The sequence below is a fragment of the Symphalangus syndactylus genome, chromosome 11 (assembly GCF_028878055.3).
Source record: "Symphalangus syndactylus isolate Jambi chromosome 11, NHGRI_mSymSyn1-v2.1_pri, whole genome shotgun sequence".
In the NCBI taxonomy this organism is placed as follows: Eukaryota; Metazoa; Chordata; class Mammalia; order Primates; family Hylobatidae; genus Symphalangus; species Symphalangus syndactylus.
Window position 1 is genome coordinate 111,337,077 of NC_072433.2, and position 72,089 is coordinate 111,409,165.

Consider the following 72,089-nt stretch of genomic DNA (forward strand, 5'->3'; position numbering starts at 1 on the left):
TATAATACCAACTACTCAGGAGCCTGAGACAGGAGAATTGCTTGAACTTGGGAGGTGGAGATTGCAATGAGCCGAGATCGTGCCACTGCACTCCAATCTGGGTGACAAGAGCAAAAACTCCTTCTCAAAAAAAAAAAAAAAGGAAAAAGAAAAAAAAGTATTTTCTAGCTTCCCAAATTGTCTCTTCTGGGAGCCTATTTATCAGAAGGCGCAATATAAAAGAGAGGAAGGGCTGTAGGTAGATATTATAAATTCCACTGGGGTTTCAGAAGTTGAACCATCTATTTTATTCTGGCAGGAGATGTTTTCTATATATCTGCTGATTGCACATTCATTCTTTAATCTTTATACATGAAAATCTAAAAGCAGAAAGCTATGGACTAAAATTTTCTCTGTAAATTGTTGAACATTTGCGACAGATATAGAAAATCACAGTGTGAAAGCCGTTAAAGCTGTGAAAAAATAAATTGGAGGCACCACAGGAAATGGAGGTTTTACATAAGGACCAGGAGCCAGCCAGAGTTTTCAAGTCCATTTTGTAATAAAGGAAATTATGATCCACATAAAGCCTACTTTGGGAAATTTACATTTTGATGGATAATACGCTTATAACAATTAATATGAAATGTTTCTGGTTTACCTACGACATGCTTCTAATAGATAGTCCACATGCGTCTTTAGCAGAATGTAACTGCTAATATTTGAAGTGCAGGAAATTCCTTGGTTCTCATTTAAAATACCATAATGCTCTCCTTGCTCCAGGCAGGCGAAAATAAAATCTCAATTAAAATAAAAGGAGGCATAGTTCCAGTTAAGCAATGATCATTTAGAGAATTAATGCAATAAAGCTTTTTCCATAAAGTGCATAGTCAGCATGGCGTGGGAACAATCAAGCCAGACTGGGATTCCAGTCCCCTGGACCTGGAATTGGCTGCTGTTTCACCACGTTGTTCAATCTTGCACATATCACTTAACCTTTCTGGGCAACAACTTCCTTATGGATAAAAAATAATACTTTTAGCTATCATCTCTCAGACCTGATCTAGCTTTGAAATGCTGGGCTTTACGATCCAAATAACCTGTGGAAATCCTTCTAGCACTGAGAAATAAAAGTATACAAAGGAGCTTAGTTTCACTATAATCTAAACTCAAGAAAATTAAGAAAATAGAACAGTAACTAGGTAAGGAGATCACAAACAGGCAGCACTGTGCCAAATCTGGTCTTTAACATTTTGTTCGACTAGCACAGCATTTTTGTTAATAAATAAATAAATAACACTTTAGGTATCCAGTGTCTCAGAAAATGCACAGCCTGGTCCCTGTCACTACAAACTTTATCAGGCTTTTGAGCTTCTTAAATAATTTCTACTGCTCCCCTTTGCTTCAGACAAACATTTCCCTCCTCCCACATATCTGGGGATTAAGAGGTTTTTGCTACCTTCTAAGCACATTGGTGATGAGGCAAAAGGAATGTAATCTTGTTGTTCCCTAGCTCTGCTGTGGAACTGACGTCATATCTTGTTCCATTTCTTTTTTACTCATCTGTTTTCCATTCCAGGTCTCTTTTCACTCCAATGCCGATATCTGAGTGGAAAGGGTTGGGCGGACCTTCTAGGATTAATGAAAATGTCCAACAAATATTGGGCTCTTTACATCCCTCTGCTTATCTTCAGGGATTGGGAGAAGGGGAGGAAGGAACTATTAAGTCAAAGCACTGACACACTACTTAGAGCAGAAGAAATCAGAAAAAGACTAAATGTACTCATCACGAATCCAACTGTCTACCAATGTGAGGGAAAACAAGAAGGCCTTAAAAACTAGTGAAAGTTGTTCTCAGGTTTTCCCATTATCTTATAGACTAAAAGAAAAACATAGATGTAGTGGAAAGAAAGCAGGGCCAACAATCAACACTTGAGTCCTCTCTGATTCTTAGCCTCTATTTCTACAAATGAAGAAGCCAGCACTACTTCACGGATTCTAAACCATGGCTGCATATTAGAAGGACTCAGGGAGATTTTAAAAATACAGATGCTGGACTGTACCCAGAATCCCTGGAGAGAGGGCCCAGACAATTGTATAACTGACCTTTTTGTTCTTTTGTTAAGAAAACATATAAGCCAAAGTTCTAACCACTCATTTGAGTTACTCATCTCTGAGCACTCCCATCTGTATGTGTGATGCATGTGTTTACAAACTTGTTTGCATTTCTCTTGTTAATCTGTCTTTTGTTAGTCTAATTTATAAGGCCCCAGACAGAGAGTGTAAGATGGGTAAAGGAAAAACTTTTTTTTCTCTCTTGCAAGATAAAATAAGTATACTTATAAATGTGCACATATTTGTATATATGTTTAAAAGTATATATTTGCATATATATCTTAAATCTTTTCACTAGAAGGTCAAGGGAGCAGTGACTTTCTGTTGGCACAAATCTTGGTTTCCAAACATCACTCTAAATGTGCCAGATCTCCTTGGAGAAATGGACGATTGTTGTACTGCAAGAGGAGCCTGAAGTATCTGGTGGCACCAGAAGGTAAGGAAATGCTCAAAGAATAATGGAGACATATATAACCCACTGGGTTATAACCCATGGACTATAACCCAATTCTGCAACCAGTGGATTATAGCCCACAGAATAATAGGATTATTCACATAATAGAAATTTATGAGTCAACGCTGATACAAATAAAGAAAAAAACACATAAGGAGAAAACTGTTCCTTATAAGAGAGAGCTAGCTAATAAAAATAATGATAAATAGAAAGGAAATAATGGCATTGAAAAACATCTTTTGGCAACCATTATAGTAACATTATTTCAAGCAGGAAACATCAATGGATATTAGAACTAGTAGGAATGGGGAATGAGGAACATAATTTTACATGGTCTCAAAGTATCTACTCCAAAATATTTCTTCATCCATATTTTTCAAAAACTAACTCACAGTAGAAAAACCTGGCAGACACTATCCAAATCGAATGATAAATGTAAACAGCACTCAGTAATGGGGAAACAGGCCTCATGTGTTTCCCAAGAGGAGTTAAAGAGCACAAGCTCTGTGATATTCCAGCTAAAAATCTATCCAGGATCTAATCATAAGAAAACATCGCACGATTCAAATTGGGGGACATTCCATAAAATAACTGACCTATAATCTTCAAAAATGAGAAGATCATGAAAATCAAAGGAAGATGGGTGTCAGGCCTCTGAGCCTAAGCTAAGCCATCATATCCCCTGTGACCTGCCTGTACACATCCAGATGGCAGTTCCTGCCTTAACTGATGGCATTCCACCACAAAAGAAATGAAAATGGCCTGTTCCTGCCTTAACTGATGACATTGTCTTGTGAAATTCCTGTCCTGGCTCATCCTGGCTCAAAAGCTCCCCTACTGAGCACCTTGTGACCCCCACACCTGCCCACCAGAAAACAACCCCCCCTTTGACTGTAATTTTCCTTTACCTACCCAAATCTTATAAAATGGCCCCATCCCTATCTTCTTTTGCTGACTCTCTTTTCGGACGCAGCCCACCTGCACCCAGGTGATTAAAAGCTTTACTGCTCACACAAAGCCTGTTTGGTGGTCTCTTCACATGGATGCACATGAAATTTGGTGCCGTGACTCGGATCAGGGGACCTCCCTTGGGAGTTCAATCCCCTGTCCTCCTGCTCTTTGCTCCATGAAAAAGATCCACCTATGACCTCGGGTCCTCAGACCCACCAGCCCAAGGAACATCTCACCAATTTTAAACTGGGTAAGCGGCCTCTTCTTACTCTCTTCTCGAACCTCTCTCACTATCCCTCAACTACTTTCTCCTTTCAATCTTGGCACCACACTTCAATCTCTCCCTTCTCTTAATTTCAATTCCTTTCATTTTCTGGTAGAGACAAAGGAGACACGTTTTATCCATGGACCCAAAACTCCGGCTCCGGTCACAGACTTGGGAAGGCAGCCTTCCCTTGGTGTTTAATCATTGCAGGGACGCCTCTCTGATTATTCACCTACGTTTCAGAAGTGTCTGACCATGCGGGGACACCTGCCTTGGTCCTTCACCCTTACAGGCAAGTACTACTTTTCTAGGGGGCAAGAACCCCCGATCCCTTATGTCTGAGCCCCGACCTCTTATCTCTGTGCCCCAATCCCTTATTTCTGTGCCCCAACCTCTTATCTCTGCACCCTGATCCCTTATTTCCATGCCCCGACCTCTTATCTCTGGCTGCCAATCCCTTATTTCCATGCCCCAACCTCTTATCTCTACACCCCAACCCCTTATTTCTGTGCCCTGACCCCTTTCCCGCTTCTCTAGAAGGTAAGAACCCCCGAACCCCTTCCCTCCCTGTCTCTACTCTCTCTTTTCTCTGGGCTTCCCTCCTTCACTATGGGCAACCTTCCAACCTCCATTCCTCCTCCTTCTCCCTTAGCATGTGTTCTCAAGAACTTAAAACCTCTTCAACTCACACCTGACCTAAAACCTAAATGCCTTATTTTCTTCTGCAATGCTGCTTGACCCCAATACAAACTCAACAGTAGTTCCAAATAGCCAGAAAATGGCACTTTCAATTTTTCCATCCTACAAGACCTAAATAATTCTTGTCATAAAATAGGCAAACGGTCTGAGGTGCCTGACGTCAAGGCATTCTTTTACACATCGGTCCCATCCTAGTCTCTATTCCCAGGGCAACTCATCCCAAATCTTCTGTCTTTCCCTCCTGCCTGTCCCCTCAGTCCCAACCCTAAACATCGCTGAGTCTTTCTAGTCTTCTTTTTCTACAGACCCATATGACCTCTCCCCTCCTTGCCAGGCCGAGCTAGGTCCCAATTCTTCCTCAGCCTCCGCTCCTCCACCCTATAATCCTTTTATCACCTCCCCTCCTCACACCCGGTCCGGCTTACAGTTTTGTTCCGTGACTAGCCCTCCCCCACCTGCCCAACAATTTCCTCTTAAAAAGGTGGCTGGAGCTAAAGGCATAGTCAAAGTTAATGCTCCTTTTTCTTTATCCAACCTCTCTCAAATCAATTAGCGTTTAACTTCTTTTTCATCAAATATAAAAAACCCAGCCCAGTTCATGGCCCCTTTAGCAGCAACCCTGAGACGCTTTACCGCCCTAGACCCTAAAAGGTCAAAAGGCCGTCTTATTCTCAATATACATTTTATTTTATTACCCTTTCTGCTCCCAACATTAAATAAAGCGCCAAAAATTAAATTCCGGCCCTCAAACCCCACAACAGGACTTAATTAACCTCACCTTCAAGGTGTACAATAATAGAGTAGAGGCAGCCAAGTAGCAACATATTTCTGAGTTGCAATTCCTTGCCTCCACTGTGAGACAAACCCCAGCCACATCTCCAGCACACAAGAACTCCAAACGCCTGAACTGCAGCTGCCAAGGGTTCCTCCAGAACCAACTCCCCCAGGAGCTTGCTACAACTGCTGGAAATCTGGCCACTAGGCCAAGGAATGCCCACAGCCCAGGATTCCTCCTAAGCCGTGTCCCATCTGTGCAGGACCCCACTGAAAATCAGACTGTTCAACTCACCTGGCAGCCACTCCCAGAGCCCCTGGAACTCTGGCCCACGGCTCTCTGACTGACTCCTTCCCAGATCTTCTCGGCTTAGCAGCTGAAGACTGACACTGCCCAATCGCCTCGGAAGCCTACAAGACCATCACAGATGCTCTAGGTTAACTCTCGCAGTGGAAAGTAAGTCCGCCCCCTTCTTAATCAATATGGAGGCTACCCACTCCACATTACCTTCTTTTCAAGGGCCTGTTTCTCTTGCCTCCATAACTGTTGTAGGTATTGACGGCCAGGCTTCTAAACCTCTTAAAACTCCCCAACTCTGGTGCCAACTTAGAAAACGTTCTTTTATGCACTCTTTTTTAGTTATCCCCACCTGCCCAGTTCCCTTATTAGGCCAAGACATTTTAACTAAATTTTCTGCTTCCCTGACTGTTCCTGCACTACAGCCACACCTCACTGCTGCCCTTTTCCCCAGTTCAAAGCCTCCTTCACATCCCCCTCTCGTATCCCCCCAACTTAACCCACAAGGATAAGACACCTCTACTCCCTCCTTGGCGACCAATCATGCACCCCTTACAATCTCATTAAAACCTAATCACCCTCACCCACCTCAATGCCAATATCCCATCCCACAGCATGCTTTAAAAAGATTAAAGCCTGTTATCACTCGCCTGCTACAGCATGGCCTTTTAAAGCCTATAAACTCCCCTTACCATTCCCCCATTTCACCTGTCCTAAAACCAGACAAAGCTTACAGGTTAGTTCAAGATCTGCGCCTTATCAACCAAATTGTTTTGCCTATCCACCCCATGGTGCCAAACCCATATACTCCCCTATCCTCAATACCTCCCTCTACAATCCATTATTCTGTTCTGGATGTCAAATATGCTTTCGTTACTATTCCTTTGCACCCTTCATCCCAGCCTCTCTTTGCTTTCACTTGGACTGACCCTGACACCCATGAGGCTCAGCAAATGACCTGGGCTGTACTGCCGAAAGGCTTCACAGACAGCGCCCATTACTTCAGTCAAGCCCAAATTTCTTCCTCATCTGTTACCTATCTCGGCATAATTGTCATAAAAACGCGTGTGCTCTCCCTGCTGATCGTGTACGGCTAATCTCCCAAACCCCAATCCCTTACAAAACAACAACTCCTTTCTTTCGTAGGCATAGTTCGGTCAGAATTCTTACACAACAGCCAGGACCGCACCCTGTAGCCATTCTGTCCAAACAACTTGACCTTACTGTTTTAGCCTAGCCCTCATGTCTGCGTGCAGCGGCTGCCGCCGCCCTAATACTTTTAGAGGCCCTCAAAATCACAAACTATGCTCAACTCACTCTCTACAGCTCTCATAATTTCCAAAATCTATTTCCTTTTCTTTTTTTTTTTTTTTTAGAAACTGGTGTTTATTTTCCATCCACCATTTTTCCGTGTTGCTTAAGAGCCTGTGCAAGAACAGCTTAAGACCAGTCAGTGGTTGCTCCTACCCATTCAGTGGCTTGAGGAGTGGAAGCTGCAGACCAGTCTTCCGTGGCAGGCTGAGCGCTCCAGTCTTCAGTAGGGAACTGCTGAATAGGCACAGAGGGCACCTGTACACCTTCAGACCAGTCTGCAACCTCAGGCTGAGTAGCAGTGAACTCAGGAGCTGGAGCAGTCCATTCACCCTGAAATTCCTCCTTGGTCACTGCCTTTTCAGCAGCAGCCTGCTCTTCTTTTTCAATCTCTTCAGGATCTCTGTAGAAGTAGAGATCAGGCATGACCTCCCATGGATGTTCACGGGAAATGGTGCCACGCATGCACAGAACTTCCCGAGCCAGCATCCACCACATCAAACCCACTGAGTGAGCTCCCTTGTTGTTGCACGGAATGGCAATGTCCACATAGCACAGAGGAGAATCTGTGTTACACAGCGCGATGGTAGGTAGGTTAACATAAGATGCCTCCGTGAGAGGCTGGTGGTCAAAATCTATTTTCTTCCTCACACCTGATGCATATACTTTCTGTTCCCTAGCTCCTTCAGCTGTACTCACTCTTTGTTAGGTCTCCCACAATTACCATTGTTCCTGGCCCAGACTTCAATCCGGCCTCCCACATTATTCCGGATACCACACCTGACCCTCATGACTGCATCTCTCTCTGATCCACCTAACGTTCAGCCCATTTCCTCATATTTCCTTCTTTCCTGTTCCTCACCCTGATCACAGTTAGTTTATTGATGGCAGTTCCACCAGGCGTAATCGCCACACACCAGCAAAGGCAGGCTATGCTATAGTACAAGCCACTAGCCCGCCTCTTAGAACCTCTCATTTCCTTTCCATCGTGGAAATCTATCCTAAAGGAAATAACTTCCCAGTGTTCCATCTGCTATTCTACTACTCCTCAGAGATTATTCAGGCCCCCTCCCTTCCCTACACATCAAGCTCGAAGATTTGCCCCCAACCAGGACTGGCAAATTAGCTTTACTCAACATGCCCTGAGTCAGATAACTAAAATATCTCTTAGTCTAGGTAGACACTTTCACTGGATAGGTAGAGGCCTTTCCTACAGGGTCTGAGAAGGCCACTGCAGTCATTTCTTCCCTTCTGTCAGACAAAATTCCTCAGTTTAGCCTTCCCACCTCTATACAGTCTGATAACAGACCAGCCTTTATTAGTCAAATCAGCCAAGCAGTTTTTCAGGCTCTTAGTATTCAGTGAAACCTTTATATCCCTTATGGTCCTCAGTCTTCAGGAAAAGTAGGACGGACTAAAGATCTTTTAAAAACACACCTCACCAAGCTCAGCCACCAACTTAAAAAGGACTGGACAATACTTTTACCACTTTCCCTTCTCAGAAGTCAGGCCTGTCCTCAGAATGCTACAAGGTACAGCCCATTTGAGCCCCTGTATAGATGCTCCTTTTTATTAGGCCCCAGTCTCATCCCAGACACCAGACCAACTTAGACTGTGCCCCAAAAAACTTGTCATCCCTACTACCTTCTGTCTAGTCATACTCCTATTCACCGTTCTCAACTACTCATACATGCCCTGCTCTTGTTTACACTGCCGGTTTACACTGTTTCTCCAAGCCATCACAGCTGTTATCTCCTGGTGCTATCCCCAAACCGCCACTCTTAACTCTTAAAGTAAATAAATAATCTTTGCTGGCAAGGCTATGCTGAACCTCTTTAAGCACCCTCTAATTAGATGTCCTAGGTCCTCCCAATTCTTAGTCCTTTAATACCTGTATTTCTCCTTCTCTTATTCTGTTTAGTTTTTCAATCCATACAAAACCGTATCCAGGCCATCACCAATAATTCTACACGACAAATGTTTCTTCTAACAACCCCACAATATCACCCCTTACCACAAAATCTTCCTCCAGCTTAATCTCTCCAACTCTAGGTTCCCACGCCACCCCCAATGCCGCTCGAAACAGCCCTGAGAAACATTGCCCATTATCTCTCAATACCACCCCCCAAAATTTTCACTGTCCCAACGTTTTACCACTATTTCATTTTATTTTTCTTATTAATATAAGAAGACAGGAACGTCAGGCCTCTGAGCCCAAGCTAAGCCATCATATCCCCTGTGACCTGTCTGTACACATCCAGGTGGCCGGTTCCTGCCTTAACTGATGGCATTCCACCACCAAAGAAATGAAAATGGCCTTTTCCTGCCTTAACTGATGACATTGTCTTGTGAAATTCCTTGTCCTGGCTCATCCTGGCTCAAAAGCTCCCCTACTGAGCACCTTGTGACCCCCACACCTGCCCGCCAGAGAACAACCCCCCTTTGACTGTAATTTTCCTTTACCTACCCAAATCTTACAAAACGGCCCCACCCCTATCTCCCTTCGCTGATTCTTTTTTCGGACTCAGCCTGTGTGCACCGGGTGATTAAAAGCTTTATTGCTCACACAAAGCCTGTTTGGTGGTCTCTTCACACGGACGCGAATGAAAACGGGAATTGTTTCAGATCAGAGATAGAGACAGGTGACAGTTGGGAGCAGCCCCTGATCCTGGATGGGATCTTTTGCCACAAAGGACATTGCTGGAACCATCAAGGAAATTCGAATTCAGTCTCTGGGCAAAGAGTATAAAGGAGTCCTGGGTGCTATTCTGGCAACTTGTCTGTAATTTAAAACGTGTGACTTTTTCCCCCCGGGGTTACAGTTATTCATGTGTTGTCTTCCTTCCTACTCCATCAGCTGCTTGACTGCAGGACCTGCAGCTGGCTCAGTTAGCTGTCCCTCCACAGCACCTAGAGTGTGGTAAAGCCTCCTAAATGTTTCTGGAAGACAAGAGGGGAGAGAAGGGCCACACGGGAGGGAAGGAAGGAGAGAGGGACTGGGGCAAGCTAGCCAAAAGTAGACATGTGACCTCTCTGCCAGACAGTTCAGTTGGGCTAGATTCCTAGGTGACGCTGGGCTGGATAATGATTGTGGAAAATTCTATCCTTGCTTTACTTAAAGTGTCTCTGGAGGAAAGAAAAATCATTGAAGTGTGTTTTTGGACCAGCTTGTCATTAGCTGGAAAAAGCTATTTTGTTGCCTTAATTAGTTTTATTGTTTTGACATTTTAGCTTTTTAAAGGCTTTGTGCTGGAATTCAAGTACAGTATTTCATTGCCACAGAGTCTATTTTAATGAATGATTATTATACAAGTGAACCTGCTAATAGGTTCCCTTTTTTCCCCCAGAAAACAAAATTCACAAAGAAATACTCAAGGGCCCCCACTTTATATTAAACTTGTGTGCGTGTGTTTTTCTTCCTTAAAAACAAAACAATGTTTATAAAAACCACATTTGGTTCTGCTACAAAAATCTAAATGGCTGTTACGGTAAATTGACGTGTAACTAATGTAAGGTACTTAATAATGAGAACATTCCCACTCTATTTTTTTTTTTCAGATTAGAAAAGGTGCTAATAAAATAATGCATTTGCCAAGGCTCCTCAGTTTGTTCCGGAAAATCTTTTAAGGATGTTAATTCTTTGCTTCCTGTCTTAAAACCTAGTCTTTCCTGTGTGGGTACTCTGTTTCCAGGGGCCAAGCCTTGAACAGGCTGCTAATCATATAAACAGAAGATCTTGTTCCTGGAAGAAATGCCCCACCCATGTACTCATAAACAATGATTGCATTTGTTGAAGCTAAACCTCCCTGGACTTCACTGAATGTGGCATCACCCCATCCTAAGGGATGCCGTGGCATATTACCCAGCAGGATTCCAGTTAGAAGAGCATAGTAAACAATTAGAACTCATTTACATTTTACAATTAGGTTTCACTTACATTTTACTGTGATTTTTACACGCATCAAAAGCTTTATTTCACATCTTTACTAAATCCACAAACCGTGAATTTAAGCATCCCATATTTTTGACATGTTATTCCACATGCTAAATGTCAGTAGTCTACATTTGGTTGAACAAAGGCTAAGAATTACACAAGAGTGTGCCCAAATTGAAATGAAATGACTCTGAAATCTAAAAGCTAAGCTAAATCATTTACAGCAGCTTCGTAAAAGCCTGAGAGATGAAATGCAAATTTCCTCTGGTATTAAATAAAATATGTTTAACTCATGTCATGTATTCTAAAGGTCTCCCAGGATAGATTTCTGAAGGTCTGTCAGTTTATTAGGGCACAGATGATATCCATCAATTGGAAATCAATACTTACTGCTGGATGGTAATTATAAATTATTGGGAAAATGCAGGTGGTAAATAGGCAGGGTATTTCTTGCTAATAGTTTGAAATAAAATTGGTTTGATTTCTAGTATGTGGGTTGAGAAATAATTTTTCTGTATTTGCTTTTAATCTTAATTTTTTTCAAGGTTTGGTTGCCAGAGGAACAGTTTCTCTCTACGGATTATTGCATTTTAAATTCTGGAAAACAGTGCTCTACAAATCCAATATGATGATGTTCATAGGGAAATGACACGGTTTACATTTTATTGGTACAAATAAGAGGGAATTTTTCTGCCTCTTTTCTTTCTTTTTCATGGTCACTTTACTTCCAAATATACAACAGTGTGCATTCATTAGCCTTTTAAAACATTTTCTGTACAGAATATCAATTGCTTTTCTTTTTCAACGTTCCCTATCCTGCATTTCTGTCTATATAATAAAATATTCCTTTGTATAAATATATAAAAGAATTTTACATTTGGCAAAAATGATCTGAAACTTCACATACAGAAAAGAGGTTTTTTGTCTTTTTACAAGGGCTGTCTCATTGGTCCACTAAATTCTACCACTAATGTTATTTATAATGTAGTTGTTCCAAAAATTGGCTTTGTTTGCCGTGTCAGCAGAGGAGAAGGATTCCACCTTCAGGACTAATTCTTTATAATCAGCATTTGCATTCAATCCTGGGAGCTTTCCCCAGTTACCTGCTATTGATTCATTTATGCCTTCAGGCCAGTATTCAGTCAAGGCCCTCTACTTTTTAACAGGCACAAATGTGACAGCTGCTGCCCTCATGGTACACAGAATCTAGTAGTCAAACATGACAACAAAGAGTGACACCTTTTGAGGCAAAGAATAGAGAAGAGGTATTTGGGGAGTGCCAGGGGAACATAACGCAGGAAGCCCTAGTGGAAGGAAGTCTTCCATCTTTCCACTATGCAAGCCTTGAAAATCAAGGAAGATGGGGAAATCTAGAGCTTACTCTCCTACCTCTCTGCTAGTCTATTAAAAAGAGGTGAAGATGAGAGAAAGACGAAAAACAGGGAGATTAGAGGGGTGGCCATGCATCAGCTCCAGAGAACTGAGGACACGGAGCTACATTCTTAACACAAACTCTGGAGAACTGCAATGAACAAATCAGTGATTAGGTCATACTGAGACTGTTCTCAAACGTAAGCATGTTTCCTAAGATCCTCCCTCTTATTTTTAGCAAAAGCTTCAAAGAACACCAAAGACCTCAGGAAGGGATTAATAATTATTTTTACTTCAAGTACAAATGTTAATTCTACTCATAGAGTCAAATATTATAGAAATATTTTATATGAAGAAATAAAAATATCTTATGAGGACATTTGGGGTCATCCATATACAGCTCTGACCCATTGCCCAAACATTTTATCCTACAATATAAAATATCCACACATCCACATATGCACCACACACACAGACATGTACACATCAAACACAGAGACACATACATATAGGTTTATAGACATACAGACATGGAAATACACATGCAGCTACAAACATACAAATGTAGATACATATATAGCTACACAGACAGAATATCATTTAAAATAGCATCCTGGTCATAGTATAGCAAATTAGGCACTCACTATTCTATTTTCAATGTGTTTTCACTTATATCCATCATTAACGCTTCTTCTTTCTCTCTCTCTTTCTTTCTTTCTTTCTTTCTTTCTTTCTTTCTTTCTTTCTTTCTTTCTTTCTCTTTCTCTCTTTCTTTTTTCAGTCTCGCTCTGTCGCCCAGGCTGGAGTGCAGTGGCACCATCTCGGCTCACTGCAAGCTCCGCCTGCCGGGTTCACGCCATTCTCCTGCCTCAGCATCCCAAGTAGCTGGGACTACAGGCGCCCGCCACCACGCCCGGCTAATTTTTTGTATTTTTAGTAGAGACCAGGTTTCACCTCTCAATCTCCTGACCTCGTGATCCACCCTCCTCAGCCTCCCAAAGTGCTGGGATTACAGGCATGAGCCACGGCGCCCGGCCCATTAATCTTTCTTTACCGACTTCCCTCTTGGCTGAAATACCCAAGATCACTGAAAACTCAGATACAGCGCCTACATCTTCAAAGCCCATGTTGCTTTCCTACTCCAATGTGCTGCTCTGATATTGAGTGACACTTTCACTGACTGCCTTTAACTGAAAAGCAAACTAAGTGGGAAATAAAGATGAAAGGGAAAGGAATGTTAGAAGAGGAAATACTATAATGGTCAAAGAACCCAATCCACAAAGTTCCTTTTAGAACGTTTCTAGAATTGTCTATTCTGCTGATGATTAACCATTGAAATGCTATTTTAAACCATCTACGGTTGAATGAGCCATTTTTGTCACCCACCTCTTTAAGCCATAGGTAAGAAATCTCTACCCCCAAGGGCCTTGTTCTGAGAGTTCCAAATCCTGTTTCTTAACACTAATCTTCGGATTTTGCTTTATGGACAAAAGTATGCTAAAAAGACATGAAATGAGAAAACATGAGTGTCAATTCCAGACCCATCTCTTACTGGCTGTGGAATACTAGATATGAATCGTATCTGAGTTTCACTCAGTTTCCTTATATGTAAGTATCATGTCTACCCACCTTTGAGTTCTTTAATGTGTGTGGGCAGTAGTATCCCCTTATCCATGGTTTTGAATTCCATGGTTTCAGCTACCTCTGGTCAACTACCGTCTAAAGATCTTAAATAAAAAATTCCAGAAATAAATAATTCATAAGTTTTAAATTGCATGCCATTCTGAGTAGCATGATGAAATCTTATACCATCCCATCCAGATGTTTATCATCCCTTTGTCCAGCATATCCATGCTGTATATGCTCTTCGACGGTGACTTAGTAGCTGTCTCAGTTATATCTACTGTCTCAGTATTGTAGCGCTTGTGTTCAGGTAACCTTTATTTTACTAAATAATAGCCCCAAGAGTAATGCTGATGGCATATTGTTATAGTTGTTCTACTTTATTGTTAGCTATTGCTGTCAATCTCTTACTGTAATTAATTAATTAATTAACTGTATCATAGGTATGTATGTATAGGAAAAAACATAATGCATATAGGATTTGGTACTACCTGCGGTTTCAGACATCCACTGGGGGCCTTGGAATATGTCCCTCATGGGTAAAGGGAGATAATTGTATAAAAGAATAAAATAATGAACACGAGTACTTCATTGCCTACAACATACTTGTATTAGTCTGTTCTCGCATTGCTATAAAGAACTACCTGAGACTGGGTAATTTATAAAGAAAAGTGATTTAATTGACTCATAGTTCTGCAGTCTTTACAGGAGGCATGGCTGGGGAGGCCTCAGGAAACTTACAATCATGGTGGAAGGCCAAAGGGAAGCAGGCACGTCTTACATGGCTGGGGAATGAGGAAGCGAGTGAAGTGGGAGGTGTTACACACTTTTAAACAATCAGATCTCGCTGGATGCAGTGGCTCATGCCTATAATCCCAGCACTTTGGGAGGCCAAGGTGGGCAGATTACCTAAGGTCAGGAATTCAAGAACAGCCTGGTCAACATGGCGAAACCCCATCTCTACTAAAAATACAAGAATTAGCCTGGCATGGTGGTGCTCGCCTGTAATCTCAGCTACTCAGGAGGCTGAGGTAGGAGAACTGCTTGAACTCAGGAGATGGAGATTGCAGTGAGCAGAGATCTTGCTGCTGCACTCCAGCCTGGGTGACAGAGTGGGACTCCGTCAGAAAAAAATAAAGAAAAAAAATCAGATCTCATGAGAACTCACTCACTATCACGAGAACAGCAAGGGGGTAATCCGCCCCCATGATCCAATCACTTCCCACCAGGCCATTCTTCCAACACTGAGGATCACAATTCGACATGAGATTGGGGCATGGGTTCAAATCCAAATCACAACAATACTATAAAAACTAAAAGTCATGCCGGGCGCGGTGGCTCACGCTTGTAATCCCAGCACTTTGGGAGGCCGAGGCGGGTGGATCACGAGGTCAGGAGATCGAAACCACGGTGAAACCCCGTCTCTACTAAAAATACAAAAAATTAGCCAGGCATGGTGGCGGGCGCCTGTAGTCCCAGCTACTCGGAGGGGCTGAGGCAGGAGAATGGCGTGAACCCGGGAGGCAGAGCTTGCAGTGAGCCGAGATTGCGCCACTGCACTCCAGCCTGGGTGACAGAGTGAGACTCCGTCTCAAAAAAAAAAAAAAAAAAAACTCAAAGCCAGACACATGTAGTCCTAGTTACTTGGGGGGCTGAGGCGGGAGGATTGCTTGAGGCCAGGAGTTTAAGGCTGCAGTGAGCTATGATCATGCCTGTGAATAGCCACTGTACCCCAGCCCAGGCAACATAATGAGACCTTGTCTGTAAAAGTAAAAAAAAAAAAAAAAAAAAAAAAAAAAAAAAAAATGTATATATATATATATATATATATATATATATATATGTATATTATTGTTCTTACCCCAATCATTATCATCACACAGTAAAAAAAAAGGGGGGGTGGTGCCTATATATGTATAACTCTATGCCGGAAGAGACAGAAATAAGCATAGTCTTATCCATACAAATTTACATTCAAAAATATTTATATTCTGATCAGGTTAATTCCTTATGTATAGTGTATTTTACATTTCCCCGTCCCACTATTTAAGCATATCCTTGGAAAGCTCATTTATCAAAGAGTTTTAGGACTATAGCATCTTTGCAAAGTTGGGAAAGTACTTTCTAGAGCACACCCAATTTTTATAAAATGAAGCTTTCATATGTTTATATAAATCCACCTTAACCTTCTCTAAATAGGTGGATTGTGTTGTCAACCTATACATCCCTTCTTTTTCCTCCTTCATAAATTCATCCTTTGTGGATCATCACATGGTTCTTTCCATTCTCGGCCACAAGAATAATGACTTTTTTTCCTCTGATTGGAGACTCAAGCTTACAAATTAGATATGGTGGCAGTTTTCCTCCATCTGGTATGTTAGCAAGAGACTTGGCAAACTCAGGTCTTATATTATTCAATGGTGAGATTGACAGTCTTGTGGAGTCAGAAATGGATACAGTAGATTCAGCTGCCATGTCAAATCAGATGGCAAGTCTATCATTGTTTGTGATCTGATGGATGGGAGACCCAGCATTGTGGTATTACATTCTCCAGTTAAAATCAAGTGATAGCAATTTATAACTTTCCAGAGGTATCATTTAGCTGTGGTAGAGTCTATAGAATGAGTTACTCAGCCTTAAAGCAGTGCATTTCTACAATGCCTAAAGCAACGAATCTCCCATAGTATCCACAGCTCCACAAAGCTTTACATGGACCATCAGATAGGCTTTTCATCTCACATGTGTGGTGGATAAAGTTGGAGCAAGAACGATTTATGTGAATTATGCAATATGAATTTGATACATGCACTGGTGAATCATACTGTTAAACTGAGAAATGAAAGTCAAGAATTTCCCATGAAGGGCTTCACCTTAGGGCCATATTACATATACTCATTTAAGGGCCCTTTCTCTTTTCCACAAACAGAAGCATAAGTTAAAAAAAAAAAATACTTAGGACAAATCATTGGGAAATAGTTAAAAATGGGCCAGGCACAGTGGCCTATGCCTGTAATCCCAGCATTGTGGGAGGCCGAGGTGAGTGGATCACTTGAGCCCAGGAGTTTGAGACCAGCCTGGGCAACATGGTGAAACCCTCCTTCTACTAAAAAAAAACAAAAATTAGCAGACCCTGGTTTGGTGGCATGTGTCTGTAGTCCCAGCTACTTGAGAGGCTGAGGTGGGAGGATTGTTTAAGCCTGGGAGGTTGAGGTTGCCGTGAGCCAAGATCCCACAACTGCACTCCAGTGTGGGTGACAGATACAGGGCCCTGTCTCAAAAAAAAAGAAGTCAGAAATATGAGCAATGATCCTAATTCTAAGATCTCCATCATAAAGTTAAATAATAATAACAAAAAAAGAAAAAGTAAGTGTCCAACAAAATGGAAATGAATAAATGCATTATGGTCAATAAACGTGGTGAAATATAATGGTACGATTAAAAATACTTATAATTAATTTTAGTGACAAAAATGCATCTCATTAAGTTCAACAAGTCAGGATATCATACTGTATCTAAATTATCATTTTAATCATAGAAAAATCTGTATATATGGAAAAGCAATAGAAAGAAAATATACCTAAATATGAGCAATCATTATTGTTGAAAGCAGATGTATCAGTGGTTACTTCTTTTCCTTCATATAATTTTCTATATTTGTCAACTTTTTCTACAATAGGTGTGTATTACTTTTATATTCAAGAAAAAGTGAATAGTACTAAAATAAAGTCTTTTTGAGATTACAGGCGAGCGCCACCATGCCAGTTATAGTTATTGGCTGATGGCAATTTTTGTATATGGACTTGAAGGTTGCTATTATTCTTCTTTGTAAAAAAACATTCCTCCAGAAATTTTTAAAAGAAGAGATGCTCTTTGAGATACTCCTTGAATTTAAATAATGAATAGGACATAAGCAAAAGATGTCTACATTTCAACTTTTTCCAACTGTAAGAAGTGAAGAAGCACCATTCCCTTTGTAATGACCCAGATTCCCCGCCACTTTCCCCATACATCTCTGGCTAGACCCCCAGGCAGCAGGCAATCATGCTGTGCATTGAATGACTCCTCTACTCAGTGACCTGAGGCACCCTGGGAATTTCTGACCTGCTCTATTCATTTTATTAATCATCAAAACTTTGGCTATGAGACATGTTGCTATTGAAATAATTTTACCTGTGGGGTTCATTTGGCTTTAATCATTAACTTCAGCTTTCAATCTCCTCTCCTTTATCCCCATCAGAAAACTTCTCAAGCCTCCAGTCTGGTATGGAGATTAGCGTTGAGGCCTGTTGGTTCAATCAGCCTCTGTGCTTCATTATGATCCACGACATAATGACAAGATGTGATTTGCCCCAGTGCACTCTGAAGTGACTTGCTGCTGTGGTTCAGCAAGGCAGCAAGAATTTTTGAGAGGCCCCATTCTCGTTGATATCACACTTTCTAAAATACCAGATTTCCCACTGATTTTGTAGAAAATTAGTTTACATATGACTATCTCCACCAATAGGCACACATGTGTATGTGTACATACATATAGGCCTGCTGGCCTAAATTAAACATCTTAATTATTCTCTTATTTTGTAGGAATTGCTGAATACATTTTTGGTTCCACTTTTGTTTGACTCAAAAGTGCGCATGTGTGAGCGTGTGTGGGGGGAAGATGAAGGAGGGCAGATGGAAAATGTGTTCTTTAAGATATTGCTGAAATAAATGCAACTATGTTTGTTGCTGTTTATTTTTAAACACATGTGGCTATCTGACACTATGAATTTCTCTTCAGAAACTAGATACCTTCAACATTTCAGGTTAAAACCACAGAATTTGACCCTACAGTTTTTGTTTCATTTGGTTAGATACAGAAGATGAAAGCAGACTATGCTTTTGGCCCGTTCACCTTGACATCTCATATCCATTCAGTCATGACCTCTATTCAGATCTTGGAAGAGTGAGGGCTAACTTCGTCTCCAAGGGTATGCCATAATTTATATAATTTTCCTTTGATCTGATTTGATGGTATTTTAGTCAGGGTTCTTCAGAGAAATAAAACCAATAGATGATATATGTCTATGTACACACACACACACACACACACACATACATATATATATAAAATGAGATTTATTACAAGAAATTGGCTTATATGATTATGGAGGCTGAGATGTCCCATGATCTGCCATCTGCAAGCTGGAGAACCAGGAAAGCCAGTGGTATAAATTCTAGTCCACATCCAAAGGCCTGAGAACCAGGATTGCCAATGGTGTGAGTCTCAGTCCAAGGACGGAAGGCTGGTGTCTCAACTCAAGCAGTCAGGCAAAGAATGTAACCTTCCTTTGCCTTATTGTTCTATTCAGGCCCTCAACTGCTTGGATGAGGCCCACCCACATTGGAAAGGGCCATACATTTTATTCAGTCCATTGATTTAAATGCTAATCTCTTCTAGAAACACCCTCACAGACACATTCAGGAATAAAGGTTAACCAGATATCTGGGCCTCCTGGCCCAGTCAAGTTGATACATAAAATTAACTATCACAGATGGCATTGAGCTCACTGGACACCACTCAACATCCTGTCCAGACACCCAGCTCCAGACAGGATGCTGGGAAGGACTGATGTTGAGTGGTAGTTTTGCAGGATATCAGATCACTCTTCTTTAGTTAACTATCTTTTTCCTGTACTACCACTTTAAATCCAGGAAGTTTTTCTCAGTTGCTCTCTTATCTTAATTGCATATTTTTCATAAGGGCTCATTGTTCAAACATAGCCCTAAGATCCTATTGATTTATTATTACTCTTCTTTTTGTTCTTATTTGTTATTTCTCATCTTAATCTTATAACTTAATTTTGATTCCTCTGTGAACTTGAATCATTGGGGAAAAAAACAAAAAAAAGCATACCTCAGTCCTTTTTGCATTGGTAACATACTATTTCTAGCATTAAAAAAATGCTGAAAAACAAGCCACAGTTTTAATCAATAAAATTATACGTAGACTCATTAAATGTCATATCCTTTTGTAATTTAATATCTTGCTAACGTAGAATTTGCTTTTGGTCATTGGTAGGCTTCTTGTGGCCAGTTTCATGTCTTTTATTCATCAGGAAACTTGATGTCCTTTTGTTTAGCTACTAGACTTAATGGTGAGAATGAAGATGCATAAGATGTGTGGACCAGCCCATTCATAATCTGTCCAGATTTGGGGGTCAAAAAAAGAATTTATATTGGGTGGAGTTGAGATGCAACTTTATTACTAAAATATAAACCAAATGCTGAAAGACATGCCTGATATGATTTGTCTGTGTCCCCACCCAAATCTCATCTTGAGTTGTAGTTCCCATAATCCCCACATGTCATGGGAGGAACCCAATGGGAAGTAATTGAATCATAGGGGACAGTTACCCTCATGCTGTTCTTACAATAGTAAGTTCTCAGGAGATCTGATGGTTTTATAAAGGGCTTTTCCCTCTGCTCGGCACTTCTCCTTCCTGCTGTCCTGTGAAGACAGGTCAGCAGAACAGACTGTGTCCTGCTGTCCCCTTCACCTTCGCCATGATTGTAACTTTCTTGAGGCCTTCCTAGCCATGTAGAACTGTGAGTCAATTAAACCTCTTTTCTTTATAAATTACCCAGTCTCAGGTATGTCCTTATGGCAGCATGAGAACAGACTAATACAATGCCCAAAGTTCACTGCTGTCTAACGTCTCTGAAAAATACGCTACTTAATTTTATATCAACTCAATTAAAACATTTCATGGAACTAAATATAATGCATTAGAAATCAACAACAAATAAATGTACTTTGCAAGAAAGTAACTAAGCTTGGAAAAGGGGAAAATCTGATGCTATTCCTAAGAACTGATCCATAGCTCTTGAGAAGCTGTCAGCACAATTTACAGGGTTTACAGCAGAGTTTAAAGCAGTGTCTGGAGCCAGAATATCCAGGTTCAAATCCTGCCTCTGTCACTTATTCCAAGAACTTGAATAACTGACTCGAATAACTTCTCTTAGCCTCAGCATCACCATTGACAAAATAGGGCTAATGATCTCTCTTACCTCCTAGGGATGTACAGATTAAATTAATACAGGTAAAGCACCTAGACAAATACCTAATACAAGGTAGTATCTAATAAATGCTATTGACTATTCTAGATTAAATAAAATTCCATGATTAACACACATACTTGGTTTTAGTGTTAGTGTGAAAATCAATTATACGATTATTTTGATTTATAACAAATGTTCTCTGTGTGACAAAGTGGCAAAGCCAGTTGATATTTATTAGATGCATTTTGTGTTGTAAGTCTGAGGCATAGCCATTTTGACTTCCTTATTTAAAGCCTTTCCCAAAACAAGTTATAAAGTACTGCCATGAGAAGCCAAATGCATAAGTGATACTAAGTCTATAACTTAAAACATTTTGTGCAGATGAAATCAATAGTACTATCTAAGAAAGGAACTTTGCAAATTCTCCTTAGTGGACAAATACCTCCATCCATCTGGCAGATAGTGAAAACAGGCTTTTACTTTTGGCTCCCAGAGTTAGCTGATAGACTAAGACTAAGCTTAGTGCATCTCAAAAGGAAAGATTCTGTGGGGCAGCAGAGTGAGAGAATGACCAAGGAAGTTGCCAGAAGCAATTTAGAAAGCTAAATTGGATAACCAGAGTAGTACTGACCAGAATCAAAGAAACATAATTATTGTGAACAAATTCATGCAATAATAGAGAGGACTTTTACCAAGAAGGTAATAAGGAGGAAGTTGAGGAGAAAGTGCTCAGAGTGTAATTTGCCTCTAGCAAAAATTCAGGATAAATTTTAGAGCTCTGTTCAGGCTCTTCGTAGGTCACACGTGCTCTTTGACCTTGACCTGTGCAAAAGAAATGTTCCTTTAAAATTTTGTAACCGAGAATGTGTACTTAAAACAAATTGCCCACAAGAAATAATGATGAAGGAGCAGTGCCATTGAAGTTTTAACTAGCCCAGGAGGCATGACAAGAGATTATGGCCTATATTCATTAAAATACTGTGTACATTTGAATACATAGCATGAGTGAAGGGATTACTGCAAGGCAAAATGATCAAAGACAACAGAACTGGAGAGTTACAAGATGACTGTAATAAACACAGAGATCCATCTCCTCAGGAACCCTGTAGCTCAACGGCTCTCTCTTAGCCCTTTCCTTTCTTGGTAGAGAAATAGAATGTGTCTACTCCTTCAGGGGGCGGTCTTCTGGTGATAACTCTCAGCTAGGATCAGGGAGATAATATAACATAAGTAAATTCTGCAGTTCAGTGAACACAAGCCAGGCACAAACGTGATGCTCAAGACAAATGAGGTAGCTGAAGAATATTCACCTCATTATTAATGTAGCAGGATCAAACTTCATCACCATAAACTCAGGCAGGCAAAAGTGTTAACTAGTGTTAATTTCATGGTCTATAACTCAACTTCTCTTTGCTCTTTATCTACCACCCTGCTAAATGACAGAAAACATCATGGTGCCAATTCAAGACATAGTTTTAGTCCTTCCAAGTATTTTCTTTTTCAGGCATACTGACAAATTTAGCACTTTCTCTCCTTCTTTTTCTTTCCTATCCAAGAGGAGTTTATATGAACAGTTTCCAAGAGAAGCTCATCAGAAAAGACATAACTTTCCCAGTCATTGGCCACTGTCCTCACTGGTTTTAACTGAGATGTACAATCCCTGGTGGGGGTTAGTAGCTGCCTTCTATTCTTACTGAAGTATGCTGACATGACACCAAGGCCAAAGTTGACAAGTTACACACACTTTGATTCTTCTTCATTCCAAATCTGACACCTCCTTGGGTCCACCTGCCTCCTCATAGACACATTCACACTCTCCTGAAAGAATAATAATTTTGGGCTCCTCTTCCTGCAGCATTCCTTGGTGACAATTCATCTTATCACACTTCTTATTGATGGGGTTTAGGACATGCTATCCTCAAATATGGCACTTCAGCCTTTGAGAAAAATAGCAGAAGCAGAAAGATCATTCTCACCTTCCCCTCATCTCTTGTCCCCTGAAGGAGGTCATAAAATCTAGGGAGGATTTTCTGACCTCACCCTGAAGCAGAATGTAAGACCCTCAGGTGAAAGGTACCCTCCTCATACCCCAATGAAAAGAATGTTCTTACCTCTGAAGGCAAAGGGTCACAGAGAAGAATCTGAACCAACCAGCCCTGCTGAGTTTTCTCCAGTTTATTACCATTAGATCATACCCCCTTTATCCAATCATATTTCTCCATGACTTTCTACTCTTTCTCAAACCTAAGCACAAAAATAAACAGGTTTAACTATTTCTTTGGGTCTTCATTTTCTTATGAAGGCTCTCATGTCATACAAAACACATATTAAATCCATTTGTATGTCTTTCTTTTGTTAATCTGTTCTTTGTTATAGGAGACTCTACCCTACACCTAGAATGGGTGAGGGAAATACATTCTTCCTCCTCTATCAATACCCATATATTGGTATAAAAAAGTGCTTGTGGGCCAGGTGCAGTGGCTTACACCTGTAATCCCAGCACTTTGGGAGGCCGAGGAGGGCAGATCACCTGAGGTTGGCAGTTAGAGACCAGCCTGATCAACATGGAGAAACCCCATTTCTACTAAAAATCCAAAAAATTAGCCGGGCATAGTGCTGCATCCTTGTAAACATCATGGTGCCGATCCCAGCTACTCAAGAGGCTGAGACAGGAGAATCGCTTGAACCCAGAAGGCAGAGGTTACAGTGAGCCGAGATCGCACCATTGCACTCCAGCCTGGGCAACAAGAGCAAAACTCCGTCTCAAAAAAAAAAAAAAAAATTGCTTGCCCTCTCTTTCATGCCACTATACTTGGTAGTTATGTGAATGTACATTAATTTTACAAAGAAATAACTAGAAAGGATGTACTATTTCGAGCACATATTTGATGAACTTACACAAACCAGGAATTTCCTATTGTTATGGATGTATCTATCTTATTGACCAATGCATAATATCCATATAGCTCTACTTGCTAATGTATAACATATATAAATACATGTAAAGTTTGCCATTTATTTTATTATGTTTCCTTCTCCAAATTGCTATTTAACTTAAATTGATATATTATGATTTAGTCCACAACCACATTTTAGTATAGAATTGATTTTTGGAAGTGCTTTTAAGTGGTCATATATTGTGGTGGTTCTGAGATCATGTTGCGTAGCCACAGTCCTGGATGGAAACTCAGCTCCACTGCCTATCAACAGAATCACTCAAGGCACGTTACTTCATTTCTCACGCTTCAGTTTCCTGAAGTAGAAAATTAGAAGAATAATAGTTTCTACCTTATAAGATTGTTGTGGAGATTAAACAAGATAACACAAAGTGCTTGAAGTGATATAATACAAAGTAACTATTCAATAAAATTTTACTGTTAATATTATTTCAGGAAGCACAAAAGACACTATCATGACTCCGGAAAAATATATTATACATTCCTTAGGACTAAGTTCAGTCTTATCGGGATAACATCACCTGAGGCCTAAACTTCAGGGGACATCTTAAAGATGAATCAGGTTTTTGTTTTTGGTTTTTTGTTTTTTTTTCTGATAAGGTCAAGGGGTGATGATTTTGTGTCACAGGATATAAACAAGAAGGGGATCATCTTCTTGACTGTCCGCAATCTTCTGTGTTTTCACCAGCATTTATATAAGTACAATACCAAAAAGCTTTTGAAAGGACTCAAATGTTCAAGTGACTTACCTCATGCTCAGTGGCAGAGTTAGAAAGATATGATAACAATTGCTTATGTTTCTATATTGTTAAATTTTATAAAGCAGGTATACTAGGTTCCAAAAGGTGCCATAACACAGTACCACAAACTGGGTGTCTTAACAGAAGTTTTGTCTTTCACACTGCTGGATGCCAGAAGTCCAAAAGCAAGCTGTCTGTGGTGTTGGTTTCTTCTCAGGGCTTTGAGGGAGAATCTGTTTCATGCCTCTCTCCTATCTTCCAGTGATGACTGACAATCATTTCTATTCTGTGGCTTGTGGATGCCCTCAATCCAATCTCTGTTACTATCTTCACATGTGCTCCCCCTGCATCTCCATACATTCTCATGGCCATCTCCTTAGAAAAATACCAGTGGGAGGGATTAGGGCCACTCTACTCTGGTATGGCCACATTTTAACTTAGCTAATTATATCCACGATAATCCTATTTCCAAATGGGGTCACATTCTGAGTGCTGGGAGCTAGGACTTCAGCAGATCCTTTCTGGCGGACTCAATTCAATCCATAACAGGATCTTAACAGCAATTCAGAGAGTAAGAATTATTGTCCCTGCTCTCTATATAAGGAACCAAGGGCTTGAATAATGTAAGCGTCTTGTCCAACGTGACACAGCTATTTCCTAGATTAAGCTCAGATCTTATGACTCCAAGCTTAATGCCTTTTTGCAATTGCACCAATATCACAATAATAGCTCCATTTCTTGTTTGCCTACTATTTATCATGAACTTTATATATTGGTTAATAAGTTTTGCTTTGCAGAAACAAATAAAAATACCTCATACTGGCTTAAGCTACAAAGATGATCACTGGCTATTATAATTGAAAATCAAGAGATGTGGTGGGCTTAAAAGTTGGAGATTTACTCTTTGTCTTCCTATTATTATTATTTCTCATCATCTTTTTTCCTTTCTTTTCTCTTCTTTTCCATCTCTCAACAATTCAGTTCAAAAGCCAATAGGTGGAGTCTAGGCAAAGTAGGCATTCAGGCAGGGAGGGGAGCTATGGATGCCAAGAGTAGAGAGCTGAAGCCTGAGCATCGTGAGAGGTGGTGGAATGACCTGGAGTGGGGTGTGGCACCTGGGAGGAGGGCGTCCGTGCAGACGCACACACCACCGAGGGGATGCGATGATAAGAAGACAGCATCACTTCTGTAATATTCCTGCCAAACACATATAAACGAAATCTAATCATGAGTAAATACCAGACAAACTCAGATTGAGGGATATTCTACAAAATAACTGGCACGTACTCTTCAAAAATGTCAAGAGCATAGAAGTAATGACCAAGAGACTGTTCTAGATTAAAAGTGGCAGAGAAACATGAAAACTAGATGCAATGCATAATTCTGGACTGGATTATTTTGTTATGAAAGTCATAATTGGGACAATTGACAAAACTTGAATGTGATTTGAGAATCAGATGAAAGTAATGAATTAATGTTAATATGCTAATTTTGATAGTTCTATTTTGGTTATTTGGGAGAATATCCTTGCTTGTAGGACATAAATTCTAAAGTATTAAGGAGTGATGGAGCATCACATTGACAACTTAAATTGGTTGAAAAATAAAAAGTTCTTTGTACTGAATTTGCCAAAATCAAAAGTTAGGGTTTGATTTAGTGGCTCAGTGGTGTCAATAGAGATCCAGTCCCTCTCGATCGACTCTGCCTTCCTGTATGTCAGCTTCTAGGGGTTTCCAGGGGAAGTCTTTTTTCCCCCCCTAAGGCTGGCTTTCCTTCATAGTCATAAAATGGCTGCCAACAAAGAGAAGGGAGAGGAGGCTGGGGAGGGTTGGGGAAGGGGAGGGTTGGAGAAGGAAAGGGTTGGGGGAATTGCTTCTAGAAGCTTTCTGGGAAAAATAAGAAAGGAAGAATAAGAAAGTTAGGAAACCTTTTCCTGGAAACCCCTAGAAAACATCTTAAATCTCATTGGCCTAAATGGGGTCATGTTTGGCAAATGAGCTCATGTTCATCAGTTTAAGCTTGACCTGCTTTAGCTGCTTTTTCCAAAGCACATGAGCTTCACATGGGGGGAGATTTAAATAGCTGAATGAAAATGTGAGGCTAGGCAGGCAATTACAATATCCACACTGAGGGTCAGTATACCATTGTGGTAAAGAGCTTCGGTTCTGGAGCTAGACTATCAAGGAAGAATCTTGGTTCTGTTCATTTCTAGCTATGTGATACTGCACAATTTCTTTCATCTGTCTTTGCCCAGATTTGTCCACATATGAACTGAAGAAGAAAATTTTGTCTACCTCACAGAATTATTGTGAGAATTCCATGAATTAGCAAATGGAAAGCACTCAGAATACTGCCTAATGCATAGCGAGTATTCAAAAAGCACTATCATCTCAGTTTATATTTACACTATCCCATTTTACAGACATATTGAAAATTTATGCTTGCTATATACCACACTGTTCTAGACATTAAAAATGTAATAATATTCCAGACAGCCTAAATCTATCTAAGATGAATTTAAATAAGGACCTTGTTTAGGATCAGAGAGCTAGCAAGGGCCAACTACTGTTTAAGTACAGAAGGTCATGTTGCATACCGAACCCAGGCAGAATGACACAGAAATGATAAGACTTGAGATGACATTTTTCTCCGAATTTCACAACACAACATACATTTCTAAACTTTATGAATTTTTAAAACTGTGGTTGACAATAGTTTAAGGAAAAACACTGGAAGGAGGGTTTGGTTTTGTCTTCAGCTAACATTTATTGAGCACTTACTTCATACCACATACTACACATCAACTTGATTAATCTTCAGCAGGATGCTGGAGAGTCAGTGTTACTACTATCACCATGCTACAGATGAAGAAACCCAGGCTGATAGAAGTAGAGTGATTCTCCCTAGATCACAGAGTAGTCATTAATGGAGCTACGATTCAAACCCATGTTAGTCTAAATACAACTTTTTTCTCCCTTAGTTACTATTGTGCCTTAAGCTGCAGCAAATAGGTGATACCTAATTTATTAGCATTTATTGAACAGCTACTATTTGCCAGACACTATCTTAAATACTATGAGCAATGGAAAGCTGGATAACTCCAGCCTTCAAAGTAGTCTCCTGTTGGTCCAGATTATGAGATACACCTCATAGTCTTATTTAAAACTACTCATGTAGATTCAACCAGACTCGAGTATTCAATGGTTAGGAAAGCCTTCAAGGACTGACAGCAGGATCTAAGGGTAGTTTCAACTTATGTGGCAAATATAAGTTGAATGTTGATTTTTTAGAATATAGCAAAATTCTGTATATGCATTTCAACTATATAATAGCAAGACAGGCAGTCATTCAAACAAAGGCAGCAGAAAAGCAAAATATACTTAATAGTAGAATTTTCTGGTTTGATCACACCTCCCCAGAATGCTTACTGGCAGAGGAGGAAAATGATCTTTAGGGAATATATCAAGTGTTTATGCAATCCCTCTTCTCCTACCCTATACGATAGCTCCTTTGGCTTTTCCCCCCTCCTTCTTTTTCACTTTTTCCTTTTTGATGCTCTTATATACTCTTTCCTTCCTTTTCTTTCTCCCTGTCTTTCTGTACCTTTAAATTTTTCTCTGCCTTTGCCTTTAGCCTGGTAGTGGCCCTCAGGGGCACTGTCTACCCTGCTGCTGACTTCTGGGGCTAAAGCATTTGCTAAACCTCTGTTCTGGGTGATAGGGCATCAAATTCAATCCCTCAATAGCTGAGTTATTAAGGATCCTATGGAATTTCTCACTATGGTGTTAACTGAGCCATCTGGCCCCTTGCCCTCAGAGCTGTTGCTTTGGCCTCCTGCAGACCCTTGTCTGCAGTTTCAATTGAAGAGCTATCTCTTACATCTTCAAAGACTCTTCCACTGATTTGCTACAGGCAAGCCCATCCCTAGGCAAGATTTTTCCGTTGGCTGTTGAACTTGAGAGTCTCTCTCCCCAACCATAGCCATTCTCTACAAGTTCTCAGAGATCTCAGGTTATTTCTGGCCACCAAAGCCCTCCAATTAAAGAAGTGTGTCCAAGTCTCATCTTCTGGGGGGCATCACATGCTCTGAAACTTTTCTTTTTTCTTGTTTCTATTCTCCTACTCAAACATGCTTGTCCTACATCCTATTCTCCTGGGACCGCTCTGTCTGTTAGGAGACAGCTAGCTGGGCTGAGAAACTAACCTGTGTTAAAGGGATAACACTTGCAAATGATCAGTAGTTTTCCTTACATCCCCCAGTCCCTGAATCCTCAATTCTCTCCACAGAGTTTCATTTCTAAATCGCAGTGAATACCTCTATTGAGCAATTGCCATGTGTCAAGCTCTTATATAGGTGTTTTACATCGACTTATGTAATCTTCATAACAACTCTATAAGTTAATCACTATTATTGCTATTAGTATCACCCCCAGTTAACAGATGAAGAAATTGAGGCTGAAGAGGTTAAATCATTCACTCAAAGTAAATCCACAGAGCCAGGATTTGCCTCCAGGCATTTCCGCCACAGTGCCCCTGCCCTTCCCGCCATGCCTGCTCTCTGTCAATCCTGCCTCTTCTTTCTGGTGGGAACCTGGGATCCCTCTGCTTAAACACCTTAAATGCTAGATGATGCTTACACCAACTAGAGAGCAAACAAACTCTTCATAACCAGAAATCCAACTAGCTTTCAAGATTTAGCCTCCATTTCTCCACTCCACATGCCACTATTCAGCATGTACATTCCCTTGATATAATGTATATTCTTGTTAGTCTTTCTTAAGGAGTCTAGGAAATGCCACCTCAAAATATGCTGCTTTGTAGACTGATTACTTCAAACTGAAGGCATTTGATAAAGCAGCAAATATAGGGAAAGGCTTTCTCTGGGCTTCCCTTGTGTGCCTAAAGACAGATCATCCAAAAGAAACTCAACTGTCATGAATCCCCTCCCTGGGAGTCTCATCAACCAGGGAAGATTAACTCGTATCCCAGGAGAGGAGGCTGGAAATCAACACCACACTCAGACTTCATCACAGACTGTCACCTGTTCTTTTAAGATCCCATTCATCTTTCCTCAAAATTATTTATTCTCCCCTAAGTTTTCTATAACCCCCTCCCCTATAAAGACAGTATATAAGCTAGTGAATCTCACTGTTTTGGGTGTATTCGCTTTTCTTTTCTGTGATGTCCTGTGCACATTATAAATTTGTATACTTCTCCCATTGATCTGCCTGTTTTCGGTTTATATCATAGACTCAGTTATTGAACCCTCAGAGGGTAGTGAGGAAGTCATCTCTCCCCTGAACTTTCATCATTGTTACCACTCAATGAATGTATTTCCCACACTCTGTGACTGCAAAACCCTTGCTCATTCTTCAAAACTCATCTCAAAATTCTTATCGTCTTTGAAGATGTCTCCAGGCAGATAATTAAGTATTTATCCTTCTTTGCTCTCTCATACATACTTTGTGTACATGACAGTATGCAAACTAGCTTAGGAAAAAAAAAAAAACAATGACCTTGGGTATTCTACAGCTCAAAATATGTAAATAGAGTTTCAGCTCCTTTGCTATCTCTCTTTTTATCTCTTTCTCTTCATTCCTCAAAAAGGCTTTCTTTACATGGTGGACCTATGGTTATGGGCAGCCCAAGACTCACATCTTATTTGTTTAGCAATTCTAGTAAAAAGAAAGCTTTTTCTTCAATAGTGTTAACAGGAATGTCACAGAGAGGGCTGCTCTAGTTAGCTTGGCTTGCATGTCCAACCCTAAATCAGTCACTGTGACTAGGTAAAAGGAGAAATTTAATATTGAACACCCTAGATTAGATGCCTAATCCTGTAGTGCGTGGAGGGGTACTAGGTGAGGGGGTGATAGTCAATCTTCACCAAACAAATGAATAGTTATCCCCAAGGAATAGGGATAACCTTTATTTAAAAAGGGGCTGGGCATGGTGGTACATACCAGTAGTCCCAGTGACTTGGGGGGCTGAGGTGGGGGGATCGCTTGAGCCCAGGAGTTTGAGGATACAGTAAGCTATGATTGTGTCACTGCACTCTAGTCTAGGTGACAGAGCAAGTCCCTGTCTCAAAAAAATAAATAAAAATAAAAGAAAGAGTAAGGGATGCTGAGCAGATCTCAGGTTTTCATTGCATTACACTCCTTCTCTGGCTCACATTCATACCATAGTCATACCTCAGCTATTGCTGGTTCCATTCCAGACCACAACAATAAAGTGAATAGCACAATAAAGCAAGTCACACAAACTTTTTGGTTTCCCAGTGCCTATGAAAGTTATACTGCAGTCTATTAAGTGTGCAATAGCATTATGTCTAAAAAGTGTGCATACCTTAATTTAAAAAATACTTTACTGCTAAAAATGCTAACAATCATCTGTGTCTTTAGCAAGTTGTCATCTTTTCTGCTGGTGGAGAACCTTGCCTCAATGTTGACGGCTGCTGACTGATAAGGCTGGTGGTTGCTGAAGGCTGTGGTAGCTGCAGCAATTCCTTAAAATAAAACAACAGTGAAGTTTACCTCTTTGATTGACTCTTTCTTTCATGAAAGATTTCTCTGTAGCAGGCAATGCTGTTTGATAGCATTTGACCAATAGTAGAACTTTTTTCAAAATTGGAGGCAATCTTTTCAAACCCTATCACTGCTTTATCAATTAAGTGTATGAATATTCTAAATCTTTTGTTGTCATTCAACATTATTCATGCATCTTCATGAGGAATAGATTCCATCTCAAGAAAACACTTTCTTTGCTCATCCATAAGAAGCAAACTTCTTATCCATTAAAATTTTATCATGAGATTGTACCAACTCAGCCACATCTTTGGGCCTCACTTCAATTCTAGTTCTTTTGCTATTTCTGCCACATCTGCAGTTACTTCCCCCTACTGAAGTCTTGAACCCTTCAAGGTCATCCATGAGGATTGGGATCAACCTCTTCCAAACTCTTGCTAACATTGATATTTTGACCACCTCCCATGAATCACAAATGTTTTTAGTGGCATCTAGAATGGTGAATCCTTTCCAGAAGGCTTTTAATCAACTCTGTCCAGATCTATCAGAGGAATCTCTATCTATGGTGGCTATAGCCTTATGAAATGTATTTCTTAAATAGTAAGACTGAAAGTCAAAATTACTCCTTGATCCATGGATATTGTGTTAACAGACATGAAAACATTAATCTCCTGATACAGCCCCATCAGAGCTCTTAAGTGACCAGGTGTGTTGTCAATGAACAGTAATATTTTGAAAGCAGGGGTTTTTTTGGTTTGTTTTCTTTTTTGTTTGTTTTTGTTTTTTTTCTGAGCAGTAGGTCGCAATGGTGGGCTTAAAGTAATCGGGAAACCATGCTGTCAAGAGACATCTCCAGGCAGATGATGTTCCATTTGACAGAGCATAGGCAGAGTAGATTTAGCATAATTCTTGAGCATCCTACAATTTTTGAAATGGCAAGTAAGCATTGGCTTCAATTTAAATCCACTCACTACATTAGCCTAACAAGAGAGTCGGCCTGTCCTTTGAAGCTTAGAAGCCAGGCTTTGATTCCTCTTTAACTATGAAAGCCCTAGATGGCATCTTCTCCCAATAGAAGACTGTTTTGTTGACATTAAAAATCTGTTATTTAGTATAGGCACTTTCATTAACGATCTTACCTAGACCTTTTGGATAATTTGCTGATGCTTCTACATCAACATTTGCTGCTTCGCCTTGCACTTTTATGTTATAGAGATAGCTTCTTTCCTTAAATCTCATGAACCAATCTCTGCTGGCTTCCAGCTTTTCGTCTACAACTTCCTCACCTTTCTTAGCCTTCATAGAACTGAAGAGAGGTAGTGCCTTGCTCTGAGTTATGCTTTAGTTTAAGGGAATGTTGTGGCTGGTTTGATCTTCTATCCAGACCACTCAAAATTACTTCACATTAGAAATAAGTTTCACTTTCTTGTCATTTGTGTATTGACTAGAGTAGCACTTTTAATTTTCTTTGAAAACATTTCTTTGCATTCACAGCTTGGCTAACTGGTGCAAGAGGCCTAGCTTTCAGCTTATTTTTGGGTTTTGCTGTGCCTTCCTCACTAACCTTAATCATTTTTAGCTTTTGATTTAAAGTGAGAGACATGTGACTCTTTCACTTGAATATTTACAGGCCATTGTAGGGTTATTAATTGGCCTGATTTCAATATCATTGTATCTCAGAGAACAGGGAGGCCCTAGGAGAATAAGAAAGATAGGGGAGCTGTGGGTGGGTGGAGTAGTCAGAACACACAACATTCATTGCTTAAGTAAGTTCAGTGTCTTATATGGGCATGGTTTGTGGTACCCCAAAACAATTCAATAGTAACTTCAAAAATCACTGATTAGAGATCACCATAACAAATATATAATAATGAAAAGTCTGAAATATTATGAGAATTACAAAAATATGATGCAGAGACATGAAGTGAGCACATGTTGTTGGAAAAATGGCCCAGAATGATTTGCTTGACCCAATGTTGCCACAATCTTTTAATTTGTAAAAAACCCAATATCTGCAAAGTGCAATAAAGTGAAGCACAATAAAATGAGGTATGCTTATGCATACCATTTCAAAAATACCTTCATCATGAACTTTTCTACCAATAACCAAAAACACACTATTCAAAAGAGAGAATCCAAAAGTTTTCCCAATTGCTATGTCTAGCTCCACGTTCAGGACCTCTGGTCTCAGTCAAAGCAAATAAGGCTCTTAATGATATAGCAGCCTGTGAAATTAACCACATCAATGCACCCGATATACAGTGGCGATGGTAAAACAAGAGAAATATACCAGGCACTACCATTTAGAAACCACCTATAATACCATGGTTACTGCTGCAAAAATATATATCCTGCCAGACAGGGATTGTAATGATGTCCTATCTAGGCAATAAAGTGGTTTGCTAGGTTGAGTGATATAACTGCCCTTTGTCCTGTCCTCTAGGAAGACCATTCTTGTTCATTGCTCTTCATGAGCACATATGAGAGAAGTATTGAAGAATATTCATTTTCTGGGAGTTTAATTGCCACAGCAGTGCAATTCCTGTTAGGGGAATAATTTCTAGGGTATAGCAGATTATAGACATAGACCTTGGGGAAATAAGAACTTTAAAACTTCACTCGACCACTGCACAATTATCTTGCCAGAAAATCCACAGACTATTAATTGCCGTCAGAGAATTTGTCAAAGCATGGTCTTTAAACCTGGATTAGAGTTAGAGTTACTCTTTCTACTTCTATCTCCTAAGGAGAGGCCTTTATGATGGTACAGGCTCACTGCACTTAACTTAAAATGTTCTTACAGCAGAGCCCTCTCCTCATCTCTCTGCTTCCAGACAGTCCAGCTTAGACCTGAGCTGGTACCTTATGATATCTCATATTACAATATCTTATTGAAAAATTTAAAAAGCAATCAAGAGGGGGAGGTTGTGCTTGTGTGGAACAAGCATATATAAGAATTCTTTATACTTTCTGCTCTATTTGGCTATGAACCTAAACTAGCTCTAAGATATAAAGTTTATTAATTTAAAAAGAAAATAATTAACAAACTCCAAAATCTTCATATTTCCTATAAAATTTTCCAAAATTAGTTTTTGTAGGTATATTTCTATATCAAGAAAAAATTAGCAAAGACATCATAAAAAAGTGTTTCTGACAGTTAAGTAGAGACAACTTCTCAGAGATGGAATAGTGTTTTAGCTTTGCTTACTTGTTATACCATTCTTGATACCAATTTCTGTTCCAGGATTTGTTGATTGTAAGCAATAAAAAGAGGCCAGGCGTGGTGCCTCATGCCTGTAATCCCAACACTTTGGGAGGCCGAGGCGAGTGGATCACCTGAGGTCAGGAGTTCAAGACCAGCCTGTCCAACATGGTGAAACCCCGTCTCTACTACAATTACAAAATTAGCCAGGCATGATGGTGTGCACCTGTAATCCCAGCTACTGGGAGGCTGAAGCAGGAGAATCACTTGAACCCGAGAGGCAGAGGTAGCAGTGAGCCGAGATCGCTCCACTGCACTCCAGCCTGGGCAACAAGAGTGAAACTCCACTCAAAAAAAAAAAAAAAAAAAAAAAGCAACAAAAAGAGACTCGAAGTAACAAACAAGAAGAAACTAAAAATAACAAAGGATGGAAGTAAGGAAAAAAGGAAGGAAGAAAGGAAGGAAGGAGGGAGGGAAGGAAGGAAAGAAGGAAAGGAAAGAAAGAAAGGCACAATTACATAAAAGAATTCATCGATTAACGAAAAGTCTCTCATACTGGCAGGAGGAATTGGACTGTCAAGTCTCAGGAAGGTCAGAAACAGGGTAGTCCTAGGAATTTTGGTGCTAAAAAACAATAGGCATCTCTCCAGAGTGTTGCCATCAGAATGGAACAACCACTACTGTTTTCTACCCTTGTGCCATTTAGTATAAGATTTAAATTCCTGAGAAAGAGAATGCAGTTGGTTTGGTTTCAGTCACGTGCCCATTCCTGAACAAATTTGTGATGAGCTGAGAGACGTGGGCATGGAGTACTTTCTGAAGGCTATGTATCAATGTTGGACCCACACCTGTCTTTGATATAAATCATTGTCACAAGCAGAATAGATTCCTTTGAGAAAAAGCAAATTTTTTGCCATTAGGAAAAGGGGAAGGGATGATGGCAGGGCCAGCTTAACAAATCCCTGCTACAATATTCAGTATGGTACTTAATACTTTACATTTCATTTTATTGTTTTAATGTCTATCACCCTTGCTGAACTTGATATTGCTTAAAACAATGCCTGCAATGCCTAGTAAAAAATAGACATAGAGCTGTTTCAATAAGTGTTTTTAATTGCTAGCTTAAAGTATTATCCATTTAAGGCATATTAACAGGGATCTTCTAGGAATATTGTCCAATGTTTTTAAAGTGATGATATAAATTACAAATAACACATTAAGATAAGTGGTTCATCTAAGCACATCAAACCACTCCAATTGAAGACTCATAATCTTAGTGTTGGAAGGAAACTTACAGATCACACTCCAGTCTCTTTTCTCATCTTCACGACCACCCCATCGTGCCCACACTACATTAAGCAAAGGACTTTTCCATAACCTAAATGGTTTTATTTTAGTAAGGCATGTCACATTAAGCAAAGGACTTTTCCATAACCTAAATGGTTTTATTTTAGTAAGGCATGAATTGTATACCTTGAATAAAACTGTTAATATGAGAAATAAATGTATACCCATTGGGTGTATTTTCTTAGTAATTGTGAAAAGGAATAACTGGATAAAATAGACATTTAGAAGACAGGCTATGGAGTCATAATCCCCACTCCACTACATCTGACCACAGTTGGTATGTGAAATGGGAATAAGAATATTCACTTCATGGTCGATGTGAAGACTAAATCCAATAATGTTTATAAAGTCTTAGCACAGTTTGTGGCATATTGTAAAATTCAATAAACAGTAGAGCTTTTATTAAATCTGATCTGCCATTAGATTTGATATGCAAATATTTCCAGGGGATTGCTTACAATAGCCACACAAATTATAAACAACCGATTGGAATATTCATATTGGAATCTTTGCTTCTTTGCTAGCACTCATTCCACTAATGGCGTATTGTCAGTCTTATTAATGATCACTATGCTATCCCTTACACAAATATTAAGCTTCGCCTTTTAGCCCCAGGCTCTTTACTCCTATGCTCATTAACTTTGTAGCATTCTAAAGTCATTCTCTGTCACTCTTTATTTTTCCGCCTCTAGGTGATTTTATACTAATAAGAGCACCTTGTATTTGGCAACCTTGCAATGAATGTTGCTTTATCCATTATCACAGGTTAGATGTACTACAGACCATTCAGCTTTGAAATTAAACTGTAAGAATAAAAACATACAGTTTAAAGAACTTCTACAATCACCACAAACCTCTGTGTTTCCTTTTGATTTTTCTCTTTTCCTTTCCTATTCTGGACATCTGAGGGAGAATCTGGATGTCACACCCACACAAGTGCTACCTGAGTATCTAGCTTTCAGGACAGAAGAACAATAAGGACATCCCTTGCTACAGCCCTCCCCAGATTATGTCAATGTGGTGCTAGTTTTGGGACCTTGTGTAGACATTTATAACTGTGCAGGGTCAACAAATTTCTTTATCTTACCCTTTCCTTATGCCAAATCTCTCCAAACATGTTGTAAAATCTTCAGAATGAAGATTACATTTTGTATATGTATATATGTGTATATATATACACACATATTTTTTTTTATTTTTGTTTTATTTATTTATTTATTTTGAGACAGAGTTTTGCTCTGTGGCCCAGGCTGGAGTGCAGTGGTGTGATCTTGGCTCGCTGCAACCTCCACCCCCCTGGGTTCAAGCAATTTTTGTGCCTCAGGCTCCCGAGTAGCTGGAATTACAGGTGTGTATCACCATGCCTGGCTAAATTTTTGTATTTTTAGTAGAGATGGGGTTTCACCATGTTGACTAGGCTGGTCTCTAACTCCTGGCCTCAAGTGATCCACCCACCTCAGCCTCCCTAAGTGTTGGGATTACAAGCATGAGCCACCACACCTGGCCAGGATGAAATTTAAAAACAACTTTCCTCAACTCCTTGGGCAGAAGGCATGTTGATATTTTTAACATTATTATTACCATTTAGTTGAATGGTGATACTATAAATAATATAATGCACATTCTTTCTTCAACTCTTATAAATGTTCACTGATCTATTTATTCAATAAATATTTACTAAGCCTCTCTTTTTTTCTAGATGATAGAAACATAGTAGTGAACAATGCAGATATAATCTGCTCATAAAACCTAGTGTGGAAAGACTGGTAATTAAACAAGCAATTATAAAAGAGAATAGCAAACACTGCCATAGAGGAGACTCAAGGTGTCATGGAAGCATATAGCAGAAATGTGTAATATGAAAAATATCAGGAAAGACTTCCTGGGGGAAGCCTAGAATAAGGAGTGAGATTTAGCTATATTCAAAAGAGGATAAAGGAAAGAAAGAATGAAGGCAGAGGAAACAGTGAAGACAAATATAAAAGGTCTACAAGTGAGTACCTTGCATAGTTCTTGACACATAGTTAGACTCAGTAATCCCTTACTGATTGAAAGAGAGAGCAAAAGCATGGCATACTGGAGGAATTAAAAAGAAGTTCACCATGTGTCTTAGTCTGTGTCCTGCTGTTATAACAGAATACTGCAGTCTGAGTAACTTATAAAAGAAAGAGGTTCATTGGCTTATGGTGCTAGAGGCTGGGAAGTACAAGACTGAGGAGTTGCATCTTGTGAGGGCCTTCCTGCTGTGTGATAACATGGTGGAAGGCATATTACGATGAAAGAAATGGGGATCAAACTTATTCATTTATCAGGAGCCCACTCCCATGATAACTAAACGATCTCTGTGATAATGGCATTGACCCACTTACGAGGGCAGAGCCCTCATGGCCTAATTACTGCCCAATGGCCTCACTTCTTAATACTGTTACAATGGCAATTAATTTTAACATGATGTTTTGAGAAGGCATTAAAATTATGGCATTTTGCCCTGGCCCTCAACGTACTTCTCACACACAAAATATATCCATTCTATCCCAGTAGCCCCCAAAGTCTCAACTTATTCCTCCAACTCAAAAATCTGAAGTCCAGAGTCTTATCTAAATCAGATATGGGTAAGACTCAAGGCATGATTCATCTGGAAACAAATTCTTTCTAGCTGTGAGCCTATGAAATCAAAACAAGTTGTCTATGGTGGGACAAGCACAGGATCGATATTTCCATTCCAAAAGGGAGAAAGAGGCAGAAGAAAGAGGGTAACTGGTCCTAAGTCCAAAACCCTAAGAGGGAAAACAACATTAGGTCCTAAATCTATTATAGCAACAACTCCATTCGCAGTCCTAATTTTCTGCTTTATTTTGTGTTTTGCTGCTATAACGGAATGCCATAGACTGGACACTTCAGAAAGAAAAGAGATTTATTTGGCTCACTGTTCTGGAGGCAGCGAAGTTCAAGATCAAGGGCCACACCTGGTAAGGCTTTTCATATTGCATCATAACATGGTGGAAGGCATCACATGGTGAGAGAGGGCAACAGTGAGCAAGAGTACAGGACAGAGGAAGAACGGGGGCCAAATTTACCCTTTCATCAGGAACCCACTCCTGTGACAACTAACCCATTCCCTTGACAATGGCATTAATCATTTCTTAATGTTATAATGTCAATTAAGTTTCAATGAGTTTTGGAAGGAATATTCAAACTATAGCACCATGGCTAAACTGAAGAGAACAAGTAAAAAAATCTTGCCAATTAAAAGAGAATGAATACGTAGAAGCAGATCACGTAACCTGCTTAAAGGAGTCAAAGCATTGTCCTTTTTGAAAAATGGAAAGCTATTGAGGAGCTTGAAATAAGACAATGACTGGTACAGACTTTTATTTTAAAAATATCACTCCATCTGTAGTGTGGAAAATAAATTGGGACCAATACAGGAGATAAAGAAATCATTTTAAAGTCCGTGGAATAATCCAAGCAAGAGAGAACAGTGACTGGAATTAAGGCATGTGGGGAAATTGTATGGACTTGATAAATACTTAGGGTTACGTGAAAACGTCTTAAGACATTGGATGAAATGCATTGGTGAGTGGAAGAGATCTAGGAAGAATCTCAGGTTATTGGCCTGAGTAGCTGAGATAAGTAACATGGGAGAAAGAAGAGGTTTGAAATAAAAGATAAATTGTTCTGTATTGAGTTGCAAATACCTGTAGAAAACCAAGAAAATGTGTTCAGTAGGCAATTGCTTAACTGGGTCTTAAGTTCAGAAAAGATGTATGTGTTGGAAATAAAAATTTCGAAAATGTCAGAATGTGGATAGAAAATTAAACCTACTGAAATAGATATGCTCTTACATTTAGAGGAGACTGTGACCAATACCAACACTGAAGACCTGGACAGATGAAGATGAGAACACAAGGAAAACTGAGAGGAAGGGGCCAGAGAGTTATGGAAGAAACCAGGAGTATATGACAACACATAAGCCAACGAGGAGATTGTCTTAAGTTAGAGGAAGTTATTTCCAGTGTCAAATGCTGTGAGGGGGTTAAATTTCATTATGCCTGAAAAGCATCTATTTAATAAATTTTGCAGCAAGCTTATGCCTTGTGACCTATAGGAGTAGGCTCAGAAGAGTAGCAGGAGAATAACTCAGATTACTTTGGGTTAAAGAGTGATTGAGAGGTGAATAAATGAAAGTAACTTATAGACTCCTTATTTCAGCAAGTTTTGCTGTAAAGAGAAAGAAAAATGAGGCAATAGCTAAAGGAAGATGTGGGGTCCATGGGAGTGGCTTACATATAGATTGGAAAGAATAACTGAAGAGAGTAAAACTAAAGGTAAGGAAGAAGGAGCACAATTAATAGAGTGAGGCCTCTGCAAAAGCACAAACAATGGGAATTAAGAACCCAGAAGAGAGAGGACATTTCTTTAGGAGAAAAGATACACATTCTACAGATATATGTAGGAGAACAGGATAGATACAGATGCAAGTGTGTGCGTGCAGAGACAGGAGTTAGAAGGAGACCTGGGCTGATGGTGTCTATTTTCTCTGTAAATTAGAAAGTAAGGTCATCTAATGAGAGTTAGAAGGAAGGTGGTAGGATACGAAGTGGAAGGACACTAGAGGCTTGAGAAACAAGAGCACATTAAGAAAATAGACAAGAATAATCAGTTGACACTAAGAGCTCAGTAGACTCCAAGATTTTAAAGTTCTAGTTGTACAATCTTCATAATTGTGTAACTAGCTATTTTCAGTACTACAGGCATAGGCTGCAGTGACAAACAGTTGGATGGAACCAACTGCATTATTCTCCAGTTTCAGTAGGCAAATAGCTGGCCCTCTGCTGGGCTTATAAGGAGGAGTCAAATCTTTGAATTCAGAGAGATTCATGTAAAATTAACATAATTACCTCTCCCAGTGCCACAAGGATGGAAGGAATAGTGGAAGCACCAGGCTAACAGACAAGACCTGAATTGTAATCATAGCTCTATCCCCAACAGCCATGCCTCCTTCTTCAAGTCACTGGGGCTCAATTCTCTAATCTATAAAATAAAAATATTATAGAAGAAATTCCCCTCAAATTAGTGTTCTAAGTTTTTGTGAAAACATTGTGCTCACCTACATCAAGTGTAAGGGCACCTCCACATCACCATAAATTGAAGAAAACATTTTGCATACAGGAAAACTGAGGGGTAAGCTTCTAGAAAACCTCCTATGCTAGAGAACAGAGATCCCCTGATTACCTCCAAACCCACATCTTCCTCACATTCAGAAACACTCAGGTTAGGCTTGCAGTGTTAGAGGTCTGTAGAATCTATGGCATTATCAAGAAAAGCAGTTCACCTTGATAGCATATCCCAGAGAGAAGACAGCATCTTTTGAACTGTGCGAAGTGACTGGTCCAGAAAGTATCCATGAAAATTAACATCCTCCCCCAGAGAGAAAAAGACATGTTAGGAAGCAAGATTAACAAACCTTTGTGTCATTCAGAAATTAATCAACACACAGTTTAACGTCACATCACAATAAAAAAACTTTTAAGTACCTTTCCTAGAAACTCAGGCCAGAGGATAAGGAAGAGATTTTTCTTTCATTTCCTTTCTCTGTCAGATGACTGATTTCAGAACAACTACTGAGTGTTGAGCAATAAGACATTCAAGGACCAAAACTAGAGAGTCATTTTTTTCAGCACAACACCCTCGGGTAGCTGTTCGCTGTCTCTGGCAGACAAAATTATTTTCCAGCAGCTCCTGGAGGACCATCTATAAACAAATTAGAAATTTCAAAGGGTTTGTTTTCTGCCTTCTGGCTGCCAGTAGGGGCCGTTCCCTTTGTGTCCTTCATATGAAAAAGTAATTCAACAAAGAAAAAAAGAGAGAGAGCTCCTTGGCTCAAAACAGACAAGCAAGTACACCCCCTTCTCCTCCCTTCTGTGTTTCCCCTCTGTCCATTGTCACGTTTGGTCAGTTTTCTGTCAAAACAACTTTATTGTAGGCAGCTTTCAGTCCTGCAGTGCTCCAGGAGCTTGGGAGACAAGCTATTTTCCTACAGCAATTTCATCAATAAGAAAAAAATGGAAAATGAGTACTGATTTATGGCTGATTCTTCGTAACAAATAGCAGCAGCAAGTAAACACCCACCCGACTATGTAGGAAGGAAAAGTTAAGTGCGTCCATCCCCACCCAGTTCAGATGCAGACCCAAGCAAGTGCAGCCTCAAAACAAAAGAGCTTTCTAAGCATTTCACAGCAGCTTGTCAAGTAATGCACAAGGACACATTTCAAAGGAAAGAAAAAAATCAATTCTGCCGCATACTAACTCAGAGCCGGAGTGAGGCTTAATATCTACTAAAAAAAAACCCGTTATTCCCCAAAATATCCACCAGTATATACATATAAGAAATGCGTTATGCTCCACATGAGGACATTAGCACAATTGCTCCCAGGTTCCTGATAAGGAAACTGAGACCTGAACAGTACGGAGGATATGGCTATAGCGGCACGGCAAACTGTCTTGAAGACAGGACCAGCAGGCCAGGGGCACTGCTCCCTGTGTTATGTGCTCTAAAGTCAACATATGGAGAATAAGATGCTTTCCTGAGTTTTTGGCAGGAAAAGTCCATTTTCTCATTATTATCTTAGTTTTCATTCTCTGGGATTGATTTGGGGCTTGGCTGGCAGTCAAGAGCTGAAGAACAGGAGGTTCACAAACACAGCTATTTCTAGTATGCTGATACTCTCTGCTAATCATGGTTTAAGTGGCATGCCAAATCTAGACTTTGCTTTCTCGGGCCCCATTCAGAGGTTTGCACTTTGAGGTGAAAAGGTCTTAAAAGCCTTCCTAGCACACTGCATTTCATTTAAGGACATTCTTGGCTTGGGAAATCCAATTTGAAGCTATTGGGAGTATGCCAATAAAAAAAATTACTATGTGGCCTTAATTCAGTTCTGGACATTTTTTAGAAACATATTTTGGCATGCCTTTATTTTCTAATTCCATGTCTGTAAAATCTCTGGATTCTGTGGGTAGATTTCTAGCAGCAATTCCAGGCTTGGGGTCAAGAAAAGAATGAAAAAATGACCTTTAGGAGTAAAGGCTTCAAGAGTCAGAGCCCACATCCAGCGTGCACCGTGTGCATGCAATGTGGGTATGCGTGTGCCTGTTGCTGCGGGAGGCCGACGTGAGCATGGGGTAGAGCACTAGTGAACGAAGAGCTGTAGCACAGAAATGTGATGCTCAAGTTTGGCTAAGGTTCAAATACAACTTCACTCTAGAGCCCTGATTAAGCAAATGTTTAGAACAATATTCAAGTCATAAGCATCAAAAAAAAAAAATCACTTTCCCACTGCCCAGTTGAAATACTTTAACTCACCCTCAAACATGTGCCCTCCATACATGCTCCCAAATGCGTGTCTACGAGCCAGCTAAGAAACAAATATTATTTAAAATTAATTTCCTTTTTGAAATAGCATTCACAGAAAATGTATTCCTCATCTGTTTCCCATGAATGAGATGAATCCATCCCTTTCTGCATGTGTTAAAGTAAAGCATAATCCTGAAAGTAAAGAAAAGGAGTCAGTTTTCAATGGAAGTATTTATAGTACTTAGGCTGAAATAATTGACCTAGGTTCAAATGACTAATAGAGAACAGACAAATATTTCTTCCCTTCCCCCAATAACATAAAAGAATACAGCATTATGGTGAAGACAAGATTTAATAAGCCCAAACACATGTATTCTAAGGAAGATGAAATGTAAGTCACAGAGGGAGTCTTGGTAGTATATTCAATACCATACAGCTGTTTTACAAATTGTTTATTTCCTTTACCAGATGGACCCTTTTAAATTTCCTCTCTGTGTACCTTAGTCCTAATGGAAAACCCACCTGAATTGCTTCAACGTCTGCACAGCCCTTTCTGGGACCCTGGCTGGCATAGTACATGCAGGGTTAACGCCAGCCTTGAGCAGCTCTCTCTGCCCTGAGTAAGGTTATTAAACAGGAACATTTGACTCATAATTTGTTCTCCTCATGTTAAGTAGATTGCAATAACTCAGCTGTCCAGGATCTGTTTATCAGTGCTCTGTGGCTTTCAGCAGCAAATATTTTATAACCACTAAGTAGATGTTCAGACCACTCATCAAATGAAAATCTCCTGTACCCAGAGCTGGTGTTATCATCACAACCCACCAACTGAAGAGCCCTAGAGAGGCAGTAACCCTGCCCCAGAGCCTGTCAGGCTTAGTCAGATCCTCATAGCCTGGGGAATTCTCTTCTACTAAATGATTTAAATAGAAACTAGCTCACCGTCAGAAGAGGCTATGACATCTCAGAGACTCCTCGTTGTCCTATACTGTCCTAATAAATTGTCGTTTTATGTAGTTTTACAGTCTTTGTATGCCTTCTAATAAACATTTTATATACATTCCAATTCAAGAAGGGAGAAACAAGAAAAAGAAAGGGCAGGTAAATAGATTCTCTTGACAGTCTGCATTCTGTTGATTCTGTATCCCTAAGACTAGACCATTTGAAATTAGCAATTTATTATTGCCACAGATATGCTTCTTCATAACAATCAGATTTTTGTTCATGAACCATAGCGGTTCTGGCATTGACCACTTAAGATATAAGGTACCTTCCCCAAAATGAAGGGCATACAAAAATTTAACTGCAGGATATTGACTAATTGTTAAGGTACTGGTAATTAAATCAGATTCTAAGGAAACTATTAAGTAACTAATGTCTAAAATAGTACAAGAATAGAACATTAATGCAGGGGCCCAGACACTTGGCCTCCTGGAGGTTCAAAAATCACTGACATGAGGCAGATTAATAAAAGAAAAGGCATACAAATTGTTTACTATGTATACAAAGTAGGCTTCAGAATGAACACCCAACTCCCCAGTGAGGTACAGAAGTTTATATTCCATCTTGAGATTACAGAAAGAATGGGGGCTTGAGTGGCCAAAGAGGCTATGGGAGGCAGGGAGAAGGGGAATTCTGGGGAGGAGCAATAAATGATTACCAGGCAGAATGGATGGGAAAAGAGGTGAACTAGTAAATAGCTATCGTTGAAGTTTGAATAAATCTAAGAGACAGCCATCATCTTGCCAAAGGGTCTGTTCAGGTTTGGTTCACATTATTGGTCTTCTTTTCTTCAATAGATAATGAGACCAGAGGAATGGAAAGAAAAACCAATTGTTGTTTGCAGGCCCAAACTTTAGGCAGATAAAGGAACTTCAGAGATCAACTTTATCCTATGCTTTTGGGGACACTCAGATTAGAGGGACCTTGAGGCTTCTTCAGTTCAGCATGTCAAAATGCCATATTTTGGGTCATTGGTTTCTAAGCCCCAACATTAACATTTATCATTTTTGTTATTAAATGAAAATTTTCACATGCTGAATAAAAATGCTTGTGGTTTGATTTTTGAAACAAAGTTCTTGTACTTATCAGTTATATAAAGAAGTGAATTACCTATTTTAAATAAGCTTCTTTAAGTTGGGATACTGTCACTTCCAACCAGATAGCATTGAATAGTATCTATACTAGTACTAGGTATAGGGTACTAGGACTGGCACAGCCTAGATCACTTGCCTACCTAGAGTGAGAGAGAGATACTGCTGAGGGACATCTTGGGTGCAGGAAAGGCATTACCCCAAAGAATAGGGCCATTTCTAGTAAAAGACAACAAAAGAAATGCAAGGAGACAAAAACACCCATTAAGTAATCTAATGTCAACTACTATCCTGAAAGTCTCTCTCCCTAATTGTCCCTGTATTCTGTGGGTTACAATAGCCATATTAATCACAAAGTATTAGTCCCATCACTATGACAATTACTGAAAATCTCATGAACAGAATGATTTACAATTAGAAAAGAAATAAAAAGATTATTAGAGGAGGCTTCTCATGATGAAGTGATATTTAATCTGAATTTTGAGGAAAAAACATGTAATAAGACAAATTCAAGAGTTTAGGTTTAAAGTTATCCTAAATGTAAAGTCCCTTTAACTCTAAAGAATTTAGAGAATTCTGCTCTAATTCACATGTAGAAAGAAGCAAGAGACAGCTGCTCTCACCCTAACAATAAAAAGGCTGGAAAAGCTACAGAATAATAATTTTTTAGAGCCCATCAGAAAAGGAGACAAAGAAAGCTACGTGAATTAAATACCAGAGAGTAACATATCCTTTTCAAGAGAGAAGAGACACACCACTGCTCTCATACCTGGCAGAACTTCAGGAGGCAGAGGAATATACCTGAAACATAGTCACCAAAATTTGAATGACCTTTTGATAGCTTCATGTGGGAAGCATGATAGATCACAATCCCAAGGAGCCCCAGCCACAGAGCAGGACTCCAAGCACACAGTGTTGTTGCCATGAGTCTTCCCTGAGTGCTCAGAGGCAGTATAACCGCCCAACATGGTACAACCCCATCTCTACTAAAAATACAAAAATTAGCTGAACATGATGGTGCACGGCTGTAATCCCAGCTACTCGGGAGGCTGAGGCATGAGAATCGCTTGAACTCAGGAGGTGGAGGCTGCAGTGAGCCAAGATCATGCCACTGCACTCCAGCCTGGGGGCCGGAGTGACGCTCTATCTCAAAAACAAACAAACAAACAAACAAAAAGTAGGTGCAGAGAAGACCTAGCAGAGATACCCCTTGAGATGGTGTGAATGTTTGTGTGTGTGTATATAAATGTGGTTTATATAATAGGTATTGGGCGTATATGCATATATATGATTTCTTTATATTGTATGACATTATATATTTTCTTTGTATTATATAATACTATATAATATTTATATTTATTATAAAGTATAATATATGCACATGTAAGTACATAACACATATAAATATATAATTTCTTTTCCCTTTTTTTTTTTATTGCCCAGGCTGCAGTACAGTGGCATGATCTCAGCTCACTGCAACCTCTGCCTCCCAGGCTCAAGTGATCCTCCCACCTCAGCCTCCCAAGTAGCTGGGACTATAGTTGCACACCACACACCCAGCTAATTTTTGTATTTTTGGTAGAGGTGAAGTTTTGCCATGTTGCTCAGGCTGGTCTCGAACTCCTGGGCTCAAGCAATCCTCCTGCCTCAGCCACCCAAAGTACTGGAATTATAGGCATGAGCCACTGTGCCCAGCCAATATATAATTTATTTAAAAACCTTTTTGTCTGAAGCAAAAATGTGAACAATTATTATGCTGTTTATGCCATAAATAATAGCAAAATATAAAATCACAAGAACACAAAGTATTGGAGGAGATAGAACAAATTATTTTATTTTAAAGTTTTTTCTGTGTTTCATTCAAGTAGATGACAATGTAATAATTCACACTGTAAACTCTAAAGCAATTACTAAATAAATTTAACACAAAAATTATAAAGATAATACATAAAAGAAAATAGAATACTAAAACTAATGCAATTCACTCAGGAGAAGTCAGGAAAGGAGGAACAGTAGAGCAAAGAATACATGGATGAAATATAAAACAAACAGGAACATGGAAATCGTAAATACAACTATACCAATAATTGCACTAAATTAAAATGAATTAAACATAGTCGTTGAAAGATAGATATTATTTGATTGGATTAAAAAATCATGACCCAACTTTATGCTGCTTATAAGAAACATATTTTGGTTATGAAGCACAGGCAGGTTGAAAGTAAAAGGGTGGAAGAAGGTATAGCCTGCATGGTAGATGATGCCCAGAGAAGGAGCCATCAATTCCTACCTTGCCTGGACAAGCAGGCTACTTCTCACACCAAAAGGTACAATGTAATTATCCCCTTGAACTTAGGCTTAGGCTGACTTTAGTGACTTGTTTAACGAACATAATAGAACAGACACAACATTCTGGGACCTCAGAGGCTACTTGATCATAAACCTTGCAGCTTCGGCCTGAGATTCTTAGAATGCTTGCTTTTTGGATGCTCTCTTAGAAACCAAGCACCAGGTAGCGAGAACCCAGGGTCCTTCCCTGTATAATAAGGAAAAGGAGAGGGAGGGGACAGAAATTATATGAAGAGATCCCTCCCCATGGACAGAAACATCTGGAATAGGAGAGACATATTTCTCCACAGAATTCCATAACTTTGGTGTTTTTGTTTTTTTCTTAACACATTGAACTTACCTATAAAGTACAGGGTCAGTTTGGAGTGACAGAAAGGAAGTGGGTAGCAGTCACAGTAGGGTGAAGACAGGGGAATATTGGGCTAGCCCTGCACGAGGTTATTTCCACAATGCCACTCTCCTTTGGGTATTCTCCTGGGACCATTGGGGAGAAATATTGATTTCCCTCTCCCCAGAATGCTCTAAAGTGAATTTGATTAATAAAATAATTAAGATAACTTCAAGTTATTTCCATACCCGAGGCTGAAAATCCATTCACTATTCTATTTCCCACCCTAAATAATATCTAGGCACATATTATTCTATTTCCCACCCTACTTCCCACTATTCTATTTCCCACTATTCTATTTTCCACCCTAGATAATATCTAGGCACATATTATGTCATGTATAACATAATATATAAGAAGTTCATCAGTGAGATTGAGTAACAAATATTCAATATTCAATAAAACATTCAACAAAAATGCAATAAGAAACTTCAATAATAAAATGTCAACAATGCCGAAATGACCCAAATTTTAATATAAACATCCTCTATTATTCTATTAAAATTGAAAGACATTACATTCCAAATGTATTGAAGTCCAAATTGAAGTTATTTTGCCCTGATGAATAAACCTTTTGTAAATTAAAGTCCAAAGGCATTAAAATTAAAAATCAGTTCTCCTGGCCTAGTGACTTAATAGTCCAAAGTCTGAAATTCAAAATTCATCATCCTTCCTAATTTAATTTCCTTCAGGTTAAGTTCTTAATGCCTCAGTAATGCTGTGGTTCCTTCAGCAGCGTTCTTAGGTTGCTTCTTCTTAGAATGGATGTAGTTCCTTCTGAACATCAAAAGAGGTATGAGTTCAGTGTTAGCTCTCTGCATGAATCAATTTCCTAAGATCTTGAACATTTATTATGATACATAAGTTTATTATAGCCCTGGCTTCACAACCACCAGCTTGATAAAACAAGATAATCCCCAGTCTCTAGAACGGTTACTGCAGGCAAAAGTATATACTCAAAGCCCAGTTCTAAGAGTTGCTAAAGGCAATATGGCAAACATTCACTGATGTCTGAAGGAAAGAAAGTAGACAAACTATTGGTTCAGCATCACCATGTGCAATCAGTTGATGCCTGTTGTTCAGAATCCACAAGTTGCAAACTTGAAATCAATGGGATGAAATCTACCAGCAACACATTAATGATGGCACTATTCATTCACCATTCCTGTGGACAATCTTTCTAAACTCACTGTGTCATTTCTCAGAGTGGTATTTGAGATATTGCTGCCTTCTTACAAAGCTTAGAAATTTGAAACGGTGGCAGCCCAGTCAGCAAGTATTATTTGAGGTGCTCATCTTTCCCAGCCAATGCATTTAACTACTTAGTCTTTCTTGTTCTTTTCTCTGGGATCCTGGAATTTCCATGCTGCCTGCAGGTGAGTGGTGCCTTATATGGCCTCCACAGTGTCTGTGAGAAAGCACTTATCAGCTTGTGCTGCTACCTCTGCTTCTTGCATTATAATTGCTTAGGGAAGAATTTCACCTTCACATTGAATATATTTAGCCAGAAAAGAACACTTAACTGGATATCCACTTGCAGAAGAATGAAGTTGGACTCCCTACCTCACATCATATACAAAAGTTAACTCAAAATGGATCGAAGATTTCAATGTAAGAGCTGAAACTATATGCCAAATGAAAGAACCTAAACACAGAAAGCCACTTATCATGTCATTCCATCAATGGAATCATTTTGTACATTTATATGAAATGTCCAGAATAGACAAATCCAAAAGGACAGAAAATAGAGTAGTGGTTACTAAGGTATGTGGGAAGAAGGGAATGAGGAGTGACTGCTAATGCATATGGGGTATCTTTTAGGAGTGATAAAAATGTTCTGGAACTCAATAGTGGTGATGGTTGCATAATCTTGTGGATATATTAAAATCCACTCGATTCTCCACTTTAAAAGGTAAATTTTATTGTTTATGAATTACATCTCATTTTTACTAGAAACAAGGAAAACTCACAGCATACTTTTGAACCAAAGCTGCGGTTGGTACTTCAGAATCTTGTGCCCCTAGGGCCCAAGGAGAACCAATACCATTCCATATCCTCAAGATGCTATCTTTCCTCTTCCCACAAATAATTCATGTTATCTGGCATGTTCTCTTAGAACCACTTCTATCTGATTTTGCAATAATCATTTCAAACAGCAACTATTTATGTAATAAGATTCTTCAGGTTGCCAAGTTGAACTAGGCTCAGCTGGGCAGTTTTCTGGTCTTGGGTGGGTATACGTGTCCACATTCAGCTTCTGGTCAATGAGGGGTTACCTAATCTAGGACAGCTTTAGCTGAGCGGATCATCTTTGCTCTGCATAGTTGCTCATTCTCCAGCTGGGCTGGCATTGTTGTCATGGGGCAAAGCAGAGTTCCAAGAAAGAAAAAGGAAGTGTTCTTAGAGGAAGGGACATATCATTACTTGCATTGCATTCTATTGGCCAAAGCAAGTCATGAAGCCAGGCAAAATTCAAGAGAAGCAACATATGTTTCTTTGCTTGATAAGAGAAGCTGCGAAGTCACATTCTAAAGGGTATGAATTTAGGAAAGGGTATGAATTTAGGGTATTGGGCGTTTTTGTAATATACCACTTCCTAGAGCAGAAGTTCCAAGACAACATCTAGGCAGTGGGTTTAGAGAACAACCAGCACACGTCAGAGAGGTGGGATGGAAGGTTTCAGAAAGGAAATTTCTAAGAGAAAAAAGAAGGGAACCAAACGAAATGAATAGACAACCAGATGTGTTAGACCAGACTGAAAGGTGTTTTAACGTTCTGTCAGAAACTAATAGAGATTGCAGGATCACAGAAAACAATCCCTTCAGGTGTGATACGGTTTGGCCACTGAAATCTCATCTTAAATTGTAGTTTCTATAATCACCACGAGTTGTGGGAGGGACCCCATAGGAGGTAATTGAATCATGGGGGCGGTTACATCCATGCTGTTCTCATGATACTGAGTGAGTTCTCATGAGATCTGATGCTTTTATAAGGGGCTTTCCCCCTTTTGCTCCGCATTTCTCCTTCCAGCCATCGTGTGAAGAAGGACATGTTTGCTTCCTCTTCTGCCATGATTGCAAGTTTTCTGAGGCCTTCCCAGCCATGCAGAACTGTGAGTCAATTAAACCTCTTTCCTTTATAAATTACCCAGTGCAGCTAGGTGCGGTGGCTCATGCTTGTAATCCCAGCATTTTGGGAGGCCAGGGTGGGCGAATCACCTGAGGTCAGAGTTCAAGACCAGCCTGGTCAATATGGCAAAACCCCATCTCTACTAAAAATATAAAAATTAGCCAGGCGTGGGGGCACACATGTGTAATCCCAGCTACTTGGGAGGCTGAGGCAGGAGAATCACTTGAACCCAGGAGGTGGAGATTGCAGTGAGCCAGGATCGCACCATTGCACTCCAGCCTGGGCAAGAAGAGTAAAGCTCCATCTCAAAAAAATAAAAATAAATAAATAAGCCAGTGTCAGGCAGTTCTTTATAGCAGGGTAAGGATTGATTAATACAAGGTGTCAAGTGGGTAATATAATTATGTGAAGTGGCCAAAGGTAAGTCATCAAGGAATGAACTGGAAAGTACATGCCCAACTTAAAACATTAAAATTATTAGCTCCAGAAAAAATAAAAAGGGTTTCAAATATACTTAATATAGTATATTACAGACTTCATGGTATGTGTGGTTATATTTACATATTCACCTACTTACGTATTTACATGGTCATAATAAAGCAAATTCCGAATATTGATTTAACAACTAAAAATGCGATGTAACTACAGTGGGAAAATAAAGTAGGGAGAGGTTTGTGTATTTTAATCAGGAAAAACAGAGTAAGAGTTGGAGAATTAAAAACCCAAAGCTCAATGGAAAACTTAAAACTTCTCAAGTATAAATATTGCTGGTATGAACTAAGACAAGTCTTTGATTTACTGAGAAAGTCCAAAGATGCAAGCCAAAACACAGAGATGTAAAGCTAGACGATGATGTTAGGTTGTCCTATGTGTTATATTAGTATCTGTATTTGTCTAAAAATAAGTTTATTTGAAAAAATCCGGGCACAGTAGTGCAAATGATAATTTAAACCATATGCTAATTATACCTAAATACATGTAGAGGAAGCAGTTTTTCAATTTCGAATTGCAAGTTATCAACCTTCTTGGCTGTCCTTAAAAAGGTAGTTAATGTAGCTGCAGAATGATAATAAATGATTTTGAAACCTCATTTACTGGGAAGACTTCCAAAATTCATCAGTATTTACTTGAAATAACTCTATCCATGAGCAGGGTTGAAAGTCACTACCTTTAATGACTTTAAGACACCCTTCTCCTCCTTTAAGATAAATTTACTAATTTTGTCCTAAGTAAAGTCTGCTATTTTAAGGACAACCTTAAACTTCATATTGAGAAAATGAATATGTGGAAATTCATACAAAATCTACAATAGAAGAATATGAAGGCAAAAACATTCTGGAATGATGAAATAATCTTTTGATCCCCTGGTTTGGGTACAGGTACTTACTTTTAGCTCAGAGGCTTTATAATTTTTATAAAACAAGATTACCTATAAATCTTCCTTGTCAGAAAACCAACAGTAATTGACAGTGTTTTTTGGATTTTGGCTTCCTCGAAGCAATTCTCTTTCATTTTCTGTATTTTGAAAACCACATACCAAGGCCAATTAGATTGATGTATTGGCTAGTGGGCATGGGTAACTACAGAACGAGGAACTGGCCAGAGCCATTGCTCCCACAGGCACACTCATGAGGCACACCTGAATCTCATTCAAGCTTTCACTGCGTAATGCCCTCATTTTAAGCAGAGCCTGTGGGTAATAAACAAAATACATCTCAGTGGTAAAACCACTCTATCCTGTTGAGCAAACCACATCTTCAGAACCACAGGGAAACCAAGCATCGTTTTGTGATTTTTTTAAAGGCCAACGGCAAGGAATCAGACCAATCTGTAATTTCTGGCCTTCGTGTCTTATCTCTTACTTTAAAATCATAGACGGACGTGGGGTGAAGAGAAAAATAGGGGATTATGATCAAACATTTTAATAATTTTAAATTACTTTGTTATGGACATATTCCATAGAAACAGAATGACTATCTGTTTAAAGATTAAGGACAAGGTTTTACTTTTTTAATTGAATTGAGTAGATATCTATTGGGTATCTACTTTGTAAAGAATCCTGGGCTAGGCAGCATAGGGTTTGTTAAGATGAGTACTTTACAGTCCCAGGCCTAAAGATTTTACAGTTTAGTCATGAAGTCAGGTATTTAACCAGGGTGTGCAAACTCACAATCTCTAGGTAAATCTGGTCCACAGCCTTGTTTTAGTTGTTTGTTTTGCTGAGTTTCTAATTTGAACATTCTAAGCTGTGCATGAACTCTCCAGCTCATTTTCTGCTGACTTACATTCAGCCACTCCACACAATTACGTTATCCACTGGGCCCCTGACAGAACTGAATTTACAATGTTGATATAAACACCAAATGTACTCCATAAGCAAATGAAATAAATTGGGAGACAGTGTGTTAGAGGAGAACACATATTTTTTATCTGAAAGAGACTCACTTACGAATAATGATTCTACCAGTTAATATCTATGTGATCTTAAGCAAGTTATACTTCTTTGAGCCTTAGGTTTCTTATCTAAAAATGAAGCTAAAAATATTACCTCACATTATAGTGGTGAAGACTAGACATGATAATATTTGTGATTAGCACAGGATCTGCCACGTTGCAACTTCACTATATAATTTGGCATCTTTCCCTCTCCTCGAGTAGATGAAAATGGAACTTTAGAAGGATCCATTAATTCTCTCTGGGTGGTCAGAGAACACTTCACAAAAGCAAGTGGTCATCTGAACTGGATTATGAAGGAAGGAAAAGGTTGTAATTGACAAGGAAGAGATGTGGCACTTTCTAAGGTTTAGGGTCTCCTATTGTGAGTAGATCGGAAGCCAGACCACTGATGAGGGTTCTGTGGGGTCAGGGATGGTAGAGGACATCCTCTTAGAGTAAGCAGGAGCATGTCTGGAGCAGGTATTGCCGCTCATCACTTGCTTTCACTTGTGGCCTTCAAGTACCACTGGCTATATTTATAGGGTCTAGGATGGAGCAGACCCTGGTCCCTGGAGCTGAGATCTGGAGTCTGAGAAATTGGAAGTCCATTTATGTCAGAAAAATATGAAAGGGAGCATTAGACCCTGAGGACATATCCCACAATTCTAAGCACACACAGATATTTATTGAGATAAACTCAGATGCCGTGTCTTATTCAAATGGTTTCTCCCGGGGTTCAGTAAGAAGAAAATTATGTTTTATGTGGTTCTTAGGATTACCGGAATATGTCATTTAGGTCCTTCTGAGTAGTCTATAACTTCTACAGGTAACGGACAACTACCTAATATAAGGAAAGAGCTAGTGGTTGTGAATGGTTGTATTGTGGGCAGATGAGTAAGTGGGTTGTTCTGTGCAGATTCTGTAGCATCTGCAGTCACAATTTATGTAGGATAAGTAGAAATAGAACACGCTTGTGGAACAAGTTAAACTGCTCGATCAAGCCATCAGTCTGTAGCAGGTAATGGTAAACATGTTTGCAGACATGAAGGAATTTTAACAGTGCTTTTATAATCTAGACATCAACTTGGAACAAATATCTGAGATAAAATTGGTACTTTAAGGAAGAACATTTTCCTTTATAAGAAGAGTTGCCAAAATATCATGAATGTGGAGAGAAAGGAGTAAGATGGTGAAATTCAGCAAATAAAGTGTGCTGTTTAAGAAAGTGCATCTACTGTCATGACTGTTGTAGGATAAAGGATGTGAGATCTAAAATAAAGTCTGACATGAAAGTGTCTAAAGGAATACAGGAGTTAGGAGTAGAAAGTTCCCCCTGACAGGGGCTTTTGTTTTTGTTTTGTTTTGTTTTTAGACAGAGTCTCACATTGTCGCCCAGCTGGAGTGCAGTGGCGCCATCTCGGCTCACTGCGAGCTCCGCCTCCGAGATTCACACCATTCTCCTACTTCAGCCTCCCGAGTAGCTGGGACTACAGGTGCCTGCCACCACGCCTGGCTAATTTTTTTTGTATTTTTAGTAGAGACCGGGTTTCACTGTGTTAGCCAGGATGGTCTCGATCTCCTGACCTCGTGATCCGCCTGCATCAGCCTCCCAAAGTGCTGGGATCACAGGCGTGAGCCACCGCGCCTGGCCAGGCTTTTGTTATTTTTACAGACATGCTTCTATCACTCAGACTAGGGACCCAAGCACCAGGCACCTGGCCTTACCACACCACTGGTACTGTGGCCCCTACCTGGTGATGCATGCAGTTTTCAAATACACACAAGAGACTCATGTGTCTCTATACGTGTGGGCACACTATGGCTTGCTATGATGTGAGTTTTGGCAAAATTCTAGCTCTGTAGAAATCTATAAATGACAAGAAATGGGAAGATTGTAATGTTCTGGAACTCGTCAGGCACTTTCCTAAGCCTTTTTCTAGTTATCTAGTCAAGATATTGAACCATTCTACTCAGGCAATCAAGTGAGAATGCAGAATTCAGTGTATGAAAGCCTGCAAAATCTACCCCTTAAAAAATGAATTCACAGAGCTGGCCACATCCCTGCTGATAAACCTGTCAAACATGACAATTCTGTGTTCAGAAATCTGGGGTCAGTCCCACATTTGAGGTTACCATGTTGAAGCTGCAAACCACTCATCACTTCACCTCCTCAGAAAAAGCCATACTTCATTGCATTCTCTCTTGAGTGCAGAACTCTGGGCCTCTATAGGTATCTGCTTTTACCATTATATGTTGGGAAACATGGATGGACTCCCCTGAAATCTCTCAGGAGTCATGAGTGCGAACAGATTTTAGTTTCTAACATTTGAGACACATCAGAGGGCTGCCTTGATCCATGATTTTTTTGTTTTTGTTCTTCCCCACAGTGCTATGTGGTATACTATAGCAGGGTGACACGTATATAGCAGGGCGTGGGATGTGACCATTGACCCCCACTGGAGCAGCTGGATCTGATATCTTGTGTAGCACAAGAAATGTCCAAATTGCTCTCTTCAGGGAATGCCTGAAGTGGCTGTCAAGGGTTCTGTTGTACTGAACTGTCGGAAAGACTCTACTACAAGTAGATCCTAGACAAATGGTAAACTCACATGATTATTGGTGGCATAAAAATACATCCATGGGAGCTTCAGATAAAAATTTAAATTTTCAAGTTCTCTTGAAAAATAAAGATATAAAAACAAAGGCTCTACATTCCCACATGGCAACAATCTACAGAATCTAAATAAAAACCATCCCCTGCACACTGGCACATTCTCTCTAATCACCACAATCTTCCTCACTTCCTCTTGCGTTATAGGGACTAGTTTCCTCATTTACATTTGTGCTTGCATATCCTAATTTAAAGGAAGAAAGAGGCCAGAGGGTGTAGCATGATAAAAGGAAGGAAGGTGTGAAGTATGAGTTATTTTAAAAGACATACACTAAGCTACGGGGATGGAAGGAGAGATTGGAACAATGATGAGAAGGGCTATGAAAACCATCCTAAGCTCTTGAGCTTTATTCTTTAGTCAATGTTACAAAGGCCTTTATCTAAGAGTTGAACAAAATGTAAACTGTTTTAGAGAGATAACTTCAGAAGCAGTGTGGAGGATATAATGTAAAAGTTAAACAGTAGAAGCAAGGAGGTTATGATAGAAGAGTGTACAGAAGAAAATGTGAGTATGACCTGTGGACTTGCCCATAGTCATGGAAAGTAAGGAAGGAAAATTGGAGAGAATTCAGAGATGGAATCTAGTAATCAACTGACTGGGATAAAAAGAAGGAAATGCAGTTGAGTATGATGACTCTAGTCTAAGTGTCTGGGAGAAAAACATTAACTCAGAAGATAAATTCAGGGGAATTTAATTGGGAGAAAAGTGAGTTCTGTTTGAATGTGTTAAAATGGAAGGAAGGACTAATCATTTAATATAAACACATCCTGCAAATGGAGCTCAGGAGAAAAGGAAGAACTAAATATAAGGACTTGGAAATCATCAATGTACAGGTGATATTTGAAGCTAAGGACTAGGTAAGATTGCCCAGGACAAGGAGAAGAGGAGCACATAGAGCCTTCAGGAACGCTAGACTTATAGAGATGTTGATGGAAGAAGTACCAATAAGTGAGACTAAGAAGAAAACATAAGTGAGATGGAGATTGGTGGCTATTTTCCATTTGCCCTTCTAAATCCACTTTCCACCCTGCTCTGTGCGTTGGGAGGCTGACCTGTCTGAGCTGCATCCATGGCTCTCTTGTCCTCTGGCACTGGGTCTAATTTGGCCAGTGGGAAGCCTTGGTCAAGATCAGAGGTTAGGAAGAGAGTAAAGTTAGATTATTTATTCTCCCTCGCTGCCTCCCTACCAGATTACCCCAAGTTAGCCATATCCCTTTCTGAAGTCCACAGCTTCTGTCAAGTGGCAGTTCTGATAGCTGCTCCCATCTCTTGCCCCTAGAGGTGGTCACAGACACTCCTATCTTTAGTCCAAGAGTACTGCCCAATCTGTTGTTAACTTCCTGTACCCTGTCACATCTTTATAAAGAGCCCCTTCATTACACTCACTTCAATTACTCAATGTAAATGTGGCATCTATTTCCTGCTAGGATCCCCTCTGATTCAAGGGGTAAATCTAGGAAGGTGCAATATTCTGGAAGCCATTATGGAAGAGTTTACATAAATGCTACAGAGCACGTAACAGGCTGAAAACTAAAAAGAATCAGACTTTGACTTTTTCTTGTTTTTCGGAAGACTGGTGTGTGCAGGAGGCAGGGTGCAAGGTTTGGTAGAAGAAAGGAAGAAATGAATGGTAAGAGAAAATAAAGGCAATGAGTAAAAGCTATTGCTTCGAAACAGCTGATGCTGTAGGGGTACAAACAGGAGATAGGACATTAGTCTGAAACGGAACTAATCTATGTCTTTAAATTTAAGGAGAGATTGAAATAGCACCACAACACTGCCTTTTTTTTTTGGAAGGGGGCAAAGGACATGAACAGACACTTCTCAAAAGAAGACATTTATATGGCCAACAAACATATGAAAAAAAGCTCAACATTACTGATATCAGAGAAATGCAAATCAAAACCACAATGAGATACCGTCTCACACCTGTCAGAATGGCAATTATTAAAAAGTCAGGAAATAGTAGATGCTGGTGAGAAGGCTATGGAGAAACAGGAATGCTTTTACACTGTTGGTGGGAATGTAAATTAGTTCAACCATTGTAGAAGACAGTATGGTGATTCCTCAAGAATCTAGAACCAGAAACACCATTTCACCCAGCAATCCCGTTACTGGGTATATACCCAAAGGAATATGAATCATTCTACTATAAAGACACATGCACACATATGTTTATTGCAGCAATATTTACAATAGCAAAGACATGGAACCAACCCAAATGCCCCTTAATGATAGACTGGATAAAGAAAATGTGGCACAGGGAGGTTCCAAGATGGCCAAATAGAAACAGCTCCAATCTACAGCTCCCACCATGAGTGATGCAGAAGACAGATGATTTCTGCATTTTCAACTGAGGTACCAGGTTCATCTTACTGGGGCTTGTTGGACAGTGGGTGAAGGACAGTGGGTACAGCCCATGGAGTGTGAACAGAAGCAGGGCAAAGCATCACCTCACCCAGGAAACGCAAGGGGTGGGGGAATTCCCTTTACTAGCCAAGGGAAGCTGTGATAGACAGCACCTGGAAAATCGGGTCACTCCCACTCTAATACTGTGCATTTCTAACAGTCTTAGCAAATGGCACGCCAGGAGATTACATCCTGCACCCGGCTTGGAGGGTCCCACGCCCATAGAGCCTCACTCACTGCTAGCACAGCAGTCTGAGATCCAACTGCAAGGCGGCAGTGAGGCTGGGGGAGGGGTGCCTGCCATTTCTGAGGCTTGAGTAGGTAAACAAAGCTGCTAGGAAGCTCCAACTGGGTGGAGCCCACCTCAGCTCAAGGAGGCCTACCTGCCTCTGTAGACTCCACCTCTGGGGGCAGGGCATAGCTGAACAAAAGGCAGCAGAAACTTCTGCAGACTTAAACATCCCTGTCTGACAGCTTTGAAGAGAGTAGTGGTTCTCCCAGCATGGAGTCTGAGATCTGGGAACGGACAGACTGCCTCCTCAAGTTGGTCCCTCACCCCCGAGTAGCCTAACTGGGAGCTACCTCCCAGTAGGGGCTGACTGACACCACACATGGCCAGGTGCCCCTCTGAGACAAAGCCTCCAGAGGAGTGATCAGACAGCAACATTTGCCGTTCTGCAATATTTGCTGTTCCGCAGCCTCTGCTGGTGATACCCAAGCAAACAGGGTCTGGAGTGGACCTCCAGCAAACTCCAACAGACCTGCAGCTAAGGGTCCTGACTGTTAGAAGGAAAACTAACAAACACAAAGGACATCCACACCAAAACCCCAACTGTACGTCACCATCATCAAAGACCAAAGGTAGATAAAACCACAAAGATGGGGAGAAACCAGAGCAGAAAAGCTGAAAATTCTAAAAATAGGAGCACCTTTTCTCCTCCAAAGGAATGTAGCTCCTCGCCAGCAACGAAACAAAGCTGGATGGAGAATGACTTTGAGGAGTTGGGAGAAGAAGGCTTCAGACGATTGGTAATAACAAACTTCTCCGAGCTAAAGGACGATGTTCAAACCCATCACAAGGAAGCTAAAAACCTTGAAAAAAGATCAGATGAATGGCTAACTAGAATAAACTGTGTAGAGAAGACCTTAAATGACCTGATAGAGCTGAAAACCATGGAACGAGAACTACATGACGCATGCACAAGCTTCAGTAGCCAATTTGATCAACTGGAAGAAAGGGTAGCAGTGATTGAAGATCAAATGAATGAAATGAAGTCAGAAGAGAAGTTTAGAGAAAAAAGAATAAAAAGAAATTAACAAAGCCTGCAAGAAATATGGGACTATGAGAAAAGACCAAATCTACATCTCACTGGTGTACCTGAAAGGGAAGGGGAGAATGGAACCAAGTTGGAAACACTCTGCAGGATATTATCCAGGAGAACTTCCCCAACCTAGCGAGGAAGGCCAACATTCAAATTCAGGAAATACAGAGAATGCCACAAAGATACTCACTGAGAAGAGCAACTCCAAGACACACGATTGTCAGATTCACCAAAGTTGAAATGAGGGAAAAAATGTTAAGGGCAGCCAGACAGAAAGGTCAGGTTACCCACAAAGGGAAGCCCATCACACTAACAGCAGATTTCTTGGCAGAAACTATACAAGCCAAAAGAGAGTGGGTGCCAGTATTTGACATTCTTAAATAAAAGAATTTTCAACCTAGATTTCATATCCAGCCAAATTAAGCTTCATAACTGAAGGAGACATAAAATCTTTTACAGACAAGCAAATGCTGAGAGATTTTGTCACCACTAGGCCTGCCTTACAAGAGCTCCTGAAGGAAGCACTAAACATGGAAAGGAAAAACCGGTATCAGCCAATGAAAAAACAGGCCAAATTGTAAAGACCATCGATGCTGGGAAGAAACTGCATCAACTAACGAGCAAAATAACCAGCTAACACATAATGACAGAATCAAATTCACACATAACAATCTTAACCTTAAATGTAAATGGGCTAAATGCTCCAGTTAAAAGACACAGACTGGCAAATTGGATAAAGAGTCAAGACCCATCAGTGTGCTGTATTCAGGAGACCCACCTCACGTGCAGAGACACACATAGGCTCAAAATAAAGGAATGGAGGAAGATCTACCAAGCAAAGGGAAAACAAAAAAGAGGAGGGGTTGAAATCATAGTCTCTGATAAAACAGACTTTAAACAAACAAATATCAAAAGAGACAAAGAAGGCCATTACATAATGGTAAAGGGATCAATTCAACAAGAAGAGCTAACTATCCTAAGTATATATGCACCCAATACAGGAGCACTCAGATTCATAAAGCAAGCCCTTAGAGACTTACAAAGAGACTTAGACTCTCACACAATAATAATAGGAGACTTTAACACCCCACTGTCGACATTACACAGATCAATGAGACAGAAAGTTAACAAGGATATCCAGGAATTGAACTCAGCTCTGCACCAAGCGGACCTAACAGACATCTACAGAACTCTCCACCCCAAATCAACAGATTATACATTCTTCTCAGCACCACATCACACTTATTCCAAAATTGACCACATTGTTGGAAGTAAAGCACTCCTCAGCAAATGTAAAAGAACAGAAATTATAATAAAGTGTCTCTCAGATCATAGTGCAATCAAACTAGAACTCAGGATTAAGAAACTCACTCAAAACTGCTCAACTACATGGAAACTGAACAACCTACTCCTGAATGACTACTGGGTACACAATGAAATGAAGGCAGAAATAAAGATGTTCTTTGAAACCAATGAGAACAAAGACACAACATACCAGAATCTCTGGGACACATTTATAGCAGTGTGTAGAGGGAAATGTATAGCACTAAATGCCTACAAGAGAAAGCAGGAAAGATCTAAAATTGACACCCTAACATCACAATTAAAAGAACTCGAGAAGCAAGAGCAAACACATTCAAAAGCTAATACAGGGCAAAAAATAACTAAGATCAGAGCAGAACTGAAGGACATAGAGACACAAAAAACCCTTCAAAAAATCAATGAATCCAGGAGGTGGTTTTTTGAAAAGATCAACAAAATTGATAGACTGCTAGCAAGACTAATAAAGAAGAAAAGAGAGAAGAATCAAATAGACTCAATAAAAAATGACAAAGGGGATAGAAACACCGATCCCACAGAAATACAAACTACCATCAGAGAATACTATAAACACCTCTGTGCAAATAAACCAGAAAATCTAGAAGAAATTGATAAATTCCTGGACACATACACCCTCCCAAGACTAAACCAGGATGAAGTTGAATCCCTGAAGAGATCAATAACAGGCTCTGAAATTGAGGCAATAATTAATAGCCTACCAACCAAAAGAAGTCCAGGACCAGACGGATTCACAGCCGAATTCTACCAGAGGTACAAAGAGCAGCTGGTGCCATTCCTTCTGAAACTATTCCAATCAATAGAAAAAGAGGGAATCCTCCCTAACTCATTTTATGAGGCCAGCATCATCCTGATACCAAAGCCTGGCAGATACACAACAAAAAAAGAGAATTTTAGACCAATATCCTTGATGGACATCGATGCAAAAATCCTCAATAAAATACTGACAAACCGAATCCAGCAGCATATCAGAAAGCTTATCCACAATGATCAAGTGGGCTTCATCCCTAGGATGCAAGGCTGGTTCAACATATGAAAATCAATAAATGTAATCCAGCATATAAACAGAACCAAAGACAAAAACTACATGATTGTCTCAATAGGTGCAGAAAAGGCCTTTGACAAAATTCAACAGCGCTTCATGCTAAAAACTCAGTACATTAGGTATTGATGGGACGTTATCTCAAAATAATGAGAGCTATTTAGGACAAACCCACAGCCAATATCATACTGAAGGGGCAAAAACTGGAAGCATTCCCATTGAAAACTGGCACAAGACAGGGATGCCTTCTTTCACCACTCCTGTTCAACATATTGTTGGAAGTTCTGGCCAGGGCAATCAGGCAGGAGAAAGAAAACAAGGGTATTCAATTAGGAAAAGAGGAAGTCAAATTGTCCCTGTTTGCAGATGACATGATTGTATATTTAGAAAACCCCATTGTCTCAGCCCAAAATCTCCTTAAGCTGATAAGCAACTTCAGCAAAGTCTCAGGATACAAAATCGATGTGCAAAAATCACAAGCATTCCTATACACCAATAACAGACTAAATAGAGAGCCAAACCATGAGTGAACTCCCATTTACAATTGCTTCACAGATAATAAAATACCTAGGAATCCAACTTACAAGGGATGTGAAGGACCTCTTCAAGGGGAACTACAAACCACTGCACTCAGTGAAATAAAAGAGCACACAAACAAATGGAAGAACATTCCATGCTCATGGATAGGAAGAATCAATATTGTGAAAATGGCCATACTGCCCAAGATAATTTATAGATTCAATGCCATCCCCATCAAGCTACCAATGACTTTCTTCACAGAATTGGAAAATACTACTTTAAAGTTCATATAGAACCAAAAAAGAGTCCACATTGCTGAGACAATCCTAAGCAAAAAGAACAAAGCTGGAGGCATCATGCTATCTGACTTCAAACTATACTACAAGGCTACAGTAACCAGAAGAGCATGGTACTGGTACCAAAACAGAGATATAGAACAATGGAACAGAACAGAGCCCTCAGAAATAATACCACACATCTACAGCCATCTTATCTTTGACAAACCTGACAAAAACAAGAAATGGGGAAAGGATTCCCTATTTAATAAGTGGTGCTGGGAAAACTGGCTAGCTATATGTAGAAAGCTGAAACTGGATCCCTTCCTTACACCTTATACAAAAATTAATTCAAGATGGATTAAAGACTTAAATGTTAGACCTAAAGCCATAAAAACCCTAGAAGAAAACCTAGGCAATACCATTCAGGACATAGGCATGGGCAAGGACTTCAGGACTAAAACACCAAAAGCAATGGCAACAGAAGCCAAAATTGACAAATGGGATCTAACTAAACTAAAGAGCTTCTGCACAGCAAAAGAAACTACCATCAGAGTGAACAGGCAACCTACAGAATGGGAGAAAATTTTTGCAATCTACTCATCTGACAAAGGGCTAATATCCAGAATCTACAAAGAACTTAAACAAATTTACAAGAAAAAATCAAACGTCCCCATCAAAAAGTTGGCAAATGATATGAACAGACACTTCTCAAAAGAAGACATTTATGCAGCCAACAGACACATGAAAAAATGCTCATCATCACTGGCCATCAGAGAAATGCAAACCAAAACCACAATGAGATACCATCTCACACCAGTTAGAATGACAATCATTAAAAAGTCAGGAAACAACAGGTGCTCTAAAGGATGTGGAGAAATAGGAAAGCTTTTACACTGTTGGTGGGACTGTAAACTAGTTCAACCATTGTGGAAGTCAGTGTGGTGATTCCTCAAGGATCTAGAACTAGAAATACCATTTGACCCAGCCATCCCATTACTGGGTATATACCCAAAGGATTATAAATCATGCTGCTATAAAGACACATGCACACGTATGTTTATTGTGGCACTATTCACAATAGCAAAGACTTGCAACCAACCCAAATGTCCATCAATGATAGACTGGATTAAGAAAATGTGGCATATATACACCATGGAATACTGTGCAGCTATAAAAAAGGATGAGTTTATGTCCTTTGTAGGGACATGGATGAAGCTGGAAACCATCATTCTCAGCAAACTATCCCAAGGACAGAAAAGCAAACACTGCATTTCTCACTCATTGGTGGCAGTTGAACAATGAGAACACTTGGACACAGGATGGGGAACATCACACACCGGGGCCTGTTGTGGGGTGGGGAGAGCGGGTAGGGATGGCATTAGGAGAAATACCTAATATAAATGATGAGTTAATGACTGCAGCACACCAACATGGCACATGTATAGATATGTAACAAACCTGCATGTTGTGCCCAAGTACCCTAGAACTTAAAGTATAATAATAAAAATAACAAAATGAAAAAAAGAAAATGTGGCACATATACACCGTGGAATACCATGCATTCATAAAAAGGAATGAGATCATGTCCTTTGCAGGGACATGGATGAAGCTGGAAGCCATCATCCTCAGCAAACTAACAGGAACAGAAAACCAAACACTGCATGTTCTCACTTATAAGTGTGAGTTAAACAATGAGAACACGTGGACACAGAGAGGGAAACAATACACACCAGGGCCTGTTAGGGGGTGGGAGAACTGAAGATGGTGTTCATTGAAGGGAGGGAACTTAGAGGACGGACGGGTTGATAGGTGTCGCAAACCGTCATGGCACATGTATACCTATGTAACAAACATGCACATTCTGTATGTGGATCTCATGATTTTTCTTAGAAGAAATAAAGAAAAAAAAGATTCACTCCTCCAACACGTAAGTTGGCGTGCCATTTATGTGCCAGATACAAGTTAGAGTAAACTTTAAAGAAATAAAAATACTATAAATTCTCTCAAGAAGTTAATAAAGGAGATAGCTGTATAAAAAAAAAAATTGTGCATCTGAAGCAGATATAACAAGTCTGAAAAATAAAAAAGCACAAAAATAATTGTGAAAAAAACTGCTTGTGTGTGTAAATGTGTGTGTGGTCAACTACCTCATTGTCACATGATTCAAATGGCCTTCTTAAGTTAGCAAATCACCTTCTCCCTGGAATTTTAATATGACACAAAGATTTCAAATATGACCAAGAGACAATGAAAGATGAAATATCTAGTTCAGGCTTACCTCTCTGAGTCATTCCAGTTATTAGTCATTTATAAGACACCATAAGCCACCTCTAGGAAAACGATGATTCTTTATTGCTTGTTAAAAATATTTACATTTTCCTCTACCAGCTGTGTGTAAGGAATTGATATTTTCTGAATCGCTAAGTCAATAACATCTTCCTTGAGCCATCAAAGGATTTGATAAACCAGCAAAACACAAGAGCCTCTGCTGCAAATAAGTGGGAGGCACTCGGGCTGTCAGGCAATTAAGTGGACCTGAATAAGCTGATGTAATTAAGCCTCTTACTGCATAATTATCTTTATTTTAAATGTGTCTTTTGATGAAACATCTGTTCCCTGCTCCAGATATGAAAAGAGGGACCCACGCTCATGAAGAAAACAGAGCTTGTGAGGCCCTCACACATGCTGCCTGGGCTGCACAGATCCGAGGCAACAAATGTTGTCATTTGTTCCATCTTTGCATGCAAGAGGCAGGTGTCCTCCTGTCCTCAGCCCGTGTTCGCCTGACCTCTGAGCTTATAGCAGCTGCCTGGAGTCCTGTTACACAAAGCAGCTCCTGGGTGCTGGGGGGACACTCAGAAGCAGGGGTTGCGTCTATCTATAAGGACCAGTGCTTTGGCCACCTGCAAAGAAGAACAATCACATGTGCTCAGCAAGAGAAGGTTGGGTACTGATGGTCAGCAGGACTTCCTTGGGTCCCTGTCTCCAGCCTCAGTGCATGATCTCATGCCTTTAATCAAAGGTAAATCTGATTAGTCAAACCAGAGCACATTAAGGGTGGGCCAGCATTACCTTGGTGAATTTCTGTATGGAATTTTTGTCTGTCCTGAGTTCTGGAGGCTCCAAACTCTAGTTTGTCGAATGACTATTTTTGTCTGAATCAGACATTTTGAACCACACTAACGGACATTTCAGTGGAAAAGTCATAGGCTTTGGTGGGAAAGAGACCTGATTTTATAGTTGGGGGATGCCAATTGTGGGCTAGGTGATCAACCATTTGTTGTCTTTCAGCCTCGACTTATTCAACTCTAAATTAGAGATAAGGATACCTACCATGTAGGATCATTGTGAGAATTAAAAGATAGACAGAGGGCCTAATACAGCAGCTGATCTGAATAAACAGTAGCTCCCTCCCCCTTTCTCTGACCCACCTCCTCCCACTGCCCTTGCAGAGGTCTTAATGCCAGTTTCTTAATTAATAGTGAGAAATCTTCTTTAAAGGACACTGACCAACACCACTTCTTTCTACAATGTCCCATAGTTGGGGATCAAGGAGTTGGACCATCAGGATGAGTGCTTAATAGAATCAACAACAGCCTAGTGCATCCAGAGAAATGGACACCATTCATCAGTGATCAGAGCCCATACCCCTGAGCCTGGGTCACAGCTTTCTTGGTTAATAATGGAGACAAATCTCCAGTAAATTTTTTTTTTTTATAGAGACAGAGTCTCTCTGTCGCCCAGGCTGCAGTACAGTGTCATGTTCTTGGCTCACTGCAACCTCCACCTCCCAGGTTCAAGCGATTCTCCTGCCTCAGCCTCCCAAGTAGCTGGGATTACAGATGCATGCCACCATGCCCAGCTAATTTTTGTATTTTTTTTTTTTTTTAGTAGAGACAGGGTTTCACCATGTTGGCCATGCTGGTCTGAAACTCCTGACCTCAGGTGATCCACCTGCCTTGGCCTCCCAAGGTGCTGGGACTAGAGGCGTGACCCACCACACCTGGCCCAAATCTCTAATATTTTTACCTTAAATTCCTATATTCTGTATTCTGGATAGATTATTCCTGACTCTTCCTCTCCTTCAACATATTAATATTATTCATACTAGATCAGCTATTGGCATGCTAGTATTGTGAGGCGATGCCTTAGTTTTTTTTTATAGCTTTACTAAAATATAATTCATGTCATGCAATTCATCCATTTAAAGTATACAATTCAAAGTCTTTTACTATATTTAGAGTTGTTCTTCCATCACCATAGTCCATTTTAGAACATTTTAACCACCCCAAAAGGAACTCCAACACTGCTTACACATGACTTCTCAATTCCCCTATTCCCACATGGCCTTAGGCAACCAGTAATCTTTTTTCTGTCTCTATGGATTTGCCTATTAAATACATTTAATATAAATGGAATCATACAATATGTGTTTTTGTGTCTGGTTTTTTTCACTTAGCATAATGTTTCCAAGGTCCATTCATGTTTTGGTATGTATTAGTACTTCATTCCTTTTTATTGCCCAATAATATTCCATTGTGTGGATATACTACATTTCATTCATTCCTCAGGTGATGGACATTTGGGTTGTTTCCACTTTTTTGGCTATTGTGAACAATGTAACTATGAATACTCATGGCAAGATTTTACATGAACATATATTTTTAATTCTCTTAGGTATTATACTTAGGGTTGGAATGGGTCATATGGTAGCTCTAGTTTTTTGAGGAGCTGCCACATTGTTTTTCAAAGTGGTTGTACCATCTTAAATTCTCACCAGCAGTGCAAAAGGATTCTAATTTCTCCACATCTTGCCAACACTTGTTATTATCTGTCCTTTTGATTATAGCCATCATAAGAGATGTGAAGTGGTATCTCTTGCTGTTTTGATTTGTACTTCCCTAATGGTTGATTGTCTCAGTTTGTTGCAGAAAATATTTCAATGACTCCCACTACAAGCCACTGCCTCTGAGAGTATCTTGCTCTGACTTCTTTGTTCTTCCTGGATGACTAACAGCCAATATAGGCTTTACTTCAGCAAGACAGCTATCCAAGAAGGTACTTTTTGGCCCAGACATTTGTGATAGCCTGTTACACATCATTTTTGCAATGGGGAAGAAGGCAAGTAGGATATTAGGAATAACTTCTTCATCTCAAAGCAAGGGCATTAGGGAGGGCACTGAAGGAGGGTCTCAGAGGAAAAGTTGAAATCAAATTTCATCATTAATTCACTATTTAGAACCAAATTTTAATGCTCTGTCATCAGTGACATCAGTGATGTTATATTTATAGGTCACTTATGTGGAAGGAGGGAAATAGAAGCTAAAAATGGTATCGAGAGAGCAGCATATGAGCCCTGCTTCTAACTTCTGTTCTTCATGGTTTTAAAAAGGCACTAAATTTAGGTTAAAATTTTTTAACACAGAGAAAATTATTTCTGTCTATTTCAATAACCCCATGGGTTTATTGTGAGGGCTAATTAAGATAAATTTGTTGAGCCTACTTGATAAACTTTAAAACACTAAGTAAGATATTATCTGACACTTATTAATAGTAAGAATAACTCATATTTACTGAAAATTTGTTTTATGCTGGGCTGGACTTCAAATCCATCCAATATAGTATATTTAAGGTACTTAAAAAAAGAAATTCCAACCTCATGTAACAATTTTTTTTTTTTTTTGAGACGGAATCTCACACTGTCGTTCAGGCTGGAGTGCAGTGGCATGATATCTGCTCACTGCAACCTCCATCTCCCAGGTTCAGGTGATTCTCCTGCCTCAGCCTCCCAAGTAGCTGGGATTACAGGTGCCTGCCATCATGCCTGGCTAAATTTTTGTATTTTTAGTAGAGATGGGGTTTCACTATGTTGGCCAGGCTGGTCTTGAACTCCTGGCCTCGAGATCTGCCTGCCTCAGCCTCCCAAAATGCTGGGATTACAGGCGTGAGCCACCGTGCCCAGCTTCATGTAAGAATTTTTTAAATTTTTATATTATTACACAATCTGTATCACTGGCTGAAGTCATAAACCGGCTTAAATGCTCACACATACCCCTGTGTCAATGCACAACACAGCTAGTTGCACTCATACTCAATGTTCCCAACTGTTTTAGTCCATTTTCACACTGCTGTAAAAAACTACCTGAGACTGGGTAACTTATAAAGAAAAGAGGTTTAACTGACTCACAGTTCCACATGGCTGAGGAGGCCTCAGGAAGCTTCAATCACGGTGGAAGGTGAAGGAGAAGCAAACATCAACTTATACGGCGACAGGAGAGAGAGAGAGCTAGCAAGGGGAAACTGCCAAACACTTTTAAACAATCAGTTCTCATGAGAACTCACTATCATGAGAGCAGTATGGGGGAAACTGCTTCCATGATCCAATTACCTCCCATCAGGTGCCTCCCTCGACACATGGGGATTACAATTCAACATGAGATTTGGGTGGGGACACAGAGCCAAGCTGTATCACCAACCCCATAGATGGGGGAAGGGGTAGACATAGGGCCTCTCAATACAGCAAGCTTCCAAAAGAAACAACCTCAGGACAAAGTTGGGCAGGGCACAACCTCACAAACATCTGCATGCCAAGTGAATATGTGTCTGTCCTACCAAGTGTGGGCATGGGTACACACACACATTTGGATTTATCACCTAGGTTCTTGCGTATGGCTGCATCCATCTAGAGTTTTGATTGGGCTGGAAGGTCTAAGACAACCTCACTTCTATGTTTGAAAGCTCACAATCTGTTCGCTCAGGCAAATCATTTCTCCTATATATGACCTCTCATCCTTCAATAGGCTGAATTGGCTTCCGTTATGGTGGTCTCAGGGCACTGTTTCAAAAAAGCAAAGGCAGAAACTACATAGTCTTTGTAGATCCCAGAACTCACACAACATCACTTCCACTACATTCATAGTCAAAGCCAGCCCAGATGCAATGAAGTGGAGGAATAGACTCTACCTCTTGATGTTATAAAATATTATATGTCATATTTATTGCACCCCACTCATACGCAGGAGGCTTGCTTTACTTACAACAATGCCATGAGCTTACTGCAACACCATGAGGGCAATTATAATTTTATCCACTTTTTAGATTAAAAAATTGAGATCCAAGCTTAAAAGCACAGTTCTTGTGACACATCTGGGTTTGAACCCAAGTCTGCCTGACATGACACCTACTATCGAATCTAGAGATTTGAATCTTGCTTGTTATGATCAAAGCTCCTATGGAAATTTCTCTCTCCTCCATACTTCAATATGTCAGGATTCAACAAACTATTTCCTTCAAGTATATGTACCCAAGAGATTCAGCTCCCCCTTTGGAAGACTTTAATGCCCTATCTCTGATCTCCAATTTTGCCCTTCCCCTAGGGTCTACTTTTCATTTATAGAAATGGATTATAATTCAGGCCAAATTCAATCACAGAATCACGTGTAAATTTTTGAGAAAATATGAATTTTTCCTATTTACCTGAAAAGTTTATTTAATTTTTTAGGCTAATAGAGGAGATGCAGAGGTTCTATAGACTGGGCAATAATTTAGCCCTGGTTTTAATTTTGAGTCTTTTATTTATATTCTGATATACTTTAGTCACTTCAGTGGAAGTAATTTATTCAAAGTAGACTTTTAAATGTGAGGAGAAGGACCACAGAGAAAACATATCATCACCTTTGTGGAAAGATAGAAACAAGAGTAGATGAAGATTACAAGATCACATTTATTTGAGTTGTACAAATGAATGGCAATTTGATCTTAGCCAAGTCATTTCACTAGTTTGGGCCCAAGTTTTTTCATCTCTTACATGAGAGAATGACACTGGATACCCTCTTGGATCTTTCAGCCCTGACATTATTTGATTCTAGTGCCAGAGCATAATTTCACCATATATACCACACATTTTTATTCCAAAACACATTGACATCATGTTAAATTAGGTTGACTCAAGTTCCTCATGTAAACAATTGTGGCTATTGCCAAAACTTGCTAACAAACAGAAAATAAGTATGTTTCAAGTTCTTTCCTTTAGTGCTCTGAGCACATTTTTGATGTGTTGAAAAACTGCAAGGTATTTCTGTATGCTGCTCTTTGACTCATCATATCACACCAAAAATATTTCACAGAGCCTCTTTCCTATTTTTTTCTGGAGCATCATCCAAAGTTGAACAGAAACATTTGAACAAGATGTCTTGATTTAAAAAAAAAAATACATCTGTGTCAGAGAAAAAAGCAAATATACAAACTAGATTTTCATCTTTCTGTTTGATAAACCAAAGCATATTGATAAGCTCCTGCCAAGTATTTGAAATGTATTATAAACGAACATAACTTTTGTTGGACAGTGTGCTGACTGAGCTGAAGAATATAGCCTAAAGACGTTTATAACTAAACAGAGACACCATAGGATAAGGGGTTCACAGGAAAAACCATGACTGAAATTGTGAAATGTTTTGGAAAGCAAGAATTCTAAACTATCATCTTCCCAGCAGATCTGATTACTCTCATGTGTTCTGATTTCACAGCAAACACGGATCCAATTGACATTTGGGGAGAAAGTTCCCCAAACAAATGATTAGTGGCATTCTTGGAAATAGTTCTGGATTATGTATTATAAGAAGGCCTAGTATCATCATAACTCAAGTTTGTATCCACTGAGTTTCTTTGACTAAAAGGAATCTTGAGTAAGGACATGAACTCAGACCTTAACACACACTGCACTTTGGCACACAGACTGGTAACCACATGACCTTCACTAAAAGTCTTAACACTGGGCAGCTTAATCTAATGTGCAGTTGGATCCAGCATCTTGGACCTGTTTCTGTTCTTCCTGAATGTCCCACAGGACTCATCTGAACACAGAGCTCCCATCCTCTTTGCAAGTGACTTGATGTTTGAGATCAGCCCAGGATGTCAAGGAAAAAGTCTTCATGGTCCTTACCTTGTCTCCACACAAAGGACAAAGGCCACTATAGTGTGACTGAGGATGGCGTGAAGAGAAGGGAATCAGTATTGTCTTCACTAGAAGTTTCTCTTTGCCTTGCCTTGGCAGCTGGAGAGGCTAGCCTCCACAGAGGCTTTCTCTAATGTCCACCACTGTCTTTTATGTCAAATGCACCTGTCTTGCCTATCCTTCTGTCCTTCCAATGCCAACTCAGGCACTGCCACTTTTCTTTTT

At 39.8% G+C, this 72,089-nt stretch overlaps 1 protein-coding gene across 1 annotated transcript; it reads right to left on the reverse strand.

Annotated features, from left to right (window-relative positions):
- Window positions 1–6,960: 6,960 nt before the first annotated feature.
- LOC129457589 (small ribosomal subunit protein uS2-like) lies at window positions 6,961–53,723 on the reverse strand. Its single transcript, XM_055232940.2, has 2 exons — window positions 53,719–53,723; window positions 6,961–7,371 (listed from the first exon to the last, which is right to left on the reverse strand). The coding sequence occupies exon 2, from the start codon at window positions 7,342–7,344 to the stop codon at window positions 6,976–6,978; it is 369 nt and encodes a 122-aa protein (XP_055088915.1). The 5' UTR covers window positions 7,345–7,371; window positions 53,719–53,723; the 3' UTR covers window positions 6,961–6,975.
- Between the last annotated feature and the right edge of the window lie 18,366 nt (window positions 53,724–72,089).

Excerpts from the sequence above, each read along its gene's own strand:
- LOC129457589 (XM_055232940.2), bottom strand. The coding sequence starts at position 7,344 with ATGTGGTGGATGCTGGCTCGGGAAGTTCTGTGCATGCGTGGCACCATT.